The sequence below is a fragment of the Salmo salar genome, chromosome ssa13 (genome assembly GCF_905237065.1).
Source record: "Salmo salar chromosome ssa13, Ssal_v3.1, whole genome shotgun sequence".
NCBI lineage: Eukaryota > Metazoa > Chordata > Actinopteri > Salmoniformes > Salmonidae > Salmo > Salmo salar.
This window is the reverse complement of record NC_059454.1, coordinates 51,546,287-51,618,375: the sequence shown is the minus strand read 5'-3', so window position 1 is coordinate 51,618,375 and position 72,089 is coordinate 51,546,287. Positions and strand designations below refer to the sequence as shown.

At 41.5% G+C, this 72,089-nt stretch overlaps 1 protein-coding gene and 1 long non-coding RNA gene across 2 annotated transcripts; one reads left to right on the top strand and one right to left on the bottom strand.

Annotated features, from left to right (window-relative positions):
- Window positions 1-22,612: 22,612 nt before the first annotated feature.
- sp30l (Histone deacetylase complex subunit SAP30L) lies at window positions 22,613-36,207 on the top strand. Its single transcript, NM_001279038.1, is given in 4 exon segments — window positions 22,613-23,207; window positions 25,168-25,290; window positions 25,570-25,668; window positions 34,284-36,207. Coding segments are annotated over 4 exon segments (537 nt in total). The 5' UTR covers window positions 22,613-23,021; the 3' UTR covers window positions 34,413-36,207.
- Window positions 36,208-37,827: 1,620 nt separating this feature from the next.
- Window positions 37,828-40,404, bottom strand: LOC106567393 (heart- and neural crest derivatives-expressed protein 1). The gene is made up of 2 exons (XR_001320057.2): window positions 39,397-40,404; window positions 37,828-38,788 (listed from the first exon to the last, which is right to left on the bottom strand). It is a non-coding gene; the product is annotated as a heart- and neural crest derivatives-expressed protein 1 (long non-coding RNA).
- Between the last annotated feature and the right edge of the window lie 31,685 nt (window positions 40,405-72,089).

Here is a 72,089-nt window from a genome sequence, read left to right as displayed (position 1 = left end):
ACCACATGTAACACCTGTACAGGATCGATACATCCGAACATCACACCTGCGGGACAGGTACAGGATGGCAACAACAACTGCCTGAGTTACACCAGGAACACACAATCCCTCCATCAGTGCTCAGACTGTCCGCAATAGGCTGAGAGAGGCTGGACTGAGGGCTTGTAGGCCTGTTGTAAGGCAGGTCCTCACCAGACATCACAGGCAACAACGTCGCCTATGGGCACAAACCCACCATCGCTGGACCAGACAGGACTGGTAAAAAAGTGCTCTTCACTGACGAGTCGCGGTTTCATCTCACCAGGGGTGATGGTCGGATTCGCGTTTATCGTCGAAGGAATGAGCGTTACACCGGGGCCTGTACTCTGGAGCGGGATCGATTTGGAGGTGGAGGGTCCGTCATTTTTTGGGGCGGTGTATCACAGCATCATCGAACTGAGCTTGTTGTCATTGCAGGCAATCTCAACGCTGTGCGTTACAGGGAAGACATCCTCCTCCCTCATGTGGTACCCTTCCTGCAGGTTCATCCTGACATGACCCTCCAGCATGACAATGCCACCAGCCATACTGCTCGTTCTGTGCGTGATTTCCTGCAAGACAGAGTCAGTGGTCTGCCATGGCCAGCGAAGACCCCAGATCTCAATCCCATTGAGCATGTCTGGGACCTGTTGAGGGCTAGGGTCATTCCCCCCAGAAATGTCCGGGAACTTGCAGGTGTGTTGGTGGAAGAGCAGGGTAACATCTCACAGCAAGAACTGGCAAATCTGGTGCAGTCCACGAGGAGGAGATGCACTGCAGTACTTAATGCAGCTGGTGGCCACACCAGATACTGACTGTTACTTTTGATTTTGACCCTCCCTTTGTTCAGGGACACATCATTCAATTTCTGTTAGTCACATGTCTGTGGAGCTTGTACAGTTTATGTCTCAGTTGTTGAATCTTGTAATGTTCATACAAATATTTACACATGTAAAGTTTGCTGAAAATAAACACAGTTGACAGTGAGAGGACATTTCTTTTTTTGCTGAGTTTAGTGACTCCACAATACTAACCTAATTTACAGAGTGTAAAGTAAGCCTGTACAGAATCCTTTTTTATATATATATGTATATATATAAATAAATAAATAAAATGTGACAAAGCAACAAACCTTTTGTCCTGAATGCAAAGTGTTATGTTTGGGGCAAATCCAATACAACACATTACTGAGTCCCACTTTCCATATTTTCAAGCATGGTGGTGGCTGCAACATGTTATGCATATGCTTGTAATCATTAAGAACTGGGGAGTTTTTCATGATAAAAAAGAAAAGGAATGGAGCTAAGCACAGGCAAAATCTTAGAGGAAACGCCGGTTCAGTCTGCTTTCCACCAGACACTGGGAGATGAATTCACCTTTCAGCAGGACAATATCCCCAAACACAATGCCAAATCTTCACTGGAATTGCTTACCCAAGAATACAGTGAATGTTTGTGACTGTCTGAGTTTTGACTTAAATCTGCTTAAATGATTGTCTAGGAATCATCCACATCCAATTTGACAGAACTTGAAGAATTCTGAAAATAATAATGGCCAAATATTGTACAATCCAGGTGTACAAAGCTCTTTAGACTTAACCAGATAGACTCACAGCAGTAATCGCTGCCAACTCTAACATATATTGATTCAAGGGTGTGAATACTTGTGTAAAACATTTTTTTTTTAAATCCATTGTCAATAAATTTGCCAAAATTTCTAAACATGTATTCATTTTGTCATTATGTGGTATTGTGTGTATTTCATCTATTTTTTAAATTCAGTTTAACGCGACATAATGTTGAATAAGTAAAGTTGTATGAATAATTTCTGAAGGCGCTATATGTATTGAGTCAACATTCAACCTTTTATTTAGCCAAATGATTTTTACTATAACAACCTGTTAACACCCATTTCCCCAGATGGTGGTGGAGAAGGTGCAAGGCATCAGTCGTCTGGAGCAGCTGTGTGAAGAGCTGTCGGAGGAGGAGAGGGCCAAGGAGCTGAAGCAGGAGAAGAAGAGGCAGAAGAAGAAGAACAGACGAAAAAACAAGTGCAGCTTCAACATGTCCGACAGCAAGGAGAAGAGCCTGGATGAGGTAATCTTTTTCTCCACTCTTACAGACGACACGAGTATTAAGGCAATATGACAACAGGGAAATACCAGTGAGTCTGTTCTAGGAAACTCCCCACATGCCCTTGTCTGGCATACTTGTTCCGCATTATGTGGTTAACCTTATCCAGGCTCTTCATTATCAAGCTAACCATGTTATTGCCAGATTACTAAAGCATTATATTTGTGACCTTTTTTATTATTCACACACTCAGTGTTTGGCATCCATAGTGTTTGGCATCCATAGGTTTAAATAGCAACTAATGGCTTGCAAATGGTCATACAGTGTTTGTAAGTCCATAACTCTCCCTGCCCATAACACTGCCACTTAGGGCTGAACAGATTTAGTCGACTGGTCGATTTGTATATTTTTATTTATTTGCTCCCGAGTGGCGCAGCGGTCTAAGGCACCGCATCTCATTGCAAGAGGTGTCACTACAGTCACTGGTTCAAATCCTGGCTGTATCACATCCGTCTGTGATTGGGAGTCCCATAGGGTGGCGCACAATTGGCCCAGCGTCATCCAGGTTTGGCCGTGGTAGGCCGTTCATTGTAAATAATTTGTTCTAAACTGACTTGCCTAGTTAAATATTTTCTTTTTTTAAAGTTATGTTTTATTTTGTATTTTTTGGGGGATCGATAGGCTTTTAATCGACCAAGATTAAAACAAAAAAAATTGTCCGAGCAGTCACAAATGTATTATTTTTGTTATGGCACGCGACGCCTGTCTGAGTGGACTAATCCATTGCGGAGGCCCGGGGATGGCACACCAGTAGTAGGCCTACATTTACCGTTAATTCCAATAATTTCTCATTTCGTTTGTTTGGTTACTGTAATTTCTGTTAATACGTTCAATTTATTATTATTACTATTAGTCTTATCGTTCTCATTATTGGAGTTGACACGTTGTTTGCGAAGTGCACAACCTATGCTACACTTGTGAGAAACGCACTTGATTACACATAAAAGTAGGGCTAGGCTACCTGGCCTGCGTGCAAATGTAAGCCTATAAATGTGCCTGTCTGGGAATCTGATGGTGTTTTCTGATTTGTCTTAACTCACTAACACTGGAGCTTCTCAAAGTAATTTATTTGCTTCAAACAGCAAGTAAACAAAGTCTGTTTTTACATCCATTGAGAATGACAATAGTTCCTCAACGTAGCCTATTTGAAAAATCTTTCCAGCTCTCTCCTTTTCATAACCACTATTTATGAAAGGGGGAAAAAAAGTTGTGCTCTAATCCGGTGAAAATGTCATAAAATAGTCCTACCTAATTACTTCTTATCCCTTGCGCAAATAGCCTACAGCTGTGTCTGTCAGGAGCTCACTGGCGCTGGAAACTGAGGGCCCAGAATATTTTATACTATGTTGTAAGTTTGCAGGACCAAGTTTATAGTTGATAAAAATGTTCAAGTTCCTTGCAGACAGGCCATGCGTAGCCAGGCCATGCGTAGCTAATGTGATTTTTATATGATATTTTCTACCTGCACATGACATTGACTTTGAGATATGATGACTTGATTGTACATATTAAATTAAACTGTTCCACAAAAATGTGCATATGAAAAACATAACTGGCATGCAAATCAGTAGAAATGGTACGATAAATTGGCACTCCAAATGGAAAAGGTTGCCGACCGCTGGTGTAGCCTAACATTTTAAGATGTTTGTTGCTAGGCAACTGTTTTAGTTAGCTAGCAATGGCAATCATGTTAGCATTACATTTACATTACATTACATTTAAGTCATTTAGCAGACGCTCTTATCCAGAGCGACTTACAAAATGGTGCATTCACCTTATGATATCCAGTGGAACAACCACTTTACAATAGTGCATCTAAATCTTTTAAGGGGGGGGGTTAGAAGGATTACTTTATCCTATCCTAGGTATTCCTTAAAGAGGTGGGGTTTCAGGTGTCTCCGGAAGGTGGTGATTGACTCCGCTGTCCTGGCGTCGTGAGGGAGCTTGTTCCACCATTGGGGTGCCAGAGCAGCGAACAGTTTTGACTGGGCTGAGCGGGAACTGTGCTTCCTCAGAGGTAGGGGGGCCAGCAGGCCAGTGGTGGATGAACGCAGTGCCCTTGTTTGGGTGTAGGGCCTGATCAGAGCCTGAAGGTATGGAGGTGCCGTTCCCTTCACAGCTCCGTAGGCAATCACCATGGTCTTGTAGCGGATGCGAGCTTCAACTGGAAGCCAGTGGAGAGAGCGGAGGAGCAGGGTGACGTGAGAGAACTTGGGAAGGTTGAACACCAGACGGGCTGCGGCGTTCTGGATGAGTTGTAGGGGTTTAATGGCACAGGCAGGGAGCCCAGCCAACAGCGAGTTGCAGTAATCCAGACGGGAGATGACAAGTGCCTGGATTAGGACCTGCGCCGCTTCCTGTGTGAGGCAGGGTCGTACTCTGCGAATGTTGTAGAGCATGAACCTACAGGATCGGGTCACCGCCTTGATGTTAGTGGAGAACGACAGGGTGTTGTCCAGGATCACGCCAAGGTTCTTAGCACTCTGGGAGGAGGACACAAGGGAGTTGTCAACCGTGATGGCGAGATCATGGAACGGGCAGTCCTTCCCCGGGAGGAAGAGCAGCTCCGTCTTGCCGAGGTTCAGCTTGAGCTGGTGATCCGTCATCCACACTGATATGTCTGACAGACATGCAGAGATGCGATTCGCCGCCTGGTTATCAGAAGGGGGAAAGGAGAAGATTAATTGTGTGTCGTCTGCATAGCAATGATAGGAGAGACCATGTGAGGATATGACAGAGCCAAGTGACTTGGTGTATAGCGAGAATAGGAGAGGGCCTAGAACAGAGCCCTGGGGGACACCAGTGGTGAGAGCGCATGGTGCGGAGACAGATTCTCGCCACGCCACCTGGTAGGAGCGACCTGTCAGGTAGGACGCAATCCAAGCGTGGGCCGCGCCGGAGATGCCCAACTCGGAGAGGGTGGAGAGGAGGATCTGATGGTTCACAGTATCAAAGGCACCAGATAGGTCTAGAAGGATGGGAGCAGAGGAGAGAGAGTTAGCTTTAGCAGTGCGGAGAGCCTCCGTGACACAGAGAAGAGCAGTCTCAGTTGAATGCCCAGTCTTGAAACCTGACTGATTAGGATCAAGAAGGTCATTCTGAGAGAGATAGCAGGAGAGCTGGCCAAGGACGGCACGTTCAAGAGTTTTGGAGAGAAAAGAAAGAAGGGATACTGGTCTGTAGTTGTTGACATCGGAGGGATCGAGTGTAGGTTTTTTCAGAAGGGGTGCAACTCTCGCTCTCTTGAAGACGGAAGGGACGTAGCCAGCGGTCAAGGATGAGTTGATGAGCGAGGTGAGGAAGGGGAGAAGGTCTCCGGAAATGGTCTGGAGAAGAGAGGAGGGGATAGGGTCAAGTGGGCAGGTTGTTGGGCGGCCGGCCGTCACAAGACGCGAGATTTCATCTGGAGAGAGAGGGGAGAAAGAGGTCAAAGCACAGGGTAGGGCAGTGTGAGCAGGACCAGCGGTGTCGTTTGACTTAGCAAACGAGGATCGGATATCGTCAACCTTCTTTTCAAAATGGTTGACGAAGTCATCCGCAGAGAGGGAGGAGGGGGGAGGGGGAGGAGGATTCAGGAGGGAGGAGAAGGTAGCAAAGAGCTTCCTAGGGTTAGAGGCAGATGCTTGGAATTTAGAGTGGTAGAAAGTGGCTTTAGCAGCAGAGACAGAAGAGGAGAATGTAGAGAGGAGTGAGTGAAAGGATGCCAGGTCCGCAGGGGAGGCGAGTTTTCCTCCATTTCCGCTCGGCTGCCCGGAGCCTTGTTCTGTGAGCTCGTAGTGAGTCGTCGAGCCACGGAGCAGGAGGGGAGGACCGAGCCGGCCTGGAGGATAGGGGACAGAGAAAATCAAAGGATGCAGAAAGGGAGGAGAGGAGGGTTGAGGAGGCAGAATCAGGAGATAGGTTGGAGAAGGTTTGAGCAGAGGGAAGAGATGATAGGATGGAAGAGGAGAGAGTAGCGGGAGAGAGAGAGCGAAGGTTGGGACGGCGCAATACCATCCGAGTAGGGGCAGAGTGAGAAGTGTTGGATGAGAGCAAGAGGGAAAAGGATACAAGGTAGTGGTCGGAGATTTGGAGGGGAGTTGCAATGAGATTAGTGGAAGAACAGCATCTAGTAAAGATGAGGTCAAGCGTATTGCCTGCCTTGTGAGTAGGGGGGGAAGGTGAGAGGGTGAGGTCAAAAGAGGAGAGGAGTGGAAAGAAGGAGGCAGAGAGGAATGAGTCAAAGGTAGACGTGGGGAGGTTAAAGTCACCCAGAACTGTGAGAGGTGAGCCATCCTCAGGAAAGGAACTTATCAAGGCGTCAAGCTCATTGATGAACTCTCCAAGGGAACCTGGAGGGCGATAAATGATAAGGATGTTAAGCTTGAAAGGGCTGGTAACTGTGACAGCATGGAATTCAAATGAGGAGATAGACAGATGGGTCAGGGGAGAAAGAGAGAATGTCCACTTGGGAGAGATGAGGATTCCAGTGCCACCACCCCGCTGGCTCGATGCTCTAGGGGTATGCGAGAACACGTGGGCAGACGAAGAGAGAGCAGTAGGAGTAGCAGTGTTATCTGTGGTAATCCATGTTTCCGTCAGCGCCAGGAAGTCTAGGGACTGGAGGGTAGCATAGGCTGAGATGAACTCAGCCTTGTTGGCTGCAGACCGGCAGTTCCAGAGGCTGCCGGAGACCTGGAACTCCACGTGGGTCGTGCGCGCTGGGACCACCAGGTTAGAGTGGCAGCGGCCACGCGGTGTGAAGCGTTTGTATGGCCTGTGCAGAGAGGAGAGAACAGGGATAGACAGACACATAGTTGACAAGCTACAGAAGTGTTGTTTCTTGTATTATTGTCTCCTGTGTCTTTAGAGAACTGTTTCACTTTGATATCCTTTTTCTTCTGTCCTGATTTTCTCTTTCTTTTCTTCTGTTAACTAGATATTCTTTGTTGTTCTTCGTTAGCTAGCTAGCTTCTTCCAAAAGAGTCCCTAGCAACTGCTTAGCAACTGGTAAACAATTCAGCTTGCTAAGATAATAGTTATTTTTCAAAAGCCTATCTTCTTTGTTTGTTGCTTGTTTTTTCTCTTATTCAGTCTTGCAGTTTTCTTTTGCTTTTTTCCGATGTACTTCACTCTAAAAACCATGTAAATTTCAATATTTGTAGGAGCTCATTTTTCAGCTGCTGCTGCTCAAATTGGAGTTCCGGAACCAAAATTGCTTTTTAGCTAATTTCTTACTGAGATTACTGTTCTAAAACATGTTCTTGGATTTAAAATAATCAATACTGAAACTTTCAGAAGAAGTTTGAGTGTATTAAACATGTTCAATTGCTTTCATGAACTTTTTCTCTCACTGCCCTGAGTTTTAGACAAAGAGTTTAGCCATCTTGGAATTAAGAACATTTCCAATAACTTTATTTTCAAGAATCAAATTTCTTAACTTTTTGCTTAAGGAGAAACATAAGAAATAGCGCAAGAAAATGTCTAAGAACCTTTTTGAGGAATAGCAACTTTGCTTAACTTTCTTAAGTCTATAGTAAAGAAGAAATTGCTTTTAAGAAGGTTTTCTGAATCTGGGCCCAGGTTTTTTTTCTTCTGATTAGGCTATATTAATCTCTGGCTCCCTCTAGTAATTTGCCTTTAAGCACTGTGATTAAAAATTATCGGGCAAGCTCAGTAGCCTGCATATAGTTGATTTTATTAAAACATGGAGTGTGTCTATATATGGAAAAATACATGTTACAAAATATAGACCAATCAATTAGTCGAAAGAACAAACGACTCGGTCGACCAAGATTGTTTTTGTCTGGGACAGCCCTACTGCCACCCCTTTCTGTGGTCATCCCATTAACAATAATATAATACTGTTCTGTCATTTTCTATGCTCCCCCATACAGGCTTCATTAGAGTCTGTGGAGAGAAGAGGTTGCAAGGCCTGTGGGAGCCCAGAGGTGGAGGGTCAAGTCAGCTGTGTGGAGGTGGTCGTCACCAGCAACGAGAACACTACTTCCTGCAGCTGCCCAGACGGCACCGTTCCCAAAGTCAAGAATGGTAAAGCTGCCACCAATATCCAACCATCACCTAAGACCAGATACCTGACCCTGGGTAAAATCAATCTTACCTATGATAGCTAATACTGAAATGTATTTGTTTTATTTTATGAAGTTTATTTGACAGGAACCATATACAATTGAAACTTAAATCTCAGAGGAAGCTATATGTATTATGCCAGATATAGCTAGATGGCTAATTTTCATATTCAGTCCCCATTGATGAATTTACTTAATGACTGAGCTCTTTATATATATTTCTTTCACTTTATTTAGACAGGGATGGTATAAAACGAGAGGAGAGACATGGTGAGGAATGCAGAATACTGTGGGGTCGGTATTCGCACTCACACTGTGTGTACCGAGTATACAAAACATTAAGAACATCTGCTTTTTCAATGACACACACCAGTGGTTCCCGAACTGTGGGGTAAAGAGATTAACAAATGCAACAACAACAAAAAAAATCACTGAACTAGTCATTTTCCTTTTTTGCGTCTATGGGCGTAGTTTTAAAAGCTGATTTAATAGTGGGGGCAGTCAATATTTTTTGAACTCGTCGACCACCTCCCCAAATTGGCGCAAATCTTCGAACTAGCTACGCTGTTCTCAGATTCTCCGACACAATTTAGCTAAATATGGACCGTTGGCTGATTTAACTAAAATAAAGACAATCCAACCAATAATGAGGTTGAATCTACAACTGATGAACCGCCATATGATAATGACGCTGAGCGAGAGGCTGGTGGGAGAGACCCTAATGCCAGTGGGAAAGAAGCGCAAGGATAAGCTGACCCTCAGATTCAGCAAAGCGACAGAATTATTAAGATGATTACATTCTGTATGGTTTCACATGTTATGGTCGATGGGGATCCACATCCACAATGTGTTGTGGATGTGCTAGCAAACTACAGTTTGAAGACAGTGAAACTGAAGAGGCATTTACACACCAAACACAACGCACACTGATAAACCTGTGGATTTTTTTCCATCACTAAGACCAAGATTTGCTTGGCCAAAAGCAGGTATTAAACACACAGTGATTTATAACAGTACCAGTCAAAAGTGTGGACACCTACTCATTCAAGGGCTTTTCTTTGTTTTTACTATTTTCTATGTTGTAGAATAATAGTGAAGACCTCTAAACTATGAAATAACACATGGGATCATGTAGCAACCAAAAGTGTTAAACAAATCAAAATTAATTTTAGATTCTTCAAAGTAGCTACCCTTTGCCTTGATGACAGCTTGGAATTCTCTCAACCAGTTTCATGAGTTAGTCACCTGGAGTGCTTTTCCAACAGTCTTGAAGGAGCACTTGTTGGCTGCTTTTCTTTCCACTCTGCCATCCAACTCATCCCAAACCATCTCCATTGGGTTGAGGTCAGATGATTGTGGAGGCCAGGTCATCTGATGCAGCACTCCATCACTCTCCTCCTTGGTCAAATAACCCTTGCACAGCCTGGAGGTGTGTTGGGTCATTGTCCTGTTGAAAAACAAATGATAGTCCCACTAAGCGCAAACCAGATGGGATGGCGTATTGCTGAAGAATGCTGTGGATGCCATGCTGGTAAAGTGTGCCTTGAATTCTAAATAAATCACTGACTGTGTCACCAGCAATCACACCACCACCTCCATGCTTCACGGTGGGAACCACACATGCGGAGATCATCCGTTCATCTACTCGGCGCGTCAAAGACACAGCAGTTGGAACCAAAAATCTAGAATTTAGACTCATCAGACCGAAGGACAGATTTCCACCAGTCTAATGTCCTTTGCTTGTGTTTCTTGGTCCAAGCAAGTCTCTTCTTATTATTGGTGTCCTTTAGTAGGGGTTTCTTTGCAGCAATTCGACCATGAAGGCCTCATAGTCTTCTCTGAACAGTTGATGTTGAGATGTCTGTTACTTGAACTCTGAAGTATTTATTTGGGCTGCTATCTGAGGTGCAGTTAGCTCTAATAAACATATCCTCTGCAGCAGAGGTAACTCTGGGTCTTCCTTTCCTTTGGCGGTCCTTATGAGAGCCAGTTTCATCATAGCGCTTGATGATTTTTGCGACTGCTCTTGAAGAAACTTTAAAACTTCTTAATCTTCATGATTGACTGACCTAAATGTCTAAGAAATTTTGGACTGTTTCTCTTTGCTTATTTGAGCTGTTCTTGCCATGATATGGACTTGGTCTTTTACCAAATAGGGCTATCTTCTGTATACCACCTCTACCTTGTCACAACACAGCTGATTGGCTCAAATGCATTAAGAAGGAAAGAAATTCCACAAATTAACTTTTAACAAGGCACACCTGTTAATTGAAATGCATTCCAGGTGACTACCTCATGAAGCTGTTTGAGAGAACGCAGCGAGTGTGCAAAGCTGTCATCAAGGCAAAGGGTGGCTACTTGGAAGAATCTCATCAAAATATATTTGATTTGTTTAACACTCTTGTGGCTACTACATGATTCCATATGTGTTATTTCAGTGTAGAAAAATAGTAAAAAATAAAGAGAAATTAGGTGTACAAACTTTTGACTGATACTGTATATTGCATGCAGCTCAGCTTCTCGTATCATCAGATACTGCTATGACGGGCAGTATCTGATGTGTCATGTCACATGAAGATGTGTTAATTTGCAGTGCACTTGAGGGGATATGTACGGGACAGGATATATTCAACTGACTTGATGAAAAAATGCTTGAGGAGGGGGTATGTTGGGAGATGTGTGCACAGATAGGGCTGGTTCTATGATGGGTTAACATAAGGGTCTGAAGGCAAAGGTACAAGCCATTGCACCACATGTAGTATTCACTCATTATGTTATACACAGGGTAGATCTTTCTTCCAAGGCCCTTGATAATGGGTTTAGTAGCGTGCTTCAAACGGCAATAAAAATAGTGAACTTCATAAAGGCAAGCCCCATGAATACCAGACTATTTGCTGTCCTGTGCCAAGAAATGTGATCTGAGCACAAATTATTACTGCTGCATACTGAGATCAGGTGGGTCTTGCGAGGTAAAGTGCTGCTGCGTCTATTTGAAATGAGATGTTGTACGCCTATTCCTACTGGATATGCAGAATGCCTGACTGATCCTAAATGACTGTCAAACCTAGCCTACTTTGCAGAATTAATTGATATAATTAATGGACTTAACATGACACTACAAGGCCCAAATACCAACATTGTCATAAGCCGACAAAGTTGAGGGGTTTGTGAAGAAGCTGGAGCACTGGGCAGTGCGAGGGGAGTGTGGAGATCGTTCACTGGACTCCATGAGCTTGAGGAAAATGAACTGCACCTGGATGAAGCGACAAAGGCACGGATCGCTCATCACCTCCAAGGACTTATTGGATATTTCAGGAGGTACTTTTAAGAGGAGACGCACAAAAACGACTGGATCCGACAACCGTTCATTGCCACCACCGCTGGAAGCTACCTGTCATTGGAGCTACAGGACTCCCTCTTGGACCTATCCAGAGACAGGACCCTGCACGCAGCCTTTGCCATAACCCTGCTGGAGGAACTTGGGCTGTCAATCACAGGAGAACACCTGGAATTATCTGAAATCGCGTTGGATAAATTGAGGATTATACCACCTCAGTCACCAGCTTCATCAATAAGTGCATCGACGACATTGTCCCCACAGTGACCGTAAGTACATATCCCAACCGGTAGCCATGGATTACAGGCAACATTGCACCAAGCTAAAGGCTAGAGCTGCTGCTTTCAAGGAGCGGGACACTAATCCGGACGCTAACAACAAATCCCGCTAAGCCCTCAGACAAACCATCAAACAGGCAACGCGTCAATACAGGACTAAGATTGAATGCTAGTACACCGGCTCTGACGCTCGTTGGATGTGGCAGGGCTTGCAAACAAACTATTTAGAGCTGCCCAGTGTCGCAAGCCTACCAGACGAGCTAAATGCCCTTTTATGCTCGCTTCGAGGCAAGCAACACTGAAGTATGCATGAGAGCACCAGCTGTTCTGGACGACTGTGTGATCACGCTCTCCATAGCCAATGTAAGCAAGACCTTTAAACAGGTCAACATTCACAAGGCCGCGGGGCCAGACGGATTACCTGGATGTGTACTTGCCCGGACCAACTGGCAAGTGTCTTCACTGACATTTTCAACCTGACTGAGTGTAATACCTACATGTTTCAAGCAGACCACCATAGTCCCTGTGCCCAAGAAAGAAAAAGGTAACCTGCCTAAATGGCTACCGCCCCGTAGCACTCACGTCGGGAGCCATGAAGTGCTTTGAAAGGCTGATCGGGCCTGATCAGCGTTCATTAGTCTAATTTAAGAAAAGATTACTCATCAAATTTAACCATGCCAGGTTGGAGATGATTGGCACATTTGTCCATTTGACACATTAGTGCATTATAGTCCTCAGAGCCAGAACAACCTTGTTGACTGCTGTTGACTATTTAATGAATAGTCAGACGCATCCAACTTTCTTTTGACCGATTTTTTTTTTTTACATTTAATTTTATTAATTTACAAGCAATTAAAAGTTGCATTGTATAAAAGAAAGTCCACACATCAAGGATTTTTTTACTGAAGTACTATAACCTATAGCGCTCTACACCCTTGCGCATCTAGCGGATTAGCTGTTCGAGCATCAAAGGACAGTTAGAACGAGGAGGAGATGTATACAGTTTAATACAGACTAAGTTAGTGTAACAATTGCTTATAATCATTAGTAAACACTCCCGCTATTAAGTAAAATTTATCTGCATGAAAATAAAGTTAATACAAATTTACATGATCCCAAAATGTATATAAGCCTATTTTAAACAGTTTTGATGGCTATTTTATTTTCATGACTGTCTTCATCTATAACTATCAGTTAGACGTTTATTCAATTACCGTTACAGCCCTAGCGATAGGAGTGGGGAAAATGTGCTTGTGCATTGATTGCACACAAAAGACGGCATTAACGATAAGTAATGAAATTAAGACTGCACTTCTAAAAGCCTTTTTTCACACTAGGGCTGTGGCAGTCAGCCGGTGATTGTCATGAAAATAACTGCCAGTCTCATGGTAATTGATGTGTAATTAGCATAAACACGTTGAGCATCTCCAGGCTTCCACACATATCCTATAAGCCACTGATGCAAACCTAATATAGCCTACACCCATCAAACTCAAATCTGGACCTCGAAGCCACTTCCACTGCTTTTTCCCATTCATTCCCTCTAAACAAGGACTGATGGGACACCAGGTGGGTGAAATTAATTATCAGAACAGAAAACAAGGAGGCTTTGGACCTCATAGGGTAAGAGTTGAGTACCCCTGGCCTACACCATCACTATAAATCCATTTTTTTATTTTAGACAGGTCTGAAGAAACATGATATGAAGAAAATGTAGCTTACGGTACATTCGGAAACTTTTCCCACATTGTTACGTTACAGCCTTATTCTAAAATGGATTAACCCCCCCATCAATCTAAACACAATACCCTATAATGGCAAAGTAAAAACAGGTTTTAAGAAATTTTGGCAAATAAAAAATATATAGATTTACAGAAGTATTCCGACACTTTACTCAGTACTTTGCTGAAGCACCTTTGGTAGCGATTACAGCCTCGAGTCTTCTTGGGTATGATGCTACAAGCTTGTCATGCATGTATTTGGGGAGTTTCTCGCATTCTTCTCAGCAGATTCTCTCAAGCTCTGTCAGGATGGATGGGTGTGTCGCTGCACAGCTATTTTCAGGTTTCTCCAGAGATGTTAGATCGGGTTCAAGTCCAGGCTCTGGCTGGGCCCACTCAAGGACATTCAGAGACTTGTCCTGAAGCCACTACTGTGTTGTCTTGGCTGTGTGCTTAGGGTCGTTGTCCTGTTGTAAGTTGAACCTTCGCCCTAGTCTGAGGTCCTGAGCACTCTGGTGCAGGTTTTCATTCATTTGACCTCATGGCTTGGTATTTGCTCTGACATGCACAGTCAACTGTGGAACCTTATAGACAGGTGTGTGCCTTGACAAATCATGTCCAATCAATTGAATTGACCACAAGTGGACTCCAAGTTGTAGAAACATCTCAAGGATGATCAATAGAAACAGGATGCACCTAGTAAGAACAATACCATTGAACATAGCTGAATGGAAGGATGAAAGCATGCCTTATTTACTTTTTCCACAGATAACAAAGAAACAGGTCCTCCTATATGCTTAATTTAGTGTTTTTTATGCAACTTTAGTTGATACAAACCTTAGGCTATATGTTTTGATTTCTACTACATTCTAAGGCTGCATGATGTGACTGTAATGATTTGAAATAAGTCGCATGAAAGGGCTGCTTCTTGCGCAGGCTGCACACCATCAGTCTCTCATTCACAGTTTGACAAGCACTTGATAATATTCTCACCCATCAGACTATTCTCAATTTAATCATGTCTTTACATATAGCCTACTAATATATTTGTTGAATAATTTTTTATTTAGATTTGGCCAACAAAAAAAACGTAATCCGTAGCCTGCACTTGAATAGTGAATGGAGGTAACGTGCGGTTACGTTTTTTTAATATGCCAGGTAGGCTATACCTGTTGTAAAGCATATTAATGTGGTTAATTTTAAGAATTGATTGATAAATATAGTAGCAAGAGAAAGCTAGGATCCTCTTTTTTTTATAATTTTTTTATACTGGCCAGTCAAAGCTCTGTTTTCTCACGTGAATGCGCAATGACTGGATTTATAAGAGCACATGTTTCAATAGGCTATGGGCTCTCCAACCCTGTTGGAGGCATATATACTACATTTGTAGTTATTTGGGCACCAGTGCTGAGCGATCAGTGCTTTTTGAGATCGTTTTGGTTAAAAAATAATAATAATAATCACGGAAATCGGTTTGGATTATAAAATGTTTTACATGAAATGCATTGTGGGTTGAATGCAGTAACAACATAATAAAACAATTAATAAAAGTCCCATGATGGTGGTGACTGTCCATTACTGCGTAAAACTGGGTGGTTCGAGCCCTGAATGCTGATTGGCTGACAGACATGGTATATCAGACCGTATACCACGGGTGTGACACATTTATTTTTACTGCTCTAATTATGTTGTTAACCAGTTCATAATAGCAATAAGGCACCTCGGGTTTGTTATTTGTGCTCTGCACTGTGTCGTGCCTAAGAACAGCCCTTAATATTGGCCATATACCACAACCCCTTGGGCCTTATTGCTTAATTAACCATCATTTATTCACATTACTACATTTGATAACTTGGAATTAAATAAAGTAATCTCATCTCTATAGAGCTGCTGCCTCTTTTTACTAGTTCTTCAAGGTAAATAAGGCAAACTTCTATGACTGCTGAATACTGACTATCAATCACTTGGATCATGTGTTTTCAGGCTCAGGAAGCAACTGCTTTCTATGCCTCTCAATTGTGAGTTTTCTCTTCTGTCCTCGTCTCTTTGCTCCGCACAGATCAGACCCCTTGACTTTAACTTTAAGTGGGCGCGCAACTGATTATGATTGTAGTAGTGATGGGCATTCCGGCTCTTTTCAGTGAGCCGGCTCGTTCGGCTCAGCTCACCAAAAAGCTCACCTCTTTTGGCTCCCAAACAGCTCTTTAAAAAAATATGTTTTGTATTTTTTCAAGTCAAACAGTGTGCGATAGTTTGACTATGATTTGTGTTAAAACAATTCTATGGAAATTATTAAATGAAATCATACTCTACCTTAACCACAATGTATTTAAAAATGCATTGGTTTGTTATGAAAAATAATGCTATTGAACATTTGCATTTAAAGTATAACTTTTCAATGTATATAAACAAAGTGCATATAAATGTAACAATTCAAAACGAATACAATCTGAACAACATAATAGAATATTGCACCATATCAAAGAAAAATAATGAACCATGTCCAAAACTGCAGCATCCCCCTTAAAACATTAAACTTGTCCCTCTTTTCTCTCGCTCTCCTTTATTGCCATGTTATAACCAGCAGCACACAGCAATGCTGACCATATTTTGCTTTTATTAGAGATTTGCATTCAGAAATGACTTTCATCACTTTCGAGGGGCTAATGCGGTTTCTTCTCTCAGTAATTATTTGTCCCGTTTTCGAGAAGACCCTCTCAGAGGGAACGGATGTGGCCACTATGCAGAGTCTCCCTGTCATGACTTTAGTAAGCCGTGGGTAGACAGACGCCTTGTTCTTCCACCAGCTCAGAGGCTCTGCAGATCTTTGGAGGTGGGGCTCCTCCAAATAGGATCGGACCTCCATTATGGCATCTGCTGAGGGATTCCTTCGTGCTGCATCCCCAGTTGCTCTCTCGTCAAACAGCATCCAAACAGCAGACGTTTGTGGCACTACTGCTGGTGCTTCTGCTCCATCTGTTCCCTCTTCTTCCTGTTGCCCTGGTGCCTGAGCCAGCTGACTGCTGGGGCTGTCCCTCCCTGATGCTGAGGTTATTCTTTGAAGAGCCTGATCAATCGCTCTGGCATCACTGAAGGCTAACTTCTTAAACCTGGGGTCAAGTGCAACAGTTTCTGATAGGACGTGATTATATTCCATTCTGTGGAACTTTCTGTCCATTGATGAATATAGGGTGTCCATCAACTCTGTCACATGTCCTTTGGTTACATTTGCTTCTCTCTGGCGGCTGGCTGTGATTCGCTGCAGATCCTTACACAGGAGTATCATTTTTGAGGCTGTCACATAGCTGAAAAGGGAGAACAGTAACTTATTAGTTCAGGTTCATGTTTTGTCTACTGATACTACATTCTCATCTACTGCTCATATACATATATAATACTGGATTAAATAACGATGTAGTAATAACTGCTTACTGTGCCTCACTCCACTGATCTCCACAGTGACCTGCTCAAAGGGTTCCAGGACTCTGCACACCTCCTCCACCACCTCCCATTCCTCTTGGGTCAGAGCATCAATAGGTGCATTGACAATGGCCAGGGTAGAGATGATGGCATCCTTTGACTCAAGAAACTGCTTCAACATATAAAATGTTGAATTCCACCTTGTAGTGCAATCTTGTTTAGGCCTCAGCTCAGGCATCCCCATCTGGCATTGTGTAGACTTCAGTTTTTCAGCACCTACTGTGCTCCTGTGGAAGTATTCCACAGCTGCTTTCACTTTGTCCACAGTGGGCTTCATCACCTTCAGAGCATCTCTTACAATCAGGTTGATTGTGTGGGCAAGACATGGATGATGGGTCGATTTAAAAAATAAATAATAATAAAATCATGGCTGCTTTGGTTATGTTAGCTGCATTGTCGATAACACAACAACCACTTTTACATCTACATTGTCGCTAACACAACAACCACTTTTCCATCTACTTGCCATTCTCTGGCCACACTCAACAGTTCCTCTGCCAAGTACTCTGATTTGTCTGTCGCTGAACTCAAAGCAGTCCAGAAGACAGCTAGACATCGAAAAGTCTTCAATGTAGTGACATGTAAGAAGTGGTTACCCTTGATGTCCAGCAGTCAGTGGTAAGGCAAACTGCAGTAGCGTTTTGCACTCTTTCCCGCACTGAAGCCTGTGTGCTCTCGTACAGTTGTGGAATAAGTGATTTTGAAAGGGTTTTCCTGCTTAGAATTGTGTACATTGGATTTAGACTATTGCTATAATTTCTAAAACCTCTGTCATCCACGATCGAAAATGGCTGGAAATCGATGGCAATCGTTTTAGCCAAAGCAATATCAATTTAGCCTTGTTTTGCTACAGACAAGACTTTGGCATAAACTGGTTCATAGAAGACTGCGTTGCTTGGGTCACGGAGTAGGCCTACTTGACTGAGTGTGCTGGCTCCACCACTATCACTAGCAGGCCCGCTAGTTTCTCGAAGCTCCGCTACAGCTAGCTTCACAGTTGGGTGCACAGTTCACATATGCTGGTGTAGGTTGTGGGTAGAACCGGCTTTATGAGATTTTGTTTTGGCAAATTCTACACTGTGCTCTAACATATTTAAAATGCATCCAAATGCTACTGTGCCTCCGGCTCATTTTCTAGCTGTTTTCACAGCTGTCCTTCCTCTCTCTCCTCAGCTGCTAAGTGTGTGACTGTGAGTGAGTTGGCTCGGCCCTCCCTCACGCATCTTTGGTTGACACTGCGTGTCTGATTGACAGGAACAACAGGTGAGACTGTTAATCTGAGCAGACAGTCATAACGAATGTGTGTGCGCTTGAGCATTTAGGCCTATATTGTTTAATTTATTTTTTCGTTCTTTGAATTAGTTAATTCTATTCAATTAAATCTTTTGATTATTCATATCTTAATTTTTTTTTTATATATATAAATCGATTCGGCTCTTCTGATATGCGAGCTGGCTCCCAACGTTCACCTACCGACTCGTTCGCGAACGACCCATCACTCAATTGTAGTTTAGTGCAGAAAACATTGTAATTAACTATGTTGAATATTGGCCTGTTGGAAACTACACCTCCCTACCACATTGCACAGTTCCGACTTGATCTGATTTATCTCTACAGAAACGGCACATCGAGCTCTTAGGAAAAAAATACGGAACGATTATGGAATTCAAATAATTGCACCTGCGTCAGTCAAACCTGCTTGAGTTAGCGGCAGGCGGACAAGCAATATCCACTGTCGTAGTACAGCTGAAGCATGACATGGAATGTGAAACTGAAGCTGGCTAGCATTATAAAAGCCTGAGTTGATCTACTGTAGCTTGCTTCGTAGTATTCCACTCGATCTACCCAATTGAACGCTTATGGGAGATTCTGGAGTGGCACCCGTGATGGCATTTTCCACCACCATCAACAAAACACCAAATTATGGAATTTCTCGTGACACTTGTGGATAATGTGCCGAGGTGTATTGAGGCTGTTCTGGCTCCTGGTGGCCCAACACCCTATTAAGACACTTTATGTTGGTGTTTCCTTTATTCTGGGAGTTATCTGTATATGGGTAGGCGCCATTACCCGCTAGACCAGCCTCAGGCACTTGTTGAGCTCATTTAAGTGATTTTTCTCCTTGTCCTTTCCCCAGGTTTGTCACCCCACAGCAATGGGAGTGACTGTGGCTACTCTTCTAGCATGGAAGGCAGCGAGACTGGCTCACGGGAGGGCTCTGACATTGCCTGCGCTGAGGGAATCTGCATCCATGAGGAAGCAGGTTGGTCCATTTTTTTTTATTTTTATGTGGTCCAAATAGTGATGTGTTTTTCCAAGCCTGGTGTTGCTGTCATTTGTCTTCTTTTTTTGTAAGACAGAATGTGGTGTATCTGGATAGGATGCCGGTCATGTTTTTTGACTCCTCACTGGTCTCCTTTCTCACTGCTGCTGTGTGTCTTGTTGTCATCTGAAGGAGACTACTTGTGTGGTCACCATCATAATCACTGTGATGAAGATGAGGAGGACGGGGTATACAGCTGTGTGGAGTGCTGGACCAACTCTGAAGAAAACACTAAGGGCAAGAAAAATAATAAGAAAAGAAAGAACAAGGGCTTGTTATGTAACGATCAGGTGAGATGAGAATTTAGTTTGATTTCACCATAGTAGGGATGGGATTTTTCCAGATCTTTCCATTTGTATAGCTTATAATTTAAACTTCCCCTTGACAGTTTTTCCTTATGTTATGTTAGTCTAGTCGGAGCTGTGATTAGGACGTCATTCATTGCTAATCAGGTGAAACTATTAAACAAAACTTTAAAACATGTATTTTCTCCAAAGGGTCGAAAAACAGAGGGTTGTATGATGGAAGGGTACAGGAGAGGGCAAAACACTTCTACAACGTCACGTGTGTGCAGAACCAAAGAGACGTGTGCCAAGTTGTGCTGTGACACCTTTTCTAGCATTGCACTGCAGTTACCATGGGCAGAACATCAAAAGAACATGAGCCATTATCTGGAGGCAAACATGTGTAGTCAGGGGAACACCAGTGCCAACAGTCTCATGGAACTACTGGTCAGTGAATTTAAAAAAAGCTGTGATAGTCACTTCAGTGCTTAATGTCATTATTTGTACTCGTTTTGATTTCCATATGAGTGGTGCTGTAGGATGTAAAATATTTATTCAGTGTGTGTGTGTGTTTGGAAGGTCCATTTAACTGTATTTTCTTCTGAAAACAGGACGACTCTGAAGTGACTTCAGACGAAGAGAACTGCCTCACGCAGGACGAGATCCAATTGTTTGTGGATAGCAACAAGTCCTTCTACAACAACCGCGACCAGTACAGACAGCACCTGAAGGATAAATTTACGAAGTACTGCCGCGGTGGTGGAGAGTGGTTCGCTGCTGCCACCACCAGCGTCAATTAATGAATTCGCTGCTGTTGCACTACTCTACTGTTGTGAAATCTTTTTAACACTCATGATTATTACCACTGCTCTGTGGGTACCGCCTTTAAAAAAATAGAAAAAAATGTAAGTACATTTTGGTCTGGTGTTTTATTTTATTTTCCCCCACTCTGTGGTTGAAGTAAATGTGATTCTTAATTTCCCCCATTTCTTTATCTTCTCTCCATCTATCTCTCTCCCTACTTTTCACCTATCTTGTCACCTCTCCCCGTTCACCTTGTCGCCCCATCTTTGTTCTCCCTCTCAGCCTGACCAAACATAAGCTGTTTCATTCTGGTCTCATTTTGTAGGGCTGATGGATTTAAAAAAAATAATAATAATAATTGTAGCACAGTAGATCTGATAATCAAGCTTGCAAGCTGTGACATTAGGATTTAGATGTTGGTAGTCAGTCCTGTCGGGTTTTTTTTTCTCGCATATTCCATTTTGTGTATCTCACTGTGACACTACATTTTAGTGGAATAAGTTGCACCAATAAATGTGTACATAAATGAAATGATCTGAATATAAAGATTTTACAGTAAGACAATGTAAGATTTACTAAATAAAAAAATATTTATTAATATGCGTTTTGATAGTAGTTTATGTGCTTCTGACCTGGCAACCTACCATGTGCTATGTTTTTGAATAACCAGTAGATGGCGGAATATTACAAGTTTAGCCTTACAGGTCTGTAATGGGAGCTGACCGAAGGTACTGTACTTTACCTTTGTTAGACAAATTATTCCATACCAATAACTTGTTATATTCTGCGTTTTACGTTTTTACACATGGAAAGTTTTGCAATAAATTCCCTCTCAAGTTTGCACTTTGGCTCCCGTTGGTTGCAAAAGAATACAACGTGAATGTGAAGTAACGTGACCAGATTTTGGGAAATGTGTTGCTGGGGGAAAACATTTCATTGAACTATATTTAACGATCCATTTGAAATGTACAGCCCTTTCAACTACAACACATACATAGATTACCCCTTGTTTTACCATAACATACTGACAAGACCGGGCGCGCATGTTGCTCGTTGAAGTGCGCAAGCAGTGTGGAGGCAATGATTGAACAACGTGTACATTTATTTTGCAACATTCGCGGCGGCGTTATGTTAGCCTAGAGTTGCTACTTACTAATCGTGGGATATTGCAGGGGACAGCTCTTGCCAGGGACAGGTCACAAATCAGGGACTCTGGTCACAAGTTACATGATGACAGAGCTTACTACTGTTTTTCTATTACAGTAGCAATGTACTCCTCTGACTAGTTACTCTGAGGATGGCATTGTCTCCTAAAAGCACCAATTTTAAAGCATTAAATATAGTTTGGGCCTTGTTCCATAAAAAGTTGATGTCTAACCACTTAATTTGCAGTATAATTGTAATTGAGTCTGTAATCCTACTTTTTATTTTTTTTTATCCACTATTTATTCATATTTAAAATAAATCTACTAGCTACTTTAGAAAAACCTGTCAAGGGCATTTCATCGAGGCCTGGCATGCCAAATGCATCTTAATTTAGCCAATATGCTTTTGGGAAACGTCCTGATTAGGGCAGTGGTTGGCTACATTTTCAAGACCAAGGATGATATTACTTTCTGTATTTTAACAAATTGATAACTCCTGTGTGCTGCAGACGTCTAAAAAAATGCGTAAGGAAATCCTTTTCAAAAGCAGACAACACAACGACCGCGTTTAGACAAATAATATCAGACTATCATTGTACAGTATTTGTATTAAGGATCCCCATTAGCAGCGACTCTCCATGGGGTCCAAACACATTAAGGCACTTACAGTACGTCATAACATTATTACGCTACTACATATTTTGTATTGTTATACTATCCGTATATAATGCACACAAAGAAATGTATGTCTATGTCTGTCAGTATGAAAATTACAGTTAAGCACAGTGGCCGTTTCAGACTCATCTTTTCATACAAAACAAATACGCATAGTGATCCAGGAAGCAACAATTGAACGATTTACATACATTTTAACCAACCGAAGAGCAATACAAACATATTAATCCCGCCTCTATTAGAAAATGACCAATAGTGATCCAGTAAGAAAACTTCCGCTGCAGTAGCAGGACGTGTTCATTGTACAAGCTATTCTGAAAGAATACCGCGGCTGTTGAGGTGAAGTCTATGAAATACGTGATGTCTTCAAAATTGTTTAATCAGTGAAAGACGATTGAAGTGTTCCAATTTAGTTTGATATGTGAACTGTTTAGAGCTACATGTACGAATGATAGAAAAGTAACGGTTGCGTGTTATCAGTTTAGGAATTTTGTTCGCTAGCAGTAGCTACTTAGCTAGCAAGCCACCTTGAGGTCCTGTCTCTTTCTTGGCATTCTAGCCTGTATTGTGGTATGGGTTCCTAGCTTGACGACGAAGCTCAGTACAGTGTAATTTCATTACCTAATTTTTCGCATTGGTTTAATATAAAATAAGTTGTTAGGTAACGACGTTAACGCTTGTCTGTAGAAGAAAGTGGACATTGAAGGACGACAGAACGTTCTCAGTGGCTTTTACAAGATCCCCAAACCAGCTATCATGAACGGGTTCAGCACAGAAGAAGACAGTCACGATGGACCTCCGGCTCCGCCGTTTTACGGCCAGACTTGTTGTTTGATTGAGGACGGTGAGCGCTGCGGACGATCAGCTGGAAACGCTTCCTTCAGCAAGCGCATCCAGAAAAGCATATCGCAGAAAAAACTAAAGCTGGACATCGACAAAAGCGTAAGTGTGTGTTGCTAACTAGTTGTTCCAACTATGAGACGAGGTAGCTAGCTAGCCCGGTAGACATTCCCACTGACAGTTTGCTAGGCAAGAATGTGCTAATCGCGCACGCTTCAGCTTGTTGGCAAATTCAACCTCACTTATCTATTTGCTATTGTTTTACAATTGTTCTGCGCCATAATCACGGAACATTGGATTTCTGATTGCTTATGGCTTCATTTGGATTAGTTTGTGGAACATCAAACAAGGAGGACCTCCAATCCTTGGCTGTTTCATCGAGAAGGTCCACCAACATTCCGCGTTTACTACATCCCGCGCCCACTGCCATTGATGCTGCTAGCTAGCCAGGCGACCGGCAGTGTCCTTCGCCCCCGCCTCCTCTCCGCAGATATTTTAACGTTAAGCGAGTGTTGGGTTGGCTCACAAACTAGCTACTTCCCTCGCTGTAACGTTAATAGAACTGCGGTAAAACAGTGCTCGGTAGGCGGTGGCGAAGAACACTGTCTACGGGTGTCCTAGCTAACCAGCAGCCGCCGCCTTCGGTGGGGGTTTCCAACGTTGGCGCATTACCGCTACGGACTGTTCTGGTGTGTGTCAGAGACGGCGCTTAACAACCTAATGGCAGTGGGCGCGGCATATTTATAACCGCAGTCTGCAGATAGACAATTTGGTTTCACGCTGCATAGCTAGTGGTGCATGACTCGAGTATGTTTGGAGTCGAAAAGAGTCGACTCTTGCTCGCCTCCCAAAACTCGGTGCACACATACTCACAACCTCACTATTGCAGAGTCCTACTACTAGGAAGACAACATTTGCGTTCTAGAGGACTGACATGAACATGATGCTTCCCATTTGCCTATAAAAGGCCTACTTTGTTTGAATATAGGTGATGTGTAGGAACTAATAGTTCAGTGATATTTCTGCTGTGTGCAGCCTTGACTGATCCCATGGGATGATGTGGCGCACTCTATGCTGATAAGCCTATTCTTTGCTATGTTATAGCCCTATTTGGACGGGTATCATGAGACGCTGATTTTGTAATTATTATCCAAGCATGTGCGTTATTCCAGAGGATGATTCACACAAGATTGTTTTTTCCAAACTGCCTCCTGTTTTTATTTTTTTTATTTTTTTAAGTCATATGATGGAAGCCTAGAGGTTTGTTTTGTAGGCGTGAAGATATTTCAACATTTATAGACGATTAATAGGCTACACTGAAAACTGGTGCTTGGCTGCATTGAGTGGTCGTCTCCCGTAGGAGCTCGGCCTGTTAAATGACCTTTAACAACTGCTCCCTGCGGTACCAGCTTGCCTCAGGGAAGCTAAGAGCCTGTTGGACAAACTTCTCACTAGCAAGATTCTTGTTAGAGCCACCCCCAAGCCTGGACATGAACAACATGGAGGAATCCGGGTTTGGCAACCCTCCCTCGGTGGAGCAGTCACTGGCTAACAACTTCAGGCCCTCACTCCCTTGAAAGATGGAGCGCTTTACTGCCTCAATATTTCAGAAGATGTACCAGGACTCTGTATTGTAGGCATATCAGGCTGAGCTACTGGAGGATGTGGGGATGCAACTGGACTCAGACACCCTAGACCCAAATGCGTGGGAGGAGGTTTGTAATGATTACAGACCTAAATCGCTGTGCCTCAGGCTAGGTGCTTGAACCAGGCCAAAACTGTAGGGAAGCAGAGTCCCATAAAGCTATCTGGCACTCCTGAGTCCACAAAGCTTTGGATATTCCTCATTTGTTTATTTTCTGCAATTTGGTTCACACAACCGGGCCTCTGCCTTCCCATCTTACAGGAGCGAGCGGCTTAGTAGATATCCCCCTTCTCCTCCCCGTCATCTAAACTGATTTTAAGCAATTTTGCAAGTGGCATCAATAAGGGGTCATAGCTTTCACCTGGTAAGTATATGTAATGGGAAATGTTTTGTACACTCTTATTTCTCTTATTTTAGGTTCGACACCTCTACATATGCGACTTCCACAAAAACTTCATCCAGAGTGTCCGTAACAAAAGGAAGAGGAAGACGAGTGACGACGGAGGGGAGTCTCCCGATCATGATGTGGAAGTGCCAGAGGTAACAGCCGGGAAAACGAGCCCATTGTCCTCCCTTTAATCATGTGTCTCTAAAGAATGACACTGCTTCTCCTTGAAGGAAAAAAAACATCAAGTTGAATAGATATGAAAAAGAACATAAGATGACTATTGATGAAAAGGCCTAATAGCATGACAGTTCTATGCATTCTTTTGTGTGAAATATAATTGATAGAGAACAGTAAAACGTGCTTAAAGATATTCAATGCTTAATGGATAACACACCACTCTTTCCTCACAATGTCTGTTTCTGTGATGTTAGGTGGACCTGTTCCAGCTTCAGGTAAACACGCTGAGACGCTACAAGAGACACTACAAGCTCCAGACCAGACCTGGCTTGAACAAGGCCCAACTGGCTGAGGTAGGCCAATATTTACATTTTAGTCATTTAGCGTTCAAGCTTATTCAGAGCGACTTAGTATGCATTCAACTAAGATAGGTAAGACAACCACATATCACAGTCACTGCAAGCAAAACAAATGTTAGTGAAATAAGTCCTAGTAAGAAATGCAGCAATTTTGGCCTTTGTTAAAAAAAGGAGGGGGTCCCTGGTTTCCATTACTACTGCGCTTATTTCTCTACTCCTTGAGTGGCATCTTTCTACAAGTACAAGAAAGATAAGTATTTATACACAGGGGTTGAAGTTCTCCTTTACTGTGATGGATTTCCATCATATGAATCCTGGACAGGTTGTTTTTGAGATCAGTGTAGATCCGCAATAAACATCTCTGGAGATGATGTAGCCTAATACAGAAGCATGTCTGTTCTACGAAATATATTCCCAAATAAGTTTTTCTCAAATATTTTATTTTCCGTTACGCTGTGTGCATAGCCTATACTTTGTCACTCAGGATGCAACTTTCCAGTGCTACTATTTTTTCCATGTAATGTTGTTATTAAAACATACTCACACAACCCCATAGTAGAATAGTTTACCTATTTGCCAAGTCAACTTGTGTTCTATGCGAGATAAATATTCCTTTTGAGGCGCATTCAAGTTGCAGGAGCCATATGGGGGGGAAACAACTGCCTCTACTCTAGCCTTCCTCCTGGCGCTGACTGCTCAAGCCCTTAATGAACTATTAGATAGCCTTAAAAGGTATTTATTTTAATACACTGAAAATGTGTGGACCAGAATAAGGCTCTCTCCTCACTATATTGTTTCTGCACAATGAGAAATTACCATCTTCAGAGAAAATACTAGTAGTATGCAAATCAGGGAGCAAAATGAATGGTTCTTTCACATGTTAGATTCCTGACATTCACCAAAAAGAGCCGTTCGTATAGCGGTTTTCTCTACAATCTCCAAAAATGATTGTGATAGTCCATGAAATTCGTAGTATCTTCGCTGAAGATGGTAATTTCTCATTGCAGAAACAATATTTTATAGATTTTTTTATTTTATTTAACCTTTATTTAACTAGGCAAGTCAGTTAAGAACAAATTCATATTTACAATGACGGCCTACCAAAAGTCAAAAGGCCTCCTGCGGGGACGGGGGATTAAAAATAAATAAAATATAAAACAAAACCCATCACGACAAGGGAGACAACACTACATAAAGGGAGACCTAAGACGACAACATAGCAAGGCAGCAACACATGACAACACAGCATGGTAGCAACACAACATGGTAGCAGCACAAAACATGGCACTGACATTATTGGGAACAGACAACAGCACAAAGGGCAAGAAGGTAGAGACAACAATACATCACACAAAGCAGCCACAACTGTCAGTAAGTGTGTCCATGATTGAGTCTTTAAATTAAGAGATTGAGAACTGTCCAGTTTGAGTGTTTGTTGCAGTTCATTCCAGTCGCTAGCTGCAGCGAACTGAAAAGTGAGGAGGAGAGCCTTATTCTGGTCCCCCCCTTTTTTTTCAGTGTATTAAAATATATAATTTTTAAGGCTATGTAATAGTTCATTAATGGCTAGAATGTCCTTTTTTAAAGAGCTTCTCAGCCCTTCTGCATAAAAATTATCCCGGGGAGGGCCTCGGTCCCCCTAAGCAAGGGAACTGGAATTTGTCTAACTCTGTTAAACACATGTACAAAATTATCCTTTCTCTAAAAGTATGATGGTCATGACTTTCTTACATGAAAGGGGAAGTTAGATTGTCTAGGGGCAAGTTATCTGAGATCAACTTAAGTTTGTCATGGGATTTTTTTTTTTTTTAACCACAGGGCATACAGCAGTATTATGTTTGTAGTATGTCATAGACCGCTAACAGTGTACACCACAGTGGGGTATCTATTCCAGCTAAAGACAAGCACCAGGCACAATATTTTACTTTGATGAATGTATTCATTTATTGTTGTCCTATATGGAGTTTTTGCATTTTGCAATCTAGATGTACTTCATAATACTGGACTATTAAATACAATGGTCCGTTTTGATGCCAAGTCTCCCAGCGGCTATCCAAAACAAACTGCAACTTGCGAAACTAGTTTCGCCTAACATCTTGGCCGAAGGGGAGCTGGCTGTTAGAATAGAAAGCCTAAGTGCCAGACCCACAGGCAGGAGAAACTACTCGCGTCCCTCTTGCAGTCTCGTTCCTTGTCTAAATAAGCTTATTCCAACCTAATTATGGCTTGTACTGCTTGGTGTCAACATATCCAAATGACAAATGGTTCATTTGTTTATTGCCACAGTGATAGGAGGCAGGCTTTAAAAATCTTACATTACTGATTTTATACAACAGTGCTGTCCTGTTAGTTTTATTTTTCTATCTATCTATCTATAAACAAAATATAAACGTGACAATTTCAACCATTTTACTGAGTTACAATTCATATAAGGAAATCAGTCAATTGAAATGAATTCAGTAGGACCTAATCTATGGATTTCACATGACTGGGCAGGGGCACAGCCATGGGAGGGCATGGGCCCACTTGGGAGCCAGGCCCAGCCAATTAGTTTTTTCCCCACAAAAGGGCATTATTACAAAAATAAATGCTCCACTGTTTCATCTGTTGTCCGGGTGGCTGGTCTCAGACGATACCACAGGTGAAGAAGCCAGATGTGGAGGTCCTGGGCTGGCGTGGCTACACGTGGTCTGCGGTTGTTAGGCCAGATCGATGTATTGCCAAATTCTCGAATATGACGTTGGAGGTGGCTTATGATAGAGAAATTAACATTCAAAGCGCCGGTGGACATTCCTACAGTCAGCATGCCAATTGCACTCTCCCTCAACTTGAGACATCTGTGGCTTTTAGTGTCCCCAGCACAAGGTGCACCTGTGTAATGATCATGTTGTTTAATCAGCTTCTTGATATGCCTACAAAATTGTAGAGAAATAATATTGAGGCATATGAAACATTCTGGGATCTTTTATTTCAGCTCATGAAACATGGTGACCAACACATGTTGCATTTATATTTTTGTTCATTAGTTAGTAGCCTTTCTAAAGAACTTGGTAAACAGTCTCAGAAGGACTCAACTCCTTTAGAGCTAACTTCTGTCTTGGTATTTCATTAGGGCAATTATCCAAAGTCATTTTCCTCTCCTAAGAACTCCAGTACCCTCAAGGGGAGTGGCTCCTAATCCATGACCGGATCTTTTATTTCTGAGACTTCGTATCCGTAAGTGTGTGTCGCAGTATCTCGCCGGGAATTTGGGACTTCACTCATTTTCTCATGCACAAACCGGATTAGATACAGTGCATTTGGAAAGTATTCAGACACCTAGACTTTTTCCACATTTTGTTACCCTACAGCCTTATTCTAAAATAGATTAAATCGTTTTTTTCCCCCTCAAACTAAACACAATACACCATAATGACAATTAAGTCTTTTAGACATTTTAGTAAATTTATAAAATACAAAAAATAACATTTACACAGGTATTCAGACCCTTTACTCAGTACTTTGTTGAAGCACCTTTGGCAGCGATTACAGCCTCGAGTATTCTTGGGTATGACGCTACAAGCTTGGCTAACCTGTATTTGGGAAGTTTCTCGCATTCTTCTCTGCAGATCCTCTCAAGCTCTGTCAGGTTGGATGGGGAGCGTCGCTGCACAGCTATTTTTAGGTTTCTCCAGAGGTGTTCAAGTCCGGGCTCTGGCTGGGTAACTCAAGGACATTCAGAGACTTGTCCCGAAGCCACTCCTGCGTTGTCTTGGCTGTGTGCTTAGGGTTGTTGTTCTGTTGGAAGGTGAACCTTTGCCCCAGTCTGAGGTCCTGTGCGCTCTGGAGCAGGTTTTCATCAAGGATCTCAATGTACTTTGCTCCGTTTATCTTTCCCTCAATCCTGACTAGACTCCCAGTCCCTGCCGCTGAAAAACATCCCCACAGCATGAGGCTGCCAACACCATGCTTCACTGTAAGGATGGTGCCAGGTTTCCTCCAGACGTGACTCTTAGCATTCAGGCCAAAGAGTTCAATCTTGGTTTCGTCAGACCACAGACTCTTGTTTCTCATGGTCTGAGAGTCATTTAGGTGCCTTTTTGCAAACTCCAAGCAGGCCTGTGTGCCTCTTTTTTTTTTTTTTACTGAGGAATGGCTTCCGTCTGGCCACTACCATAAAGGCCTGATTGGTGGAGTGCTGCAGAGATGGTTGTCCTTCTGGAAGGTTCTCCCATCTCCACAGAGGAACTCTGGAGCTCTATCAAAGTGACCATTGGGTTCTTGGTCACCTCCCTGAGCAAGGCCCTTCTCCCCCAATTGCTCAGTTTGGCTGGGCGGCCAGCTATAGGAAGAGTCTTGGTGATTCCAAACTTCTTCCATTCTTAAAAACAATGGAGGCCACTGTGTTTTTGGCCCTTCCATGCTGCAGAAATGTTTTGGTACCCTTCCCCAGATCTGTGCCTCAACACAACCCTGTCTCGGAACACTATGGACAATTCCTTTGACCCCATGGCTTGGTTTTGCTCTGACATGCACTGTCAACTGTGGGAACTTATATAGACAGGTGTGTGCCTTTCCAGATCATGTCCAATCCAATGGAAGTTACCACAGGTGTACTCCAATCATTTTGTAGAAACAGCTCAAGGATGATCAATAGAAACAGGATGCACCTGAGCTCAATTTCGAGTCTCATGGCAAAGGGTCTGAATACTTATGTAAATAAGGTATTTCTGTAAAAAAAAAATTTAATAAAATTGCAACAAAATCTGAACCTGTTTTCACTTTGTCAATATGGGGTATTGTGTGTAGATTGAGGGTAAGAAATTATTTAATCCATTGTAGAATAAGGCTGTAACAAAATGTGTAAAAAGGGAAACGGTCTGAATACTTTCGGAATGCACTGTACATACCGGTAGTTAAATTTAGAGTTAAATTACAAAAATATGATATTCGCAATGTCACGAAGCAAAAAAACAAATAACCAAAACATCAATAGCCACTACAATGTGGAAACGTGATTTTGTCCTGAGTTCAGTAGCATTTACTTGATTTTTGCGGACCCAGCATTTGCTAGCTAGTATATTAGCAATGCTAGTCAGCATAGGCTGCTACATGATTATCAGCTTGCGTTAGCCAGCTAACATTAGCTTGCCAGCCTAGCTAGCTCAAGTCCAATGGAAACCGATGCAACCCTGCTGGTTACGTGGCTAGCTAGATGACCAGTGGTGACAGGGGTCCCTATTAGATTCAAGGCTTTAATAAGTGTCATAGTGCAGAAATAGCACAGAAAAATACAGATTGATTGAGCTAGCTAAGTTAGCTAGCAAGATGGCTATGACAGTTACGAGTGTGCAATAAATGAAATGTTTCCCCAGGCGGTAGAGGCCTAGACCTCCATTAATGAGCCTGTCATGTCATTAATAAAGCACAAATCAACAGGTCAAACAATTACTGCTCTCTACGTGCTGCCCCCATTGAGTGGAACTGTCAGCCCTGAATGGAGCTGGGTGAGACTAGGGCTGTGGCAGTCACAATTTAGTCAGCCGGTTATTGTCAAGCAAATCAAATAACTGTCGCTTTCACGGTAATTGATGTTAATGAACATAAACACATTTAGCATCTTCTGGCTTCCACACATTGCCTACAAGCCACTGATGCAGACCTTTCGAACATCTACATTTTAAGAAGTCTAATAAATCCATGTAATATAGCCTACACCTTCACAATAAATCCATTATTTATTTTAGACAGGTCTAAAGAAGCATTATATGAAGAAAATGTAGTCTATTTCAGAAGAACAGAACAGAATAACATACTCTGTTGTCTTGATCTAGCTATGCCAAATGGCTGTGGACTACACTAGGTCATTTAGCAGACACTATTTGCTTAGAATTCCCTGGCATTATTTTATAGTATCAAGAATACAATTGAACAAAGCTGAAGAAAATAGAAATTATATTTTATACAAACGATTTGAGGAGTGTGTATTCTGTGTTGAGCGGTTAACAAAGAAATAGGTACTCCTATATACTTAATTTAGTTAATGTCACTTTAGTTCTAAAAACTTTGGGCTAAATGTTTTGATTTTGAATACATTGAAAGGCTGCGTGATGCGACTAAATTATTTGAAAAAATTTGCTTGAAAGGCATGAGCTCTGCTTTGGGTTTTTTTTTGCGCAGGCTGTACACACTTTATCAGTCTCTCATTCATAATTTGACAATGCCGTGAATCGAGTTTCTCGGCGGCATCCCCTTTGTGTGGCCGTAATGCACCCTAAAAAAATCCATGCCTTTTGCAGCCAGTGGCTGTTGTGCTCTCCGAAGCACCTCTCACTCACATGGCTCTCCATCACATGATCGGGTCTTTCTTACAGGCTACAATTGAAGACCGATGCATCCGGGATGCAACTGTGCTCGTTTTTATCCAATTCCAAGGTGCATATGGAAGATATTGGAAGAACTGTCCACATTTTACTTTTCGTCTGCCAACAAGATGAGTCGGCCTAACGAACAGCAAAAGCACTAGCCTATGTCAATCTATTATCCCCCATAGTATAAAAGTTGACCTATTCTGTGCGAGAAATAAATATTCCAAACAAAGTCTGGGACAGTTGTGGGATGCTATAGATCCCAAATTAATACAACCACTAGCGTCAAAACATTTTTTTTTTTACGCAATGTGTCTGATGCAACAGATCAGGATGTTTTAGCTTTGAATATTGATAAACTATTAGGCTATTTCTTCATATTATAAGTGCAGCAATGCGCACATGGCAGTAGGCTGTAAGAACAAATGTTCCATTAGCGGGAAAACACCATTATCTAAAGTGGCCACATATGTGATTTTGCAACTATTGCTTTTATTATAAAGGTGCATTTTTATGGTGAAAAATTCTTCCCCAAACTAGAGACTCACACTCTGCCAGTTAGGCGCTACACTTGTAAAGCAGAATGTGCTTAATTTTAAGAAGTTATTTGGCCACTTTAGTTGTTCTGGCTGTGCCGAGTAGGACTGGCCACCCCTCATAGCCTGGTTCCTCTCTAGGTTTCTTCCTAGGTTCTGGCCTTTCTAGGGAGTTTTTCCTAGTCACCGTGCTTCTACTCCTGCATTGCTTGCTCTTTGGGGTTTTAGGCTGGGTTTATGTACAGCACTTTGAGATATCAGCTGATGTAAGAAAGGCTTTAGAAATACATTTGATTTGATAACAAACCTTATCAAATGATATAGGCCTATGAGCTAGGCTACATGAGGTGTGCGACTATGATCCGAAAAGTCCCAAAAAATAAAAAGGCATTGTTTCTTGCCTTACGCTGGGCATTATTCACAAGTGATAATATATCATTCACAAGTGATAGGCTAGTATTGGTGAAATTTGTTTTGATTTAGAATGGACCATTATCATGCACCTGTCTCAACAGGGGTAGTGGGAAAAATACATGTAATCTATGCACTTAAATAGCAAATGGAGGACGCGTTTCCCGTGGTTCATTTTCATGCCGGTCAGGTAGGCTATACTCCTGTTGTAAAGATAAGCAATGTGCTTAATATTAGGAAAGTTGAGAAATAAATATAGTAGGCTTAGCCTATAGAAAGCTGATGGGATCCTCTTTTTAATAGAGGCCATCACTCTGTTTTCTCACGCAATTGCATAGCATATAGAAATGTTGTGCAACATGAGCTCATATGCTCTCATGAAGTGTTTGATTAGATTTTCGATTAGACTTGTATTGATGTCAGAGTGATTAGAGGGAATATAGAGTACTGAGTACAAGGCAGTTTGGTAGGCTACTGATGACCATTAGCAGCATCAGAGCTTGGAGAAGCCTAATTATTGTGACTAAATTGTCACATGGAATTTGACTGCCTTCATAACTCGTGACCGCCGGTGTGACGGTAATACCGCAACAGCCCTTGGTGAGACTACATAGAGGATGTTTATTTCCCTTTACGTTTATTTTAAATCAAATAGTCGTGTTGGGTTTAGACGGGGTCTCCTGAATTTATACATGGAGTTCTGATCCTTGACAGAATTGTGGTCATTGATTTGGTTGGGAGTTAAATGGATACTTTAAACTGCACGCAGAGACATAAAAATAGTATCCATGAGTTAATCTGACTCTGGGGAAGTAAATCAAGGGCTTCCTTGCCAAAATCCCGAAGTATCCCTTTAACCAGACTGATGATCACACTTGGTCTTTGTTGGTCTTGCTTCCAGGGGCGAAACTTTGGTTTTAGAAGTGGACGTTTTTTTATAATATTTTTTATTTATCCAATCGGATAAACGCTCCGAACAGCCTACCCAACCGCTTGGAGGCATCCGCATGGTCCTAAAGCACACCTGTGCCTTTTTGTATTACATTCCAATGAAAGAACTGAGGGGGACAAAAATGTAAATTCAGAATGTGGGAGGGACATGTCCCCAGTGAAAGTTGCGCCCCTGACCATACTACTAATCCTCACCACAATGTTTTTATTAAAATTGGGGAGAAAACAACGATGTTCCATCAATAGACTGATTTAAACTGACCTCTACCTCTCTATTGTCTTACATACCACTTTGGATAGAATGTAGCTCTTCTCTGTGATAACGAAATGATTTTGGCCTCAATGCAATGTTATTTGTTTTCAGACTGTCAGTCGCCACTTCCGGAATATCCCAGTGAACGAGAAGGAGACTCTCACATACTTTATTTATATGGTGAAAAGCAGCAAAAGCCGACTGGACCAGAAATCGGAGGGCAGCAAACAGCTGGAATAAAGGCCACCAATAAGTCTTGGACATGAGCACGTGTGTTTGATGAGGTGTTTCTGCCAGGCAGCCTAATCTGATTTCAGACTGTTGTCAAGACTCTCCGCAGGATAATGTAATGTGAATATACCGATATGTACAAAATACGCAGAGTATGAAGATATCACCAACACGATAGAATGCAATGTATGAGAACTGCCTTAAAGATTTGTTTGTATTTTTTGTATTTTGCATGGACTGTTAACAACTTTAAGGAAGGCTTGTGTCAAACCAGAGAGTGTACAAACTTAATATTTCAATAAACTGGTCATGGAGCATTTTGTGAATGAAAATATGGTGGATAAGGTTTTGGGAAGCGTTGCACATTTTCTGGTGTCCAACTCAAATTAAGCAATAAGGCCCGAGGGGGTGTGGTATATGGCCAGTATACCATGGCTAAGGGCTGTTCTTATGCATGACGCAAAGCGGAGTGCCTGGATACAGCCCTTAGCCGTGGTATATTGGCCATATCACACAAACCCCTGAGGTGCCTTATTGGTACTATAAACTGGTTATCAATGTAATTAGAGCAGTACAAATAAATGTTGTCATACCCGTGGTATACGGTCTGATGTACCACAGCTGTCGGCCAATCAACATTCAGGGCTTGAACGACCCAGTTTTATAATACTCATCCAGTGGTATGACATACATGGGAAGACTGAAGTTGAATGATGTAGCATTTTATGATGTAACATGAATGATGTAACATTTTACATTGACTTTACCCGCTCTTTCCCGTCTTATACCAAGAAACACACATACTGCAGAGTGAAATGGCGTTTCGGTGAATACCAAGCTCTTTTCAAGTATTGGTGGAAATGTTATGTCTGACTTCTTTACTACATTTTCTACTTTTTTGTGAGATGTCAGTACAGTACTTTAGTTCATCCTTGATTGTAAGGTCTCTGTAAAGTTGTGTGTGTCTGGTGGAAACTTTCAGTCTGTGTTCATTTTCATGGTTTCAGCTTTTGAGACTAATTTAAAGCAATTAATTGAACTTGTTCATTAGGGGTTTAAAATGCATTATTATTACTACTACTATTATATTTCAGAAGAATTGTTGCTGTACTAACACAAGCACGTGGAAGTCTCAACTTGAGAGCAATGAACCATATTTGAACCACCTAAATAGTTTTCAGTGCACACAAGCACTGGCTGTACTTTGCCTTAGTGTTCACAGTACATTTGTTCTGTTCTATTGCAATGTATTTCTGTGGAATCATGTCACCCTCAGCTGTCAAGTCTATTTCCTCTCCTGGCACAGTGTTGAAATTATGTGTGTGTCTCGTGGACACATGATAACACTACCGCTTATAGTCGCTGGTTGAAGATGGGAGTTGTGAAAAAAAAAAAAATGTTTTTGCTTTCTCTCTATCACTAATTGGGATTTTCTTGTTCACTTCAACACTGCTGTATGCTTTCTGTTTTGTTTGTCAGTGGTCTCTTCACAGATGATGCTATGGCTTAGTATTGATTAGGTTCTCTGTCCCAGACATTATTTAAGTCCTAAGTAATAAGTTATGTCTACTGTTTTCCATCTTACACCATCAATTAGTCATGTCAAATGTGTCATTTGCTGAACTATCGATGGCTTTTTTTTGTTTTTGCTTGTAGCTTTGTAGTGCCAGATTTCCCTCTTCTCTTTTTTTTCTTCTCCTATTTAGCATATTGGCTGTGCTGCGTAACCCAATTGTTGTATTATATAAGACACATTTATTTAAATATGGCTGCTTATTGCTTTTAATAAATGTATTGTACATAATGGCTTGTCTTTTGTTTATTGTGGGGCAGTCACTCCATTTTCTGATTAGTGGGTGGATGGAATTAGTGACTGGACAAAACTTCTCTCCTTTCATGCTTTTTCAACCATAGACAAATGAATAGCTGGGAGACTTATGTATTCGTACTAAATGGAGGGATATATATTTTTTTAAATGCCCCAAATCATCATATGAATTGCCCGGAGGCCAGGTTGCTCTGTGTTACTAGATCCACCACCAGGTGTCCAGCAGCATTCTGTTGGGGCCACAGTGGTCGAGCAGAAACAACACTCGACCTACCTACCTACTGCTCTATGCAGGTCACAGGACTTAAACCTCTATACTTTTATGATACTGTCTATTTTAGTTTTCTAAAAACACACGTAGGCCTAATATATATAAATTCAGTTGTAGGACTTTGTAAGGACAATTACAAATGTGTAGCCTGCCTAGCCCTTTCTCCCTGCAATAATTTAGTCCATGCACGAGTCCAAAATTGAGGCGCCAATATCAGGAAATAAGGACATTGCTCAGGCTGTATATTTTGCATTTCCCTACACAGGCTATGGAATACAAGGTTTCCTGCATGCTACTAATTACTATCATAGCCTACCACACCTTTTCAGTGAGTTTCCGCATAGGCAAACATATAGTTTGCATTGATGTTGAGCATGTAGGTTGGAGAATGACACGTTTGTTTTTCAAATAAATATTGCCTGAGCATGATTGGTTGATGAGCAATGAACTTGAAGGCGCACAGATGCACAACTTTGCTCGAGGAACCCCTTTCTTGTAGAGAAGTTAGACCACATAGGTTATAAGTTATACAATATAAGGATTTAGGTTTAGGCTCAGCCTTTTGATTTAGCCTAATAATTTTTTATTCTGGCCAATTTGTTTTTCCTCTGATGTGAAACGTGTTGTCATGTATGACTAGGCTTCTGCAAATAGCCTATTCCAAACCAATATTATTCTGACCTAAAAGCAAATCTTTGTTCATAGGCTATATACACTGTATGTTTATTATTGAAATAATAGCCTACATCTCTTAATTCGATTATTATATCCTATAGGATATACTTTGAAATTGATTGATGGGACTACTATCTTGTGGGCTGTTCAATCGAAAGACCGCTCTCTTAGTTCAGACGAAATAGCATGCATCTGTCCCAGCCCCAAAAAGGAATAGAACCGTAAATTTAAAAATATTTGTTTCGTCTACATTTAGATAATATAATTTGATTGCTGTAGACGTATTGATCTATAATTAATTTCTGAATTTGGCAAATATCGTGTAGAGCCAATCAAATGTTTTAGCTCACACCATCGAACCATGCGGGTACCCTGAAAGAAAATAGCCTATAAAATCACAAATGGCATATGGCTAGAAATGTCGAGAGCTTGGGACGATAAGGTTCTGTCTTCAAAAATATGATTCTGAAATAGTTGGCTTTAAAGTTCTGAACCCTCATTGGTATAAATGATGTCAGAAAATGTTCATCTTGTACTCTTTTGACCTTAACCACATGAATTGGGGTATTTAGAGTAGACTATACGTTAGCCTTGTTCTGTTCCATGTTCTATGTCAATAACTCAATTTGGACAAAAATACAGATCGAACCTTAGTCCTACCACTGTTTATTGTCCTCCAGACACAGCACACTGATGCATGTATTTTCATATTGTATACTACTGCACCTCAAACCCTTAAATTATCTAGTAAGCCTACCATCACCATAAAACAAAAGTTTTAATAAATAAAATAAGAATGTGTCCTCATAAAGCAAATTAATAATTGCCTAGAGCTATGCATATCAATATTTGTATAGCCTACCTAATCATTCTGTTGAAGAACTGACTGATTTCATTGCCGTTTTAAAGATTGTGTGATTAAATTAAGTAATTATAATGAATATAATTTCACATTGAATTCATAAGAAGAAAACTATCAAAACCAAATACCAATAGTCTAATAGTTGGCCTTTACCGGTATCATTTCGAAGTAATATAAACCTGTGCGTTCCATTACACTCTATTTCAAACGAACAGTTACATTCATTTGAGGTAGATTCAACATTTTTCTTTACAAGACATAGCACGACAGTAAGTCGACTCTACTACAACAAGACCAATGCAAAGCGGGAAAAATAATGCTGAACAGCATTGCCCCATAACCGTGAGGCATAAAGAAACACCTCAAATATCCCACTCTCTCCGTCCGTTATTGTGGCCTATCCACAACCAAAAAGATTTATTCTAAGCTATACAACTTTCATTTAAGTTCTACCAGACGACAAATGACAAAGAAACATTTACCAGGCAGTTGTTGAAATATTTGCATAATATTGCATTTTACCAAGTCCACCTTGTTTGAATTTGAACATTGCACGTATATACAGTAGATGAGTATAAGTGGTTGTATTCCTTGCAGCGACGTGCTTGAATACGGAGTCTTTGAGTGGGTTGCATGCTCAGAGGTCAAAACATTCACTGGTTAAGTTCCAAAGCCCAGACTTGCTGAGGCCAACCTGTCCGTCCTTTGAACTTTTTCTCGTTTCCTAATGACTCTTGCAGGACATCGTTCTGTGAAATAAAATAAAAATGTTGTCAATATTGATATAAGCACTCTGAATTGTAATATACTGATTTTAAACTCAATGTAAAATGACATGGCCTGAATTAAATAAACACTTAGGCCTATTACATGTTCACATTAACAACCAGAGATCGGATAATGTTATATTGTTTATCTTTATAGGCCTTTTCAGGCTTGTTCAATTGAGCTCAAAATATAATTTATCTGACATGGGATTGCTCTAAACTGTGAAATGTTTTCGCTTACAGAGCCAACAAACATACAATTTATTTTAACAAATTGAATAGGCCTACACAGTAATTACAACATTATGGCCTCAACGTTGTTTCAACATAAAACCACAATCACGAAGGTGCATATTCCATCATATTCCGTAATATAAGACACATAAGACACTCAATAATTAAGACAATAATTTAGATTGATGGCAGAACGTAGACTACGTGAGCCTAATTCCAATAAATCATTTTTACAATGCTGCTATAGTTTGCAGAATATGAATTTAGATTTTTGGAACAGTAAAATATTATCCCCATATAGTTTAGGCCTATGCAAAAATAATAGGCTGCTTATTAAAATAGTTCACATAGCCTACCGTTTCCTGTTTCCGTTTCAAATCTCTATCATATTTCTTGATTTCGGCCTTGAATCCCTCTGTCTCCCCAGTGTCTTTAGCCAGCACGTCCATTAGGTAGGCAATGTAACTTGTTGCTAGTCGTAACGTTTTAATTTTGGACAGTTTCGTATCTACCGGTACGTTTGGTATACATTCTCTCAGTTCGGAGAACGCGGTGTTGATGCTCTCTGTCCTTCTCCGCTCCTTCTTCGGCCCTGATGCTCTCCTCTTCCCCATGCACGCGGAGAGAGCGTCCAGCTGGCTTTCTTGCGCCGGACCCGGAGCCCCGAACTCCGTGGAGTAAGACATCTGGATCTGGAAGTCAGAGTTGACTTCGCCATGGTTCACCACCCAGTTTTGGAAGTAGGGATAATCTTGATGACACCTCTGGACGAACGGAAACGTCTCGTGCATCAGATGATGATGCTGGTAGCTCCCAATAAGGTTCATTTTTACAATAAATAAAAATCGCCACCGGTCCTGCAGGTCTTTTGGAGTCTTGCGGTTGGTGACACTAGTCAGTGACCTATGCTATAGTGAACAGGGGAAAGTGACATATGAAGACCTTCACTATTACAAATAGGCCCACAAACACATAAGACAACAAGCACACGTTTTACACGTTTATCATCAAAAAAGTGTCAAGTTTGTTGAGAATCTGTCGTTGACATTCTGATACGTTTAAAGTGAGGTAGGGCTAGTATAATCCAGACAGGTTTTGGCAATCTCGAGTGCACATTTTTTTCGTGGGATTGCGCTCATTTGCGCAATAAATTTGACAGTAATGAAGGTGCGGGCCATAGGTTTATATGGTTTCGAAAGTGACAGAACGAACAGTCAGCCAATAGCGTGAGAGTGCTAGAGGTTTGGGTGGAGAGTGTTTGATGCCACGTTCAAACAACTGGGAACTCGGAAATCAGAAATCTCCAACTTCCAACTTCTGTGTGTCCAGCTGGAAACTCGAAAAAAAACGAGCTCCGACTTGGAAAAATCGTTTTGAATGGTCATCCAACTCGGAATTGCAAGTCGGAAACTCTGGCATCTTTCTAGAGCTCCGTCTTTCCGACTTATAGATCACTGTCGTTACGTTTTTCTGAGTTCCCAGTTGTCTTGAAAGCACCATGAGAGCAGAGAAGTCCGCAAGGTTAAGGGCGCGTTCCTCTGCCCAGGCTTTGCCAACGTATGTCAGATCTTACCACGCCTGGATAGGTATTTTACGAATCAGCTAACCACATCATATGTTATAGCAATATGGTGTCCAACGGTACAGTCCATGACGTCACACGCGACCATTGGATGATGCATGCAATGTCTGAGCAGGGGACGCGACCCAAGCCTACAAAAACATGCGCCATGGTCCCACTACAAAACCGCAGTAACTGGATATGGGATCATACAAAGCAAATCAAGACATAATTTGCAGGGTCTTTCCCCATATAGTTTAGGCCTATGCAAAAATAATAGGCTGCTTATTAAAAATGCCATGCCATCATTTTCATGTGTTTAATTAGAATATTTGCAGTGGAAAGGGCTCCTGCGGATTCCATAATGAGCTCTCTGACAGCCTTTACACACGGATTTTACGCAATTTTGATATTTATATTTTGCTTAGTAAAATGTTGTGTTTTCGTTCAGCATGCTTACGTTGGTCCCCTTTTGCATACATTTGTGGAAAAAATAAGTTCCTTGCATGCATGTTGTATTTCTTTGTGAGTATAGCCTAGTATATGTTATAGTAGGCTGATACAATTAGGCCGCCGCCTAGATGTGAAATAATTTGAGTGAGGGAAATGGTTAATTCAATATAATGTAGGCTAGAGAAAGAAATGCAAAATAAACGTGCAGGCTAATATTGTCTTGCGTCTACATTTGAAATAGAACATGCAGGGATGTATTTTATAGCTATTACTTTGCAAAATTGTTGATACGTGGGCTAGTCGTTTAGTGTGAAACCCGTGTATTATCATTTGTAAGATGTGTGGCCGAGACAATTTAGAAACACTTTTGGCATATAACCCAAGGAAACGCTTAATTCTTTTTATGAACCTTTCAAATGAGGGTCAATCAGTTCTGTTTTCACTCCCTGGATTGAAATCTTCCCAAAATAATTGTTGCTTTACCAGAGCTGTAGAATCAACCTTTATTATAATTGTGTAAATGCATAATCATATAATACCATAGAAAATGAATTTATAAAGATCCTTTAAATTATGACCTCATAGTTGACAAGCTTATCTGACTTATTAACTGTAGTGTAATATTTGTGTGTCCTCTGAATAATGAAATTATAACATAATTTTGTAAATTTAGCAAGGGACTTTTTATTAAACTCAGCAGTGTGTATCTTTTTGAATATTAGTCCTAGTTGGGAAATTATAAAAATGTAAAAGCTGCCCATTTCATCAAATAGGCATACTTGTTTACACAGGCTATCACACATGTATATTTTAACTATAAAAATGTCTATGCAGTTAACATGACCAACAAAATATGAATTATTAATTAGGCTATCTATTCCCTTAATTGGAGAGGCTTATGTTGTATCCTATATATTTTTTATTCACTGTTCAAGTAATGTAATTCATGGCAAGTAATAATACCAGTGACAGCATGTAGTCTAAGCATTGCTATGCTACAGAAACATTCATATTAATCATAATTTTTTTGTTGATCTTGTCATATGTTAAATGTTTATAATTCAAATGCATGACTCACAGTTTGAATTAATGTTTATGGTCTTGAGGTTGAAATTAATGATGGTTCAGTGTGTGAATATCAAGGTTATTATATTTTTGTGTTTTTATTTATATAAGTTTTAAGATTGTTCTTTGGAATTTGCTGTCTGGTCAAAAATAGTATGATATTGTTGTCACCTGTAGCATTGAATGCAAGGGAAGCTAACAATAATTTGGCCTCCCTTGATAAAAAAACTATAAAATAATAGCCAATCAGCGTTGAGCTAAACTGAGGGACCTCAACTGTGAATGGTCCTGGTGTCAAGGGAAGCCAATTTGGATTTGGCTTCACACCAATCACATCACATCAAAAGCCAAACGTCATTGACAGAGAAAACTTGAATTGTTGCATCTCGTTGTGTTGTCCTCCGGTGGCTAGATAACTAAATTGGCCCTTTCCTAAATTAGCTATGGCTGGAGATTTGGACTTGTGGTTTTACTTAATTCTCCGTACTGGCAAATGATTATAACTGCGATTCTGATCCAACCATAAATTCATACACTGTGTCCTGGCCTGAGAGGATGGAAGTTCAATATGTAGCTAGATGTAGAAGGCTAATGTTAACTAGCTGGCTCATCGTTGCCCATGAAAGGAAGTTAGGCTAGTGAGCAAGCATTTTAGCCAGGTAGCCAAGAACAACAAAAAACGAAAAGTGTGTAGACTTACTGTATGACAGTCATAGATCGTTTCGGCAACAGGAAAGAGAGGAGGATGGTATAGGCGTTTCTCTAAAAGTAGGGTGAGTACACATGCTTTTTTCTACTTACACACACACACACACACACACACACACACACACACACACACACACACACACACACACACACACACACACACACACACACACACACACACACACACACACACACACACACACACACACACACACACACACACACACTTACTTAGTTATGGTAGTACATCGTATCCGATGAGGACTTACACTTCTGAGTTGACAGTGAATACTTTGGTGGCTGTAGAGTCCAATCCTAGGTCCACACACTTTATTGCAGGTGGGGCATGTGCAGTTGGCAGAGGGCTGGCATGGTTGTATGTCTCATGAACTGTTTTTGCTGTCTCTTTTTGCTCCTTTCTTCCTCCCACCTTTGTACACTGCTCTGGCAGAGCTGCCGCCAGGTGGAATGGTCGGCAGCAGCATCATCCAGGTCTGTGGGTTTGATGTTGACCATCTTTTCAGCTGGTCCTTGTAACGCTTCATCTGCCCCCCTGCAGACCACCAGCCTAGGTGTAGATGGCCATACAGGATCTTCCACGGCAAGATCTCCTGAGACATTCTAATGACATGCCGAGCCAGCACAGTTGGTGTTGGGTGACCATGGCCTCCATACTCTTGTAGTTGATCTTAGCAAGTATTTTTTGTATGGGGCACATGGTCGTGCCAGGTGATTCCCAGGATGTGCTGCAGGCCTTCTATGTGGATTCCCTCAAGCTGCTTGTTGTGGCGACTATAGGTGACCCAGGCTTCACAGCTGTAAAGAAGTGTGGTAATGCAGATTGCTTAATAGATGGCAATTTTGTTGTAGAGGTGGCGATCGGTGTTTTGGAAGACTCCGTGTCTGAGTTTGCCGAAGGCATGCTTGATCCTGTTTTGAATTTCGGGGTGGATGCTGCAGTCCTCTGAGAGGATGTTGCCCAGGTATTTGAATGACGGGACTATTGTCAATGATTTGTGTTCAATGGTGAGTGGAGGGCTGGATCTCCATTGGCAGACCACCTCTGTCTTGGTGGGGTTGATAGACAGTCATATCCTGCTACAAACCCTCACAGCCATTACAAGGATGGACTGAAGGTCTTCTGGAGTGTGAGCCACAAGAGCACAGTCATCAGCATACTGCAGCTTAAGAACCCGCTCTATCGAAACCTTGGTGGTTGCTTGGAGCCTTCTGATTTCCATCCAGTCTGAAGTCCACCGCAACCCCGCTGCTGTCCTCAAGCTCCATGTGGAGAAGCTGGGTGACACATAGGAGGAAGATGTTAAAGAGTACAGGTGCCAGCACGTACCCCTCCCTTACACCAATGTGTACTCCAAAGGGCACTGACTCCTGCCCTCCTATGGCCACCCGAGCCATCATCCCATCATGGAACTGGCGAAGGATGTTAACAAATTTGTCTGGACAGCCAAATCTGAGTATAATGCCCCACAGTAGTTCCCTGCTCACAGTGTCGAAGGCCTTGGAGAGGTCGACAAAGGCCATGAAAAGGTCCTGATGTTGTTCATGGCACCACTCCTGGAGTTGCCATGCCGTGAATATCATGTCGACTGGGCTCCTATTCATTCTGAAGCCGCATTGTGACTCTAGCAGCAGTTCCTCTGTGATGTTATTCACCAGCCTGTGTAGCATCACCTTGGCCAGGACCTTGCCGGCAACAGCCAGAAGGGATATCACCCGGCTGTTGCCGCAGATGGACTTGTCACCCTTTTCATATATAGATGGTGACAATGTTTGCATCCCGCCACTGTTGGGAGACAATCTCCCAGTCCCAAACCTCAGAGATGTACTGGTTGAGCATTCTGGTGCAGAAGTAACCTCCATTCTTAAGTAGCTCTGCCGGAATGCTGTCAGCGCCATGAGTCTTGATAACACCTCTTGGAAGGTTGGTGAATGGTTGAGGTCTTGAATAGGGGGACAGACAGGCATCTTTTCCAGGATGGAGTGGGCGGTTGGAGAGTGCTGATTAAGTAGTGCTTCAAAGTGGTCAGCCCACCTCAACAGTATCTAGTTTTGGTCTTTCAAGAGAGTCAGACCATCAGCTGTTTTCAGGGGGGTGATGGGGCATCTTCTAAGGCCATAGATAGCTTTAACTGAGTTTAGCTGTACAGTCGTGGCCAAAAGTTTTGAGAATGACACAAATATTAATTTCCACAAAGTTTGCTGCTTCAGTGTCTTTAGATATTTTTGTCAAATGTTACTATGGAATACTGAAGTATAATTACAAGCATTTTATAAGTGTCAAAGGCTTTTATTGACAATTACATGAAGTTGATGCAAAGAGTCAATATTTGTAGTGTTGACCCTTCTTTTTCAAGACCTCTGCAATCTGCCCTGGCATGCTGTCAATTAACTTCTTGGCCACATCCTGACTGATGGCAGCCCATTCTTGCATAATCAATGCTTGGAGTTTGTCAGAATTTGTGGGTTTTTGTTTGTCCACCCGCTCTTGAGGATTGACCACAAGTTCTCACTGGGATTAAGGTCTGGGGAGGTTCCTGGCCATGGACCCAAAATATCAATGTTTTGTTCCCTGAGCCACTTAGTTATCATTTTTGCCTTTTTGCAAGGTGCTCCATCATGCTGGAAAAGGCATTGTTTGTCACCAAACTGTTCCTGGATGGTTGGGAGAAGTTGCTCTCGGAGGATGTGTTGGTACCATTCTTTATTTATGGCTGTGTTCTTAGGCAAAATTGTAAGTGAGCCCACTCCCTTGGCTGAGAAGCAACCCCACACATGAATGGTCTCAGGATGCTTTACTGTTGGCATGACACAGGACTGATGGTAGCGCTCACCTTGTCTTCTCCGGACAAGCTTTTTTTCGGATGCCCCAAACAATCGGAAAGGGGATTCATCAGAGAAAATGACTTTACCCCAGTCCTCAGCAGTCCAATCCCTGTACCTTTTGCAGAATATCAGTCTGTCCCTGATGTTTTTCCTGGAGAGAAGTGGCTTCTTTGCTGCCCTTCTTGACACCAGGCCATCCTCCAAAAGTCTTTGCCTCACTGTGCATGCAGATGCACTCACACCTGCCTGCTGCCATTCCTGAGCAAGCTCTGTACTGGTGGTGCCCCGATCCCGCAGCTGAATCAACTTTAGGAGACGTTCCTGGCGCTTGTTGGACTTTTTTGGGCGCCCTGAAGCCTTCTTCACAACAATTGAACCGCTCTCCTTGAAGTTCTTGATGATCCAATAAATGTTTGATTGAGGTGCAATCTTACTGGCAGCCATATCCTTGCCCGTGAAGCCCTTTTTGTGCAAAGCAATGATGACGGCACGTGTTTCCTTGCAGGTAACCTGGGTTGACAGAGGAAGAACAATGATTCCAAGCACCACCCTCCTTTGGAAGCTTCCAGTCTGTTATTCAAACTCAATCAGCATGACAGAGTGATCTCCAGCCTTGTCCTCATCAACACTCACACCTGTGTTAACGAGAGAATCACTGACATGATGTCAGCTGGTCCTTTTGTGGCAGGGCTGAAATGCAGTGGAAATGTTTTTTGGGGATTCAGTTCATTTGCATGGCAAAGAGGGACTTTGTAATTAATTGCAATTCATCTGATCACTCTTCATAACATTCTGGAGTATATGCAAATTTCCATCATACAAACTAAGGCAGCAGTCTCACGGTAATTGACAGGGTCAAATAACCTGTTAGGGCTAGGGGGCAGTATTGACACGGCCGGATAAAAAACGTACCCGATTTAATCTGGTTACTACTCCTGCCCAGTAACTAGAATATGCATATAATTGTTGGCTTTGGATAGAAAACACCCTAAAGTTTCTAAAACTGTTTGAATGGTGTCTGTGAGTATAACAGAACTCATATGGCAGGCAAAAACCTGAGAAGATTCTGAACAGGAAGTGGCCTGTCTGACAAGTTGTTGTTCATCTTGGCTCTTTTTATTGAAGACTGAGGATCTTTGCTGTAACGTGACACTTCCTACGGCTCCCATAGGCTCTCAGAGCCCGGGAAAAAGCTGAATGATATCGAGGCAGCCCCAGGCTGAAAAACATTATTGCGTTTTGCTAGTGTCTGGTCAGAGTACTCTGAGACTCAGGCTCGTGCACGAGGGCATGAGATGTTTTTATTTTCTCTCTCTTTGTACGTATACACGCTTTCCCGGTCTGAATATTATCGCTTTTTTACGAGAAAAATGGCATAAAAATTTATTTTAAACAGCGGTTGACATGCTTCGAAGTACGGTAATGGAATATTTAGAAATTTTTGTCACGAAATGCGCCATGCTTGTCACCCTTATTTACCCTTTCAGATAGTGTCTTGAACGCACGAACAAAACGCCGCTATTTGGATATAACAATGGATTATTTGGGACCAAACCAACATTTGTTATTGAAGTAGAAGTCCTGGGAGTGCATTCTGACGAAGAACAGCAAAGGTAATAACATTTTTCTTATAGTAAATCTGACTTTGGTGAGTGCTAAACTTGCTGGGTGTCTAAATAGCTAGCCCTGTGATGCCGGACATATCGAGTGCATAGAGGAGTTCTGTATCTATAATTCTTTAAATAATTGTTATGTTTTTTGTGAACGTTTATCGTGAGTAATTTAGTAAATTCACCGGCAGTGTTCGGTCGGAATGCTAGTCACATGCTAGTCACATGCTAATGTAAAAAGCTGTTTTTTGATATAAATATGAACTTGATTGAACAAAACATGCATGTATTGTATAACATAATGTCCTAGGGTTGTCATCTGATGAAGATCATCAAAGGTTAGTGCTGCATTTATCTGTGGTTTGGGTTTATGTGACATTATATGCTAGCTTGAAAAATGGGTGTCTGATTATTTCTGGCTGGGTACTCTGCTGACATAATCTAATGTTTTGCTTTCGTTGTAAAGCCTTTTTGAAATCGGACAGTGTGGTTAGATTAACGAGAGTCTTGTCTTTAAAATGGTGTTAAATAGTCATATGTTTGAAAAATTGAAGTTTTTGCATTTTTGAGGTATTTGAATATCGCGCCACGGGATTACACTGGCTGTTGAGTAGGTGGGACGCAAGCGTCCCACCTAGCCCATAGAGGTTAACAAAAACACATTTAGCATCTCCTGGCTTCCTCGCATAGCCTACAAGCCACTGATGCAGACCTTTGGAACATTTACATTTTAAAAAGTCTAATAAATCGGGGGGCAGAGCTAGCATGTTGGAGTGAGCGGCTGTGTGTGAGAGGCTCCTGCAACTTTTTTGCGAAATAATCTAACCTAACCTACTTTATAGCACTTTTTACAACAAACGTTTCTTTCTAATACAATATTGTAACTTTCTATGTGAAAATGCCGAGTAATAAGCGACCAAAGGACAATAAATCCACTTCGGAGGCCTACTCCCCGCCAAACAACGAGACAGACATGGCGGAAGGCACAGGTAACAACGTGACACTTACAGAACTTACCCGGGCTTTGGGAGAACTACGTGTTGCTATAGCTGAGGATCTTAAGGCTACTATTGCTGAACTGGATACTAAAATTGAGAGCACCATTCGAACGGTCGCCTCGCAGGGCCAGAGTATTGTGGACCTTGAGAAAGCTTCTGAATTCAACGCTGGTAGGATCGACGAGTTAGAGAAGCTATGCACGTCATTGCAGGATAGTATGCAGAGGCTTTCTGTGAAAGTTGTCGACCTGGAGGGCCGATCCAGATGTCATAACCTTTGCGTTGTTGATCTGGCAGAGCGGGTGGAGGCTGGCTCTCGCCCCACCGACTTCTTTGCCAAGCTATTGAAGGATGCAATGGGATCGGATGTTTTGGCTTCAGATCCCCAACTGGACTGTGGACATCGCACCCTTGTCCCAGTGCCTCGACCGGGCCAACGTCCTCGCCCAGTAATGCTGTCACAGTTTCAAGACCAATGATCTTATCCTGCGCGAGGCTCGAATGAGGGGCAACCTGTTACATAAAGGGCACCCCTTCCGTGTATATGAGGATTATGCGCCCGATGTGGCAAAGCACCGCGCCGGCTACAGAGATGTCATGACCAAACTCTACAAAGTCCATCTTCGCCCAGACTTGCTCTTCCCTGCAAGACTAAGAATTACCCTGCCTTCCGAGGAGAAGATTTGGCTCTCCTCGGTTTTGGACGCAGAGAAGTTTATCCGGGAATATACGCCAATCCCCCATACAGGTTAGAGTGCCTTTTCATTGTGTGTTAGGGTCTGCTCATGGACTCGAACCCATACTATACCATAACGGGTAAAACTGTACTAAACAGTCTCAACAAGGGCTGCCGAACATGTAACACGCTGAGCTGACCAATGGAGGGCGGTCAGAGCTCTCATTTAACGTTAATTTCACTTTAATTCCGACTGGGTTCGGGGTGATGCCTGTTTGGGAGGCCTTCCAGGTCTGATCATTGACACTTTCGGATGGATATACTTATATTCCCCCATTTTTTTTATTTTTTATTATTTATTTTTCAATTCTTACATTATTCCTATTACCATACCAGTTATTTATTGCTTGCGGGGGTCTGGGGGTGATGGCTGGGAAGGGGCAGACGCAGACACCTGGATAGCAAGTTCATGTTTTGTGCTGTTCTGCCTTTGTCATAGCCTGGCCCACTCTCACGATTAGATTCCCACCAGACCTCCGAGGTGCTTGTGTCTGTGTAGGTGTGCGTACATATAATTACTATTTGTACTTTATTATTATTTTCTCTTAGCATTTTAGTATTAGGTATGTGTATATTTTAAATTACTGTAGATTACTATTCTGGGGTGTGTATGTAGATATGTGGGTATGTGTGTATATACTTGCGCGTGTGTGTGTAGGTATACTCGCATGTGTTTATGTGTGCACATATGTGTGTATGTATGTATGTATGTATGTATGTATGTATGTATGTATGTATGTATGTATGTATGTATGTATGTATGTATGTATATGTACATGTGTATGTATGTGTGTGTATGTATGTGTGTGTATGTGTATGGATGTATGTATATGTGTACATGTATGTATGTGTGTATGTGTGTATGTACATATGTATATATATGTATGTGTATATATGTATATATATATATATATATATATATATATATATATATATATATATATATATATATATAGATCACTACTGTTTTTTAATTATTAAAAAAAATATATATATATATATATATATATATTTTTTTTTTAAATGTATTTATTGATTGGGGGTACGTTCAATTGATCAAAATCCTTGTTCCCATCTCCTAACCCACAATATGTCATTGTACTGCTGTCTATGTCGGTTGCTGATGGTTTATGTTTAGACCGGCATTGCTTAGCAATGTAATCTTGTGATGCCATATCTTGCTTATCTCAGGGATTGACCCAAGATGAAGCTTAAGTGCACAATATGTTTAAGTTGCAACTTATTCTGTCTAGGTTTAATAGATGCTATCTGAACACTTTATTTGCAGGAGCCTCCTCAGTTCAGATGTTAGTAGAAGTTCTAGGATAGTGAGAGGTGAACGTATAGTTGGGATTTTATTTTTGTTTTACCTCTTGTTCGAGGTCGCGCCGTGCTTTTTGGCATCGGCCAGACAATGTGTTTATTATTTTTATTTTCATGTTTTTTTCTCTCCTTTTTGTGTATGCCTGTTAAATGTGGGTTGATGCGAGGGGTAAATGTTGGGGAAAGTAGGGGAACAGGGTGGAGAGTAAAGGTGCTTGCAGGGGGGGAGGGGTGGGTTGGATACTGCTCTGGTGTAGGTGCTACATATGCTGATCGTGATGGTTTGGTGTGCTTCCTTACCTTTTTAGTAACTTACATGCTATGCAGGCCACCATAGGAACTACAAATGAGAGGAGGGCGGGGCTTACATTCACTTCCTGGAATGTCAAGGGTTTAAATGAACCAATTAAGAGGGGCAAGGTCCGAGCCCACTTGAAAGCACTCTCGTCTGACATTATATTTTTGCAAGAAACCCATCTGAAAAACAATTCTCATAACAGACTTAAATGTAAGTGGGTGGGGCAAGTGTATCACTCTAACATCTCTGCCAAAACGAGAGGCACAGCGATTCTGGTACGGAAAGGAATTCCCTTTCTACATAAAACCACTATTGTGGACAAAGAGGGTCGTTATGTGATCGTAATAGGAGAGATCCACTCTACTTCTGTAACTCTACTAAATATCTATGGGCCAAACATTGATAACCCCTCTTTTTTCAAAAGAGTCCTTGCCCTGATTCCAGATATCTCCCATACTAACCTGGTCATTGGAGGGGACCTCAACTGTGTACTAGACCAATATTTGGATAGATCCTCTACCCGGCGAACCCCTACCTCCTATTCAAGCGAATTTTTGAATACCTACATAAAACATTCAAACTTCTTTGATATATGGAGGATCTCTAACCCTAGGGGGAGGTAATACTCCTTTTACTCTCATGTTCACAATGTTTATACTCTTTTTGGTTGATGCTAAACTACTCCCCTATACCTGTAATGTGAGATATCATGATATTATAATCTCTGACCACAGTCCACTCACCTTCTCCCTGAGATTGGGTGACATCGTACCAAACGAGAGGGTCTGGAGGTTGAATCCTCAGCTCCTCACAGAACCAACATTTTGTGAACATCTTGAAGACCAAATTACATTTTTCTTTGATACCAACGACAACACAGAGACTTCCCCAGCATTACTGTGGGAAACGCTGAAGGCTTATTTGAGAGGCTGTATCATCTCCTTTCAGACTGCCAGGAGTAGGCAAAACAGAAGAGAATTGGTAGAACTGGAGGGACAAATTCACTTACTGGATAGGGAGAATGCTAGACACCCATCTAGGGAGAAACATAAAACAATTATGTCTGTAAAATTTAAATACAATCAGATCCTCTCTGCTAAAATTGCTAAATCTTTTCTCTATGCCAAGCAAAAATATTTTGAGTTTGGTGACAAACCACACAAACTACTCGCCAGACAACTTCGTAAGAATGTGAGTGACCGAATGATTCACAAAGTTAAATCTGCATCTGGGGAATTACTCTCTTCCCCCAATGACATAAATGACAGATTCCGTCAGTTTTATGAGACTTTATATACATCTAAAGCGGATCCTAACCCCTTAATTATGCAAAACTTTTTGGAGGACTGTAAATCTTCCTGCCCTGAACCAGGAAGACTCTAACTTCCTGAATAAGGAAATATCTCTTGAAGAAATTAGAGAAACAATAACATCTCTAAAGAGTGGCAAGACCCCGGGCCCAGATGGATACCCTGGTGAATTCTACAAAACATTCAGCAAAATGCTCTCTCCCTACCTACACAAAATGTTGGTTCAGGCCGACGAGGATGGAGAGCTCCCATCCACTTCGTTATACATAAGAAGGGTAAGGATCCGGAAGAGGTAGGGTCATACAGACCAATATCCCTCCTTAATACAGACCAAAAGATTTTAGCAAAAACTTTGGCTAACAGGCTTAGCACTTTAATTGGCAAATTGGTCCATTCGGACCAGACCGGCTTTATCCCTAACAGAAACTCATTCTTCAATCTCAGGCGCCTAGTCAACATTATGTATTCTCAGAGGTTACCTAACGTGGACCTTGCCGTTATATCTCTTGACGCCGAAAAGGCCTTTGACCAAGTTGAGTGGCCCTATCTATTCAAGGTCCTACAGAAATGTAATATTGGCGATGGGTTCATGAAGTGGATCCAGCTTTTATATAGGAACCCCTGTGCGAGAATACTCATTAACCAATCATTGTCGCCCCGATTTAACCTTTACAGAGGGACAAGGCAGGGTTGTGCGCTGTTGCCTATGCTCTTCGCCCTAATTATTGAACCTCTCGCTCAAGCGATCAGATCTCATGCAGCAATACACGGCTATAATACTAAAGATACTCTAAATAAGATATCCCTATACGCAGATGACATTCTCCTCTATGTAACAGAACCCCAAGATAGTATTCCAGCTATTCTGGAGGTGATTAATTTGTTTGGTACCTTCTCGGGATACAGAATAAATTGGAACAAGAGTGAATTAATGCCCATACGGTTGCAAAACACCTCCTGGCTAGAACATCTTCCAGTTAAGCTATCTTCAGATAAATGTACCTACCTTGGAATTGTAGTTACCAAACAATATTCCTTACTATTTAAACAGAATTTCCCCTCTCTGATGCAAAAACTTAAGGCAAACATACAATTTTGGAGAACTCTCCCAATTTCTCTGCTTGGAAGAATTAATGCCATTAAAATGGTCTTCCTCCCACAACTGCTCTACCTATACCAGAACATCCCAATATTCATACCTAAATCCTTTCATAAACAACTGGACTCTATTATCAATCCTTTCATCTGGAATTATAAAACACACAGGATAGGTAAAAAAACACCTCTGTAAATCCAAGATGGAAGGAGGATTGTCTCTCCCAAACTTTATATTTTACTACTGGGCCGCCAACCTCCGCTCTGTTACGTTTTTGCTGGATGACGCACACCCGCCACCCAGCAGGCTTAGTATGGAGCGAGAGGAGTGCCACCCCTTCTCTATTGGTGCTGTCATTTTGTCACCTGTCAACCTGGAGATGTCACTTTACCGTAACAATCCTATTATACATAGCACAGTCCGAATCTGGAAGCAAATTAAAGTCCACTTTGAGCTTAGACCAATATCATTCATGCTTCCTGTTGCCAGGAATCCCTCCTTTGCCCCCTCTAACCTTGATAACACCTTTGAGCGATGGGGAGAGTTGGGGTTAAGTACCATAGGGGATTTATATATAGGGGGGACCTTTGCTTCCTTTGAATCGCTGAGGGAAACTTATAATCTTCCCAGAAGTAACTTTTTCAGATACCTACAGATTAGAGACTATGTTAGAAAACACCTCCCAACATTTGGGAATGCTAAACCTTCCATGTTTGACGGATGCATAAAAATATGCCCCACCTCAGACAAACTGATATCTCGTATATATGACGCTTTTCAATCTGTTAGCGCACCGTCTACTGATGCCATTAAGGCAAAATGGGAGGAAGAACTAGGGACTGATATTTCGGTGGCAGACTGGGAGGACAGCTTGGAGTATATCCACACCTGCTCCATTAACTCCAGACATTGTCTCATACAATTCCAGGTATTACACAGATTACACTATTCCAAAACCAAACTGCATAGGATATTTCCTGGTACATCCCCTATGTGTGATAAATGTCAGGCTGAGCAGGGTACACTACTCCACTGCTTTGCCCTATGCTCTAACTTGTATGGGTATTGGTGTGGAATTTTTGTGGTCCTCTCTGAAGTTCTGGAGACTTCAATAGACCCAGACCCACTTCTGATAATCCTGGGAGTGTCCGATTCCCTAAATGGAGTAACCAACTCCCAAAAACAACTCATCTCTTACAGTCTCATTTCGGCAAAAAAATTTATCTTGTTGTTTTGGAAAAAGAGGGAAAGCGCCCTCTACCAAATTATGGCTCAGCGAATTGGCAAACACTGTACACTTAGAAAGAATTAGATATATTCTGAACAATAAATTATCAACATTTGATCAAATCTGGCAGCCTTTCCTCTCTTACTTGGACCAGGCGGCGCTGTGAATTTGCACTTTTTAACGCACTCTCAATTGTCATATGGTAATCTACCTTTGGGCAGCATGTGCCACCCGAGCAGTTGGGAGGGGAATAGGGTGGAATAAGGGGGGGATAAGTGGGGGGGTTACATCGACCCTTTTTTCTTTCTACCTGTCCTTGTTTTGTATGTCTTGTTTTGTAATATTTGTTTTGTGCCCAGAACTCTGGGTCTTTTGGTTAATGTCTGTTCTCTTATGTTTAGATAAGAACTGTAAACTTGTCTTTTATACCTATACACCATTCTTGTGTATGTGTTCAATAAAAAATATTTGAAAAAAAGTCTAATAAATCCATCACAATAAATCCATTATTTATTTTCAGACAGGTTTAAAACTTTGTCGGGATTGGTGTCCCTTCCACGGGACGGTTGAGCTAATGTAGGCTAATGCAATTAGCATGAGGTTGTAAGTAACAAGAACATTTCCTAGGACATAGACATATGTGATATTGGCAGAAAGCTTAAAATCTTGTTAATCTAACTGTACTGTCCAATTTACAGATGCTATTACAGTGAAAAAGTACCATGCTATTGTTTGAGGAGAGTGCACAATTTTGAACATGAAAAGTTATTAATAAACAAATTAGGCACATTTGGGCAGTCGCGATACAAAATTTGAACATAAATGCAATGGTTCATTGGATCAGCCTAAAACTTTGCACACTGATGCCATCTAGTGGCCAAAATCAAAATTTCACCTGGGCTGGAATAATACATTATGGCCTTTCTCTTGCATTTCAAAGATGATGGTACAAAAAAATGTCACTTCTTAAAATTAAGCACATAAATCTGCTTTACAAGGGGTGTAGAGCCTAACTGGCATTCATAAGCAGCGCGTGAGTTTCTAGTTTGGGGAAGATCATTTTCACCATAGAAATGCACCTTTATAATGAAAGCATTACATGCATAATCGCATTTGTAGTCGCTTTTGATAATGGTGTTTTCCTGCTGATGGAACATTTGTGCTTATAGCCTACTGCCATGTGGACATTGCTGCGCTTATAATATGAAGAAATAGCCTAATAGTTTATCAACATTTAAAGCTAAACGTTCTGATCTGTTCTTCCAATATCTTCAATATGAACCTCGGAATTGGATATGCAGGCGCGCAGTTGCGTCCTGGGTGTGTTGGTCTTCACTTGTAGCCTGTGAGAAAGACCCGATCACATGATGGAAGGCCATGTGAGTGAGAAGTGCTTTGGAGCACTCAGCACTCAGGGAGAAGGGCACAACGCAGCACTCCAGGTCAAGGGCACAACGGCCAATGGCGCAAAAGGTATGGATTCTTTTAGGTTGCATTATGGCCACACAAAGGGTATTCCGCCATGAAATTCAAGGCATTATCAAGTGCTTGTGAAATTGTGAATGAGAGACTGATAAAGTGTGTGCAGCCTACTCAAAAAACAAAGCAGAGCTCATGCCTTTCAAGCTACTTTTTTCAAATCATCATTTGAGTTGCATCATGCAGCCTTACAATGTATTCAAATTCTAAACATATAGCCCAACATTTGTAGAACAGCTAAAGTTACATTAATAACTCTAAATGAAGCATATAGTTGTACCTATTTCTTTGTTAACCGCTCAACACGGAATGCGCACTCCCTCAAATCATTTGGAGGAAATATCCTTTCTATTTTATTCAGCTTTGTTCAATTGTATTCTTCATACTATAAAATAATATAAAATAATGCCAGGGAATTCTACGCAAATCTTGTCAGCTAAATGAACTAGTGTAGCCCACAGCCATTTGGCATAGCCAGAACAGGACCTAACATAAGGACAACAGAGTATGCTATTCTGTTCTTCTGAAATAGACTACATATTCTTCATATCATGCTTCTGTAGACCTGTCTAAAATAAATAATGGATTTATTGTGAAGGTGTAGGCTATATTACATGGATTTATTAGACTTTTTAAAATGTAGATGTTCCAAAGGTCTGCATCAGTGGCTTGTAAGTTATGTTTGGAAGCCATGAGATGCTAAAAGTGTTTATGTTCATTAACGTCAATTACCGTGAGACCGACAGTTATTTCGTGACCCCACAGCCCTAGACATGAATCCAACATATCAGTTATTAATTTGTGGACAAACTTGTCACATCCTGATCTGTTTCACCTGTCTTGTGCTTGTCTCCACCCCCCACCAGGTCTCTCCTATTTTCCCCATTATCTCCTATGTTTTTATACCTGCGTTTTCTGTTTGTCCGTTGCCAGTTCGTCTTGTTTTGTCAGGTCTTACCAGCATGTTTCCCGTTTATCCTGGTCTCAAGTTTTTGTTTTCTAGTCTTCCTGGTTCTGACCTTTCTGCCTGTCCTGACCCTGAGCCTGCCTGCCGTCCTGTACCTGTCTGACTCTGACCTCGTTTACGAACCTCTGCCTATCCTCTACCTGCCTTTTGTCTGCCCCCTTTGTTATAATAAATATTCAGAGAATCGAACTATCTGCCTCCTGTGTCTCCATCTGGGTCTTATCGTGAGTCGTGATAAAACTGGAATTGCAGCCAGACTAAGTCAGTGGCACAGATGGAACTATTCAAGCAGAAGATACATCTCCTTCCTTCAAATGTTGATATTTGTTTACGTTGACAACCAAACACAATTCAATATCACTTTTGAAATACAATAAATAGCCTAATTTGTTAACAAATAATATGTTAGATTCACGTCTCCAACTCAACCAAAAATTAGAGCTAAAGAATGGGATTAAGCCAAGGGCTCAGATGGAACTATCCAAGCAGTAAATACATCTCCTTTAAATGTTGATATATGGTTGCATTGACAACCAAACACAATTCAATATTACTTTGTAATAGAGTAAATAGCCTACAGTTAAGGATATCTTACAAAATAATGTAACATTCATCCTTAAAATAATTAACACATCCATGGGCACATTTTGAGGTTACTGTGACTAAACATTTATTTTTATGTAATCATATAAAGATAGCATGCATAGGTCGTCGGAGGGCAGAGCTTCACAATTGCTGTAATAATCTGTGAATAATCTCAAACGGCAGTGATCACTTGCACCATGTACTTTTAATGTAATCTCAGCTGCAATCCAGATCTTTTGGTTCTGCTAATTAGATGAATCACAGTGATAATAAATTAATCTCTTGTATAAATAAACTAAATACCTGACATTGTATTCCCCTTTGAACTTTGCTGTGCTTATAAATAGTTGAAAGTGCAGTGATAGACACTTGGGTGACAACTAAACCAAAAATTAGACATTGTACTTCCAGTGGAATTTGGTTGTGCTTTTAGATTGTTGAAAGCATAATAATAACCAATTTTAAATGTTGGCTGTCTTTTTGAGTGGTGGCCCTATGGGCCCAGGTCAAAAGTGGTGCACTATATAGGGAATAGGGTGCCATTTGGGAAGCATACTGATTATGAGCCATGGATGCCTTGCCCGGGTGAGGTAGCCTCCCACTGGGCACACACTGGTTGAATCCACGTAATTTCAATGAAACGTGGAATAAATATTTAATTGACGTCTGTGCCCAGTGGGCTCTATCTTCAGTCTGGACTTTCCCATTTACAGTATGTGTATTATAATATAGAGGGAAAATGTGTGTGTGTGGCAAAGCAACTCAATTGCATTATGAGCACAGTATAACGTAACGCAAAGAGGGCAATTCTGTGGCTAGAACATAATCTGTTCATATTGTTTGAACCTTGTCATGTAAGGAATTCTCTGGAAAGAGAAAATCTGGGCTAAACTCCAGTGGTGCCAGTGGACCATCTTGTCATCTGAACCCAGGATAGGCCAACACAGCCTGGCCATGGCCCTGGGTCTTATCTGGACCCGAACTGCCTCTGGGACTAGGGCTGCGTGCTGTCCCTGTCCCGGATCGTAGGCCTGGGGTGGGTTTGGAGCCTTGCATAGGGCTGGAGATTCTTCCCCGCTCACACCACTTTCCCATTCCCTGGCTTTTCCACGTCAGCCTTGCTCACAGTCTTGCTCCTGAGACAAAGCAGACACCTCCACCACCGCCACCCTCCCCTCCTCCCTTCCTCTTCCTCCCTCTCCCAGCTTTCTTCTCTTTCCCTTTTCCTCTCAGGCTTTTTTATGGCAGGTCCTTTGACATATGACCTCTGCCATGCATTAGACAGCATGTACACTATCATACAACGCCAGAAATACAGAGCATGTGATTATATAGTCATGTCCATAGAGCTATTTAATAGGAAGCACTACTTTTCAATCTCTGTCCATGCCAGTTTTCTGCAGCATTGTTGATTAATTCCTCCCTAAAACATATATACTATAATCCAATCAAACTACATTCACTTGGACTTTCAGTACGCTTGGCAATTTAGGAAGATAAGAAATCATCTCCTTGTAGTGTAGAAGTCATTGGGCAAATTTATTTTTTACCTGTCTACCTTGCCTAATTGCAGGTTTCTGTGGACTCTCTGCTTGGCTATTGGCTTATGCAGTATGACATGTTGTAATTCTGTGTATACATTATACTCATTTGCATGACGACTATTTGTTTTGCCTGCCACCAAAATGAAATATTTATTTTATATACTTTTATTTTTTTTATTTTTTAACAAAGGGAGCTCAATTTCAGTTGAGTTATGCTGGAGAGGCAAAACGTTGCCGTTTAACAATTAACCTTTTGTTAAAGGTTTGTGTATTTTCTTCCTCTGTATCTCTGTAATGGTGTCTGTTTCTATTTGTGGAGGAGATGCTCTGGTATTGAGAGCAGCACTGTTGGACTTGGTCCTGGATCAGATGTTGAGACGATGTTTAATGGAATCCTATCTGAAGGAGAGAACTGTACTTAATCTCATTGATCTTAATTGATTCAATATTGATTCACAAATAATAATGAACACAGGGACTACAAATCTAACATCTGGTACAATGATTGTTGTACATTGTCCCTGTCAAATAAAATAATACAAAATAATAATGAGTTATTTCACTTTCATTCAGATTTCAGATAAAATACTTAATTATCCACTTGTAATGCATTTGCCTTGACTTGAAGAACAGCAAGTCAGGATGGAGACACATGGATGAATGGAGAGAGCAGTGTGCACAGATCTCCTGTGAACTCATCTCATGGGATGCGAGCCCATCAAGTATTTCTGTGCATGCTGTCATGTACGATGTTGTGCCTTATTTCAGTAAAGATTATAATTGGCCATGGAGCCATGTTTTTGACTGGCTGAATTTATTGCAGGGGCCCCAAGCTCAAGACCTTTGTTTTTCAAGCTTTTCTGAGATGTTTTTCTACTTCTGTGCATGTGTCATCTTCTTAAGTACTCCTCATGAGAGTTGTACATAATATATTGTTTATTTGTGAGGAAGATAACAATGTTCTGGCCAAATAATCAATTTAAGGTTTAAACACACTCCCCCTCCAATCTATAGTCTGTAATTTGGCGAACTCTGAACCTGCGGGCTCCCCTCTGCCACTGAGAACCACTGTTGGCCGGCCGCACTGGAGATGGGGCACATTGTTTTATGGCGCTATCTGTCTTGTGTGTTTCAGACCAAATCCAATTTTTATTGCTTGCTTATACATTCCTGCTGCAAATGGTTTACATACTAAAGCAGGGAGCCCTCCTAATTCACCTGGCAGGTCCAGGCAGCTGGGAAAAGGTGGAAACCCTGTCATCAGGTCACTTGTCACGGGATTAATGAACCCCAAATCAAGATAACATCTCCGCCTGACCCGTAGCACTGGATTGCATCACTTTAACAGAAATTAAATTTAGACTCTTGTCGTTCTCTGTCAGTGGAACTCCTCTGTGACATTTTCTCCCTCTTTCTTTATGAAAAGCAAGAAAGCAACACCCATTCATGAATGATATGTTTTTTTTTCTTCATCTGAGGGTCCTTCAACACTGTTCAAACATTGTTGAGTGAAGGTGGAGAGGCTGTAGTAAAGGGATGCATCCATAGGGCCCTGGTCAGAAGTAGTGCACTATGTACGGAATAGGGTGCCATTTGGGACGGAGATTAGGAGTCTTGAGAAGTTAAAGGGTGCTGACTCGACCATTCAGGATGGGGCAACAATTTACTCCAGCGTTCAGGAGGCCCCAGAGTGCAACCACACAAATCCTCTGTTACCTACTCTGTTTTAAAACCTTGTTCCATTCATGTTAGCTGCTCATAAAGGGCCGCCCACTGCCTCTGCAAAAACAATCTACAGCCTTCAGATTTATACGACATACTATAATGTGGGCCATAATCACATTTTGGCTTTCTATAGTAAATTAATTTGGCTTGATAACTCAAATCATCAAATCAAATAGCTTACACAGTTTAGCAGATGTTATAGCGGGTGCAACAAAATGCTTGTGTTACTAGCTCATAATGGTGCAGTAAAATGTTAAACAAGTAGACAAATAATAAATAATAAAAAACTAGAAACAACCCAAATAACACTGTCAGTAATCCAAATGCAATCTACGCATACATATATACACCAAAATATATAGTACGAATTATATGTACAGCAGTAGAGGTGATAAGAGGTATGTATAAATGGTTGAATGGTCCCTTGACATTGAGATTGGAGTAATCCGACTTACCATGAATAGCCAGGAACTCCCTTTACTGGTTACTTTCATTTTCTTTATGTTGATATAGAAAATTTGACAATACCTCTTAATGTTTTTCTCTCCCTACGCCTTGGAAGAGAACTACTTCCTCACATGTGGGAGAAAATGTTTCTTAAAAGTCTTATGAGTGAAAAGGATGTTACCTCATTAAAGAAAGGGCCGTAAATCTGTCTCCCCACTCAGCCTCACCATGCCACATCTGGCCCGCTCCGCTCGCTCACTCTAGCCACTCATTGCTCCTCATACTCAATGAGCTTCCCACCCGATTTACAGATGCCATTCACGTACATATTGTTTAGCCTCCATTGAGTCCCTTCACTATCCACGGTGTCATGTTTTGTTGATCCGATTGCATGTGACTTTTGCCAAGACATCATGTATAGTATGTGTGTGATGTAACAATGACAGATGCATTAGGGACTGTATATGGGTGTATGGATCGAAAGCACTTGAAACCAAGTAGAGAGACTAAATACAGACACTGTTTGCATCCCAAATGGCACTCTATTCGTTATATAGTGCACAACTACTGACCAGGGCCACAGATGGCTCATAAGGCTCGGGTCAAAAGTACTGCAATATATATAGGGAATAGGTTGCCATTTGGGATGCAACCATTGTATTCGTCGATGAGGCATAGTTCTCTATTTATATCAGAGAGAGGCGGAACCATTTTGTCCCTGGGGTGAATGAGAAATCCTGTAAATTCATGCAATATCTTTTCTCTTCTTTCTCATACAGATTTTATTTTATTTCAATATAGTTAAGGTCACGTAATATTTATTTCAAATGCATGGAGATACATTTGCATCTTTGTAAAATGCATTTAATGCCTTAAAATGTATTCCAGAGATGCATGTACATACATTTGCATCTTTGCTCAAATGGATGTAAGACCTGACAATATTTTACAAATGCATGGCTATGACATCTAGTCGACAGGGTGTTCCTAATTCGGCTTCTTAAATGACTCTTTATTTATTGATCAACGGAGATCATGTATTTGGCAACCAAGCCAAAACTTTGGCAGTGATATGATTTGAACTGTGATTTCACCATACTTGAACATTCTGTCATAAAGAGCACATGTTCAACTTCATTAAAAAAAAAACAAAGATCTGACTCTAGGCTGTTTCTATAATTTTTTTGTTTAATTTGTTATCGATTTAAACAAAAACTATACATCATACAACGCTCCACAATATGTCAAAGTGTAGGTCTATGTGTTGTGCTTATACGGCTCTACAATGGATAGTTAGCAGTTTTATGATGCATTCGTAACCAAGTGGGAAGTGGGAATTTACCACATCTGGGAAAAATCCTCCTTAACAGCACTCCAACTGGTCATTACTACACTGAATACAAATTAAAACACAACATGTAATGGGTTGGTCCCATGTTCATGAGCTGAAATAAAAGATTCCAGCAATTTTCCATAAGCACAAAAAACGTATTTCTCTCAAATTTGGTGCACAAATGTGTTTACATCCCTGTTTGTCCGTGCATTTCTCCTTTGCCAAGATAATTTAAGAAGCTGATTAAACAGCATGATCATTACACATGTGCACCTTGTTCTGAGGACAATAAAAGGTCACTCTAAAATCTGCAGTTTTGTCACACAACACAACGCCACAGGTTTTTTGAGGGAGCGTGCAATTGGCATGCTGACTGCAGGAATGTCCACCAGAGCTGTTGCCAGAGAATTTTATGTTACCAACGTCGTTTTAGATAATTTGCCAGGACGTGCAACCGGCCTCACGACTGCAGACCACTTGTAACCACGCCAGCCCAGGACCTCCACATCCGGCTTCTTCACCTGCGGGATCGTCTGAGACCAGCCACCCAGATGAATGAAACTGCGGGTTTGCACAACCAAATCATTTCTGCACAAACTGCCCGTCGTCCTCATCCGGGTCTTGAACTGAAAGCAGTTCGGCGTTGTAACCGGTTTCAGTGGGTAAATGCTCACCTTCGATGGCCACTGGCACGCTTGTGAAGTGCGTAATTCACGGAGGAATTCCAGTTTCAACTGTACCGGGCACATGCCAGACAGCGTGTATGGCGTAGTGTGGGCGAGTGGTTTACTGATGTCAACATTGTGACCAGAGTGCCTCATGCCTCAGCCGACTCGCCGGGCTACCACACGTCAGGCGGCTTGTCGGGCTCCCACGCCTCAGCCGGCCCGTCTGGCTCCAACACATCAGCCGGCTCATCGGGCTCCCACTCCTCAGCCGGCTCGTCAAGCTCCCACGCCTCGGCCCGCCCATCAGGCTCACCCAGGTGGCGCCCCTAACCCTAACCCTAACCCTGGGGGGGGGGGGTACTGTCACACCTGCTCCCGCTCCCCCTCTCTGTCACACCTGTCACCATCATTACGTGCATCAGTGCTTCATTGGACGTCATTGGCGTGTTCAGGAGCTGACGGTAATTCTCCTTAGAACCATAGATGAACAGGAGCAGCTTCCTAACCTGGCATCTCACAAAGGGCGTCTGCTGAATACTCAGGTACTCATACAGTAAGTAGAACCAGGAGTGGTCAAAGACGGGAGGCGGGATGCGGGGGTTGGTGTCAGTGATCTTCGGGGCAGCAGGTAGCCTAGAGGTTAGAGTGGTGGGCCAGTAACCGAAAGGTTGCTAAATCGAATCCCCGAGCTGACAAGGTAAAAATCTGTCGTTCTACCCCTGAACAAGGCAGTTAACCCACTGTTCCTAGGCTGTCATTGTAAACAAGAATTTGTTCTTAACCTGTTATGGCTAGGGGGCAGTATTTTCACGGCCGGATAAAAAACGTACCCGATTTAATCTGATTATTACTCCTGCGCAGAAACTAGAATATGCATATAATTATTAGCTTTGGATAGAAAACACTCCAAAGTTTCTAAAACTGTTTGAATGGTGTCTGTGAGTATAACAGAACTCATTTGGCAGGCCAAAACCTGAGAAGATTCCATGCAGGAAGTTCCCTGTCTGACAATTTCTTGCCCTTCTTGATTATCTCTATCCATTACAGGGGATCTCTGCTGTTACCTGACACTTCCTACGGCTCCCATGGGCTCTCAGAAGGCGGCAAAAAGCTGAATCGTGGCTTTGCAGGCTCTGGCTGAAAAAAAGTAGCGCGTTTGGATAGTGGCTGGTCACAGTACTGTGAGACTCAGGCTCGTGCCCGAGTCGACCCCATGCTTTATTTTCTTTCGTCTGTTTACCTAAACGCAGATTCCCGGTTGGAATATTATTGCTTTTTTACGAGAAAAATTGCATAAAAATTGATTTTAAACAGCGGTTGACATGCTTCGAAGTATGGTAATGGAATATTTAGAAATCTTTTGTCACGAAATGCGCCATGCTCGTGATCCTTATTTACACTTCGGATAGTGGCTTGAACGCACTAACAAAACGGCGCTGTTTGGATATAACTAGCGATTATTTTGAACCAAACCAACATTTGTTATTGAAGTAGAAGTCCTGGGAGTGCATTCTGACGAAGAACACCAAAGGTAATCAAACTTTTCTAATAGTAAATCGGAGTTTGGTCAGGGCTAAACTTGGTGGGTGTCTAAATAGCTAGCCGTGATGGCTGGGCTATCTACTCAGAATATTGCAAAATGTGCTTTCACCGAAAAGCTATTTTAAAATCGGACACCTCGATTGCACAAAGGAGTTCTGTATCTATATTTCTTAAAATAATTGTTGTGTTTTTTGTGAACGTTTATCGTGAGTAATTTAGTAAATTCACCGGAGGTTTGCGGGGGGTATGCTAGTTCTGAACGTCACATGCTAATGTAAAAAGCTGGTTTTTGATATAAATATGAACTTGATTGAACAAAACATGCATGTATTGTATAACATAATGTCCTAGGATTGTCATCTGATGAAGATCATCAAAGGTTAGTGCTGCATTTAGCTGTGGTTTTGGTTTTTGTGACATTATATGCTAGCTTGAAAAATGGGTGTCTGATTATTTCTGGCTGGGTACTCTGCTGACATAATCTAATGTTTTGCTTTCGCTGTAAAGCCTTTTTGAAATCGGACAGTGTGGTTAGATAAAGGAGAGTCTTGTCTTTAAAATGCTGTGAAATAGTCATATGTTTGAAAAATGGAAGTTTTTGTATTTTTGAGGAATTTGTAATTCGCGCCACGCCTATCATTGGATATTGGAGCAGGTGTTCCGCTAGCGGAACGTCTAGATGTAAGAGGTTTTAACTGACTTACCTAGTTAAATAAAAAAATAAAAAAATTGGACTCACCTGGACTCCTTAACTTTGTTGATTGCCCACTCTATATCTGTCTGTTCCTCAGTTTGATCCCCCGTGCCAGCATTATATCAGCCATGAATACCATTGTGACAGAAAGAATGGAAGCTTGTTGTGTGCAATTGAATGCAAGATTCACAAAAATGTTTAAATTGTTAAAACATTTCTTCCCTGTCTTTGTATTGATATCAGGGTTGCCGTGTTATGCTTGACCCGCTCAGTTTTCACCACAAAACACCAGAAAATTTGATTGGACTATTAGATGTTCAATGTTTCTTTTGAAAGAAAAAGGAATAGTTTCACCATATTAAAATGAGAGTTCAGTTCACATAACAGGGTTGACCTTAAATGGACAGACTTAAATTAATCACATGAAATAAATAATAATCTTCATAAATAACTTTGTCAAAGCAACAAAATGGTGGTGAAAACTTGGAGTATTTTTGGGAGGTTAGTGGGTTAAAATCTTCCTAGAAGTCACAGAGGGTGCACAGAGGGACATGTCAAAATGCATAATTTACTTTAGCAAGTCTTTATTCATTCTGAATATTAGATTTATAACATTTGTCATGTGGTCTATTTTAAAGTATCCTTCATTTCATATAACAGGCTTTTAAAATGCAATGTTGGTGCAAAAGACACTCATTTTGTGGAACTACCCAGTACGTGTTAAGTTCTGCCCATTGGAGGTTGGTTGCAATGCTCTCGTCAAGTTTGTTTGTTTATTTGTCATATGCACTAGAAAGACATGGAGTCACTACATGACCGATAATGTGTCATGTTTGTAATAATCAGACTGGTATACGTGCATGTGATACCAAAGAGCCTACTAAAGTTTCATTGTTAAGACAGTCACCATTTTGTTACAATATGATTTGGCAAATTTTTATATTAGACATGCAAAATTATTTCAATTAATACATTTAAATGCATGTTGCAATATATCATACAAAATATTTCCAAGTACATTTTAAAATACACTGAGTGTACAAAACCTACTTTTTCGATGTTCATAGATTGACCAGGTCTATGACATTCACTTCAATCAGTGTAGATGAAGAGGGGGAGACAGGCAAAATAAGGATGTTTAAGCCTTGAGACAATTGAGACATGGATTGTGTATGTGTGCCATTCAGAGGGTGAATTTTTTATATCCATTATTTGGCCAATTGTAATATTTCACATCTAAAAATACAGTACCAGTCAAAAGTTTGGACACACCTACTAATTCAAGGGTTTTTCTTTATTTTTACTATTTTCTACTTTGTAGAATAAAACTATGAAATAACACATATGAAATCATGTAGTAACCAAAAAAGTGTTAAACAAATCTAAATATATTTTATATTTGAGATTCTTCAAAGTAGCCACCCTTTGCCTTGACGACAGCTTTGCACACTCTTGGCATTCTCTCAACCAGCTTCACCTGGAATGCTTTTCCAACAGTCTTGAAGGAGTTCCTACATATGCTGAGCACTTGTTGGCTGCTTTTCCTTCACTCTGCGGTCCAACTCATCTCAAACTATCTCAATTGGGTTGAGGTCGGGTGATTGTGGAGGCCAGGTCATCTGATGCAGCACTCCATCACTCTCCCTCTTGGTCAAATAGCCCTTACACAGCCTGGAGGTGTGTTAGGTCATTGTCCTGTTGAAAAACAAATGATAGTCCCACTAAGCACAAACCAGATGGGATGGCGTATTGCTGCAGAATGCTGTGGTAGCCATGCTGCTTAATTCTGCCTTGAATTCTAAATAAATCCCTGACAATGTCACCACCAAAGCACCCCACACCATCACACCTCCTCCTCCATGCTTCACGGTGGGAACCACACATGCAGAGATCATCTGTTCACCTACCCTGTGTGTCACAAAGACACGGCGGTTGGAACCAAAAATCTCTAATCTGGACTCATCAGACCGAAGGACAGATTTCCACCGGTCTAATGTCCATTGCTCGTGATTCTTGGCCCAAGCAAGTCTCTTCTTCTTATTGGTGTCCTTTAGTAGTGGTTTCTTTGCAGCAATTCTACCATGAAGGCCTGATTTACGCAGTCTCCTCTGAACAGTTGATGTTGAGATGTAACTGTTACTTGAACTCTGTAAAGCATTTATTTGTGCTGCAATCTGAGGTGCAGTTAACTCCAATGAACTTATCCTCTGCTGCAGCACCCCTACCTTGTCGTAACACAACTGATTGACTCAAACACGTTAAGAAGGAAAGAAATTCCACAAATTAACTTTTAACAAGCTACACCTGTTAATTGCAATGTATTGCAGGTGACTGTCTCATGAAGCTGGTTGAGAGAATGCCAAGATTGTGCAAAACTGTAATCAAGGCAAAGGGTTGAAGAATCTCAAATCTCAAATCTATTTTGATTTGATTAACACTTTTTTGGTTACTACATGATTCCCTGTGTGTTATTTCATAGTTTTGATGTCTTCACTATTGTTATACAATGCAGAAAACAGTGAAATTAAAGATAAACCCTTGAATGAGTAGGTGTCTCCAAACCTTTGACAGGAACTGTATATTTGAAATGTATTTTTTTCCATATGGGCTATGTGGTTTGACTGTAGAATTGTCTCTCTGTACAAATTACTGTATATGAATGGACAAAGCCTTTTATCACGTGACATCATTCATTCCTATTTGAAGACGCATTGAAGCCAAATAAAGTCAGTTAAAAGCTTTTACACTAGTGGGAATTGGCCTCTCTGCATAGGGCTAAATTGACATGTTTCTTACAGAAGAAATATGAAAACCATATGTATAACCATGGTAGCAGTTTAAAGGGAACAGTTAGGAGATTATTAAAATTATTAGACCAATGGTGAGTACACAACAGTCCACATGACACAAGACTGAATTCAAATGTTACACTGTTGATTTTGTGTTTTACACTTACTTTACTTTTCAAAGCATTTGTTGACAACAAAATCAGAAAATACATAGTGATCATGAACGTTGACACTGTATATGACATGAGTTTCATGATTTGGAAAAGTGCTCATTTGAAGTCATGGGTGTTTGGCTTGCTTGTATGACATCTAAGCTGTCGTTATTATAATCCTCAACTTCTCATTTTACATAGAGTCATCTTCATTTACAGCATTACCCTCAGTCAGACAACAAAACATTTGCAAATGTTGCCCAATTCACCATTCACTATAATGGGGGTAGGCAAACAATGCCTGCAGTAACACAGTCGGCCTTGAAATTTCGTTGCTTCAATGAGAGGGGGAAGTCGTTCTCCCCTGCTCTGTACTGGTGCTTTGTCTTTTCTGAGTTATTATAACCCAAAGTGCACCAACATTTCAGAGATGTTCCTAGAGTTTCCTCTCCCATAGGACAATGTGTCTCATAGTCAATAAATCAATGCAAAATGGCTGACGTTTAGTCCTGATACATTGGGGCTCTGCCTGGGGCCTCCAAATCACGAAGTCTAGCCCTGTCCACATGAATGTAGAAATGTGCTAACAGGAGGCTTCTACTCTCCAGAACTTATTCTGTCTTTTTCTGTCCTTGAATGGCACAGATCGGATATACTATTTATCAATCAAATCAATCAAATGTATTTATGACTCACATCAGCCGATGTCACATAGTGCTTTACAGAAACCCAGCCTAAAACCCCAAACAGCAAGCAATGCATATGTAGAAGCACGGTGGCTAGGGAAAAATTCCCTATTTATAACAATGTTTTACCAACATGAATTGTGAATAGTTCATAATTGATCTGTAACAAATATTATATTTGGCTTACTCGTGTTTGGTAAAGTTTAGAGTAGTTCAAAGTTCAGTTTTGCAGAGTTTTCTGAATAATCAACCTTCGAAGCACATTTCCTTTCAGTAAAACCTTGTGTAATGTACATTGTGTAGTACTGCATTCAAATGATTAGTGTCAAAGAGCTCCATTTAGTTGTTTCATCTGACCTACATTTGAAAATGACATTAATGCTCTATCCTAACCTATTCTGGTGACTCTAATTAAAAAGCCTCCAGCTATGGTTGTCCTTCAACATTTTGCTCCAACAACATCAGATAAGTAGCCCTGACTATGGAGTGTGGCTTCAAAGTGCCCTCTGTCTGGTTCATGCCAGAGAGAATTGGAATGGCGCTGAACAGATTGCAGCAACACAAAGGAAGCTTTCCTTTAATGTTATCAGAAAGTGATGTCTGTTGTTACAGTTTTGTATTCCCCTCTCTGCCTGACAGTGGCCGTATGGCTTTTATAACCAGCCTTAATACAACTACGAGCCACTACAAATTGTTTTCATTGGTTTCCAACCAGAGTAAACCTTCTTCATCTTCAGTGAGATGGATGGCTGTTGTTTTTGACATTCATCAAGATAAATGGTGCCATTTTTCCTATGCCGTCAGGATGTTGTTGCATGTGTGCTGGTGTATCTCATGTTGAAAACCAATGCCTTTGGCTGAGAAGACACCGATATAATCAACTTAACTTTTAAAAAATGGTAACACTATGCATTTCAGCTTTCTTGGACTCTATTTGTTACGATCAATGTAGTCTTTTTTGATGATGAAGTTGTTTGGATGTTGTAAGTGCAGCTGGCCATTTCTGATCATTGGTATTTGTCCTATTGCCATGGTGGGGTGGACTGGCTATCCCTGTTTACAGGGACATTCAACCATCCCCATACAATGTCTGATCCCAGCATATCTCTTCATTCATTTGAGTTCTCATCCTTCACATTCAGAAAAGTGTTATTGCTTTCTATCCCCCTGACATCCAGCTTTCTTTAACTCCTTTAATACCATAAACACATTATTAAGACAAAACAGCTAGTTTTGACATTCCAACTGCTTCTCTCCTGTGCTTTTTACTGTGTTTTGTTTATTTAACATTGCGTTATAAAATATATTTTCTGACTCCCAGGGCAGGTCAGTCTCTGGTACAGGCTTTGAGGAACACCCCTCGGCCCTCACTCAGCCCCACGTTCCAAATCTAAATGGGGGTCTTTGATGTTAGTGGACGGGGCCTGTTGTTTTTGTTTGTATCAGGGCTTATCACTGCAGTAATGCAGTCCCCCCCGTCTGTCTGTCTGCCGTCTGGCCGGTCGGCAGGTCCTGAGCCCCAACAGTACATGCTGGGCCGGCCCTCTGCTCTCCTCTGGAGCAGGCCTTGCTGGCCCTGCTGCAGTCTGGGACTCCAGGGCCGCCAGACTCCCCCTGATAAGGATGATGGATGGGCAGAACTCTGGCTCCACCAAAGCCAGGCAGCTTCTTGGGAGCTGGAGATCCGTGGCAAGGGGCACCACAACTTTATTTTGGAGTTATCCCCCAACCTCAACCTCGCACTCCCATCACTAGGCTCTATCCGCATTCCAATTAATTATTTATTTGGTTCTCAAAATAATCAAGAAACTAAATTTGTAGTCTATTTAAATTTGTTTTTTAAGGAAAGGAAAGGACACCACAACCTCGTTACATTATGATATTTATATTTATATATTTATGATTTCCTTCAGACATGAGTTTTAATCATACAATATTTTTTATGATTTCATATTTTATATATTTTATTCAACAGCGATTTTCTTTAATCCTAACTGGAAAAATAGATTCCCAATTGTGAGTACATATTCAGCACAGAAATGTGTTTCTTTGCAGCAAATGTAACTTATAGCTAGATATATTTAGGCAAAATTATGTTCAAAGTTTTTCCACAGTGTTATCTGTGTGGACGACGGAAGGAAAGAAAGCTATGTTCTCCTAAGTGCTACAGTATCTCGTATAATCATAGATCTTGGCAGGGATGGAAAAAGCTGTGACGAGAGCTGGCAACAGCCACAGATTTCAACCAAATCTGTTCCTGGCAGCTGCGTGGCTTTCCTCTCTGTGTGTGAGGGTAAATCACCCAAACCGTTCCTCTGTCACACTTCAAATACAAACACAGACAGCTAAGAGACAGCTTCGGTACTCATAATTCCTCCATGCTCCCCTAAGGTGCGTGTACGAACACTGCGAACCCGGAAATTATTTAGATATGTTTACCACTGCTCACTTAAACATTTACGTTTGTGCACAAGGTGAAACTGAGAGTCCCTTTTTTTAAGTCTTGTTCTGTGGTTGAGCTTTGTGACCCCTGGAGGTTTAACACGGGGTTTGGGTGTCTCAAGTTACTCCCAAATGCCACACTAATCCCTTTTTAGTGCACTACTTTGGACGAGAACCCTATGGGCCCTGGTCAAAAGTAGTGCATTATAAAGGGAATAGGGTCCCATTTGGCCTCAGTTCCCTGCTGGGTGACATCTCCCCCTGAGTCTACCTGACATTTACTAGGCAGCAGAGGCTTGATGTGGTTGGAGGAACTTTGTTATCACTGCTCCACCTTCTCAACTACACACACACACACACACACACACATTTTGTCTGATTCTTAATCCATTACTGCAAAATGATTGGACGGGGTAACTTATTATGCTTCAGATGGAAAGTAAATACTTGGATATTTGACAACGTGCTTGGAATTTAATTCAGTTTTGGAGTTACTTCATCGCTCTTGCCAAGCCACAGGTTCTAGCTAAATAGATCACTTATCTTTAAAAGTTCCTCCCCACACTTCCACTGTTAAGCCTTGATAATATGCAACACATTGGGCTTTAAGAGGTGCAATTAAAGATAATTAGTAGAGAAGGATGGAAGTAAGGGCCGAGGCCTGGGTTGCAGTCTCTCTCCCCAACTCTGTTTAGAACTAGGGGGATGGGTGATAGAGTGTGTGTGTGTATGGGTTTTGCCGGGGCACATTAAGACCTGTGGAAGA